The sequence below is a fragment of the Gadus chalcogrammus genome, chromosome 3, assembly GCF_026213295.1.
Source record: "Gadus chalcogrammus isolate NIFS_2021 chromosome 3, NIFS_Gcha_1.0, whole genome shotgun sequence".
NCBI classification, from domain to species: Eukaryota; Metazoa; Chordata; class Actinopteri; order Gadiformes; family Gadidae; genus Gadus; species Gadus chalcogrammus.
The window spans coordinates 9,722,114-9,775,512 of NC_079414.1; the positions used below are offsets into that span (position 1 = coordinate 9,722,114).

General features: G+C 45.0%; 5 protein-coding genes and 1 non-coding gene across 6 annotated transcripts in view; 2 read left to right on the forward strand and 4 right to left on the reverse strand.

Annotated features, from left to right (window-relative positions):
• Positions 1-1,310: 1,310 nt before the first annotated feature.
• On the reverse strand, positions 1,311-3,533 carry LOC130378701 (cerebellin-1-like). The gene is made up of 4 exons (XM_056585408.1): positions 3,437-3,533; positions 2,861-3,037; positions 2,418-2,549; positions 1,311-1,606 (listed from the first exon to the last, which is right to left on the reverse strand). Exons 1-4 carry the CDS (start codon positions 3,531-3,533, stop codon positions 1,311-1,313), a joined length of 702 nt encoding a protein of 233 aa, XP_056441383.1.
• Positions 3,534-8,317: 4,784 nt separating this feature from the next.
• Positions 8,318-8,390, forward strand: trnar-ccg (transfer RNA arginine (anticodon CCG)). Its single transcript has one exon. It is a non-coding gene; the product is annotated as a tRNA-Arg (tRNA).
• A 77-nt stretch (positions 8,391-8,467) lies between these two features.
• LOC130379213 (tubulin polymerization-promoting protein family member 3-like) lies at positions 8,468-12,886 on the reverse strand. The gene is made up of 5 exons (XM_056585906.1): positions 12,428-12,886; positions 11,772-11,900; positions 10,962-11,153; positions 10,613-10,766; positions 8,468-9,464 (listed from the first exon to the last, which is right to left on the reverse strand). Exons 3-5 carry the CDS (start codon positions 11,150-11,152, stop codon positions 9,273-9,275), a joined length of 537 nt encoding a protein of 178 aa, XP_056441881.1. The 5' UTR covers position 11,153; positions 11,772-11,900; positions 12,428-12,886; the 3' UTR covers positions 8,468-9,272.
• A 1,213-nt stretch (positions 12,887-14,099) lies between these two features.
• LOC130379209 (syntaxin-10) lies at positions 14,100-26,949 on the reverse strand. The gene is made up of 9 exons (XM_056585901.1): positions 26,870-26,949; positions 26,052-26,127; positions 21,752-21,845; positions 20,514-20,608; positions 18,134-18,196; positions 17,609-17,701; positions 16,338-16,444; positions 14,644-14,738; positions 14,100-14,496 (listed from the first exon to the last, which is right to left on the reverse strand). Exons 1-9 carry the CDS (start codon positions 26,902-26,904, stop codon positions 14,420-14,422), a joined length of 735 nt encoding a protein of 244 aa, XP_056441876.1. The 5' UTR covers positions 26,905-26,949; the 3' UTR covers positions 14,100-14,419.
• Positions 26,950-30,483: 3,534 nt separating this feature from the next.
• ier2b (immediate early response 2b) lies at positions 30,484-32,208 on the forward strand. Its single transcript, XM_056585902.1, has one exon. It carries the CDS (start codon positions 30,687-30,689, stop codon positions 31,272-31,274), a length of 588 nt encoding a protein of 195 aa, XP_056441877.1. The 5' UTR covers positions 30,484-30,686; the 3' UTR covers positions 31,275-32,208.
• Positions 32,209-49,523: 17,315 nt separating this feature from the next.
• Positions 49,524-53,399, reverse strand: part of LOC130378714 (voltage-dependent P/Q-type calcium channel subunit alpha-1A-like) — a 38,650-nt gene continuing 34,774 nt past the window's right edge. The window contains 5 exon segments of the mRNA XM_056585409.1: positions 49,524-49,703; positions 49,705-49,961; positions 50,034-50,274; positions 52,217-52,464; positions 52,854-53,079. Of these exon segments, the coding sequence (XP_056441384.1) occupies positions 49,524-49,703; positions 49,705-49,961; positions 50,034-50,274; positions 52,217-52,464; positions 52,854-53,079 (1,152 nt within the window).

Consider the following 53,399-nt stretch of genomic DNA (forward strand, 5'->3'; position numbering starts at 1 on the left):
TCTCTCTCTCTCTCTCTCTCTCTCTCTCTCTCTCTCTCTCTCTCTCTCTCTCTCTCTCTCTCTCTCTCTCTCTCTCTCCGTACATCTGCCAATGCAGCTGAACTACGCTACCTCTCTGCTGTAGCCCAATCCAAGCACTTTATTGGCATGGCATTAGCAATTTTACAAAAATAAAAGGATAATTAACAAAGAGAGATAGAATGTATACAGAGATATATAGATAACCAAAGTTATCTCTCTCTTCTCTATCTATCTGTCTATCTATCTCGCTATCTCTCTTTCTATTGGTCTATATCTCTCCTCTATCCCTTTCCCTCTTTTCCACACACATACACAAAAACGTTAGCACTTTCTCTTGCTAAAAGAAATCATATTTGTATGTATGACACACATTATGCAGTAACATACCGCACACAGACACACACAAACACACACACACACACACACGCACACACACACACACACACACACACACACACACACACACACACACACACACACACACACACACACACACACACACACACACACACACACACACACACACACACACACACACAGATGAACAAAGTAAACATCTTTATCTGGATTTTGATCAGACTGTTTAATAATAAAACACATTGGGCTCCTCAATGCGGGGGACAAATTAAAGTTACACTCATATTGTAATTCACCACCTGTGTTAGATTGTTCAGTATGACCAGTGTAATGATACGTTCCCAAAGCGTATGTGTTGCCGCGTATGTCCTATCAACATGTTCCTGTCAAATATGGATTAAAAAGTTGGATTCCATCTTACTAAATTAGATCAAAATATCGAATTTGTCTGTATTAGGAGAGAGCTGCTTAAGTTGAGGTAGGTTATTAGTTAGTAGTTTAGAGGTAATAGGTTAGAGATGGTTTGGTTTAGGATTTAGGTGAGAAATGGTGAATACATGTATATATTATTGTTCCTGTGATTGCCAGGTCAGAACAAGAGGTGTGTGGTGTGTGTGCGTTCCTGCCTGTGTTTGCAGGGGCATCTGTCCATGCACAGGCAAGTATGCACGTGTGGGCGTGCAAGTGAACTCGTGCCTGCAGGTCAACGTGTGTGTTTGTATCTGTGCGCATGTATCTATGTGCGTGTATCTGTGTGCATGCGCGTGCGAGTACGTGTGTGTGTGGGTGTGAGTACATAAACTTGGGTGTACAGGCCATTGTGAGTGCCTGCATGTGAACTGGTGCCTGCATGACAGTGTGCGTGCGTGCATGTCAGCGGGCTTGCGTGCACGCCAGCGTGTGTGTGTGCGCGGGGGACAAGCGGGTCAGGACTACATGCCGTGCACCATGTAACCCGAGAAGGTGTTGTGGCCGGCGGCGTCACCGCAGAGCATGCGTCCGGCGCGCAGCAGCACGTACACCTGCCCCCCCCGCTCCAGGGAGAGCAGGAGGCCCTGGGTGCTGCTGTCCTCGGAGTCCTCGCGGTTCTCCTCCCACACGGACGCCATCACCTCCCCGTTCCGCAGCAGCTGCAGCTGGAAGAACATGCGGTCCCCTGCGGAGGCCCGCCGGGAGTAGGCCGTGAAGGAGAATGAGTAGAGGCCGGCGCGGGGGGCCGTGAAGACGCCTGAGGGGTGGATGGACGAGGCGATCACATGACACTTAATGTGATGCGGAAGTAACCATATTAGGAGAACAAAAAATAAAGTGGATAACATGATTTTTATAATAATCTAGTGTAATCGCAATGAATTTTTATATTATGTAACGCTACAAATGTTGAAAAATAACTTTTCTGAAGAAAATGTGGTGTGCATCTTGGTGAAAATAACGTAATAGGTACCTTGTGTATTGGAAATGTACAGTAAAGTGTAGTAGTGCTGTGGTTTGATGATAGGGATATATGTTGCTTCTTGGGTATTTTGGATGATTGCTACGGTGTACTATGTGGTTGCTGGGGCGTTATCGGTTGGTTTACATGTTGTTGTATGTGGTTGCTATGGTGTTCCACACCGTAAGGGTGTTTTTACTCATTGTTAGGGTGTTCTGGGTGGTGGCTAGGGTGTTCTCATTGAACAGATGTTATTTTAGTAAGGTAATAAGCAGAGTTTGAATTATTGTTCTAGAATAAAGTAAGAAAATAAAGTATTGATAGTAAAATACCCTTTTTTTTAGAAATCACATTAGTAGTAGGTAAAGTTTTAAGGATTGTACTCGTATAAAGAGGTTAATAGGGAAGTTTGTAAAGAATAGTTGTACAATGTAATGTGGATATTATTATCATAATAATAATATCGATCATTGTTAATACTGGTGGTAATTTTTATATGAATAATAATACAATAATATTAATTGTATTATTCGATAAATAATAGTGGTACTTATCATTAAGTAAGAATAACAGTAATCTAAACAACAATAAGAACAATGGAGCTCACCAAGGGCAGGGTTGTATCCGTCTCCGTGGTTGAGGGAGACGGTGTTGTAGGGAACAGACACATCGATGGAGAATGGTCCGAAGCAGTGCATGCTGGGAATCCCTGAGGCAGTGAAAGCCACCCTTCTTCCCCCTGAGAAAAACCAGGACAGCACCAAGATAATCACGATATCATAGCTGATATGACGTCATATTGACGCACATAACTGACACGTAATTGATGCACTTTTCTCTGCCCCTGCCGTCCGCCCTGCATGAGTTATGACTATGATAAAGGACAACACATGATGTGCTGACATTTTTTATTCGATCCTGGCTACCATTGCATTTGAGATTCCCATGGTACAAAGCCATGCCAACCTGGTTGCCAAGGTATGGTAGTCGCGGTACCTATGGTTGCCATGTTACCCTTGGTTGCCATAGTTCCTATGATTGCCATGATACCTATGGTTTCCTGGACGCTGCGGTCCAGCTGTTTGATGCTCTGCCATATGTCAGTAAGTCGGGTGTAGGTGAGGTCCTCCACCTCGTGCATGCGGCTGGTGGCGCAGCAACAGCCCACCTGGCGGAGCGCACAGTCGCAGCTCCACCCAGGACACGGGAGCTCCCCGGGGAACGCCACTGATGGAGGAGAACCAGACCGTTACTGTCACCCCCAGGGTAGGGGACATGCTGTTTACGGTAGCTTGTCATTTAATGAGAAACAACACTTGAAATAATTCAAGCTTTTGTTTTAAAGAGGTATACTTTTTTTGATAGAAAATTCTTAACAGCATGAGCTCAACCCACAGGTTATTGCACCTAAAATTGACAATAGTAGTACGGTGTTACTTTAACTACTTTAACTTGGTTAAACGTATTTGAAGAGTTTGCTCTTTGCAACCATGAATAAAGTGAGATATCACTTAACACATCACACGTCCATGAGCAGTTTGCTAACCGTTCATCCGCGTTATAACCAATCACAAGGAATGACAGAAACCTTGATATCATCTCCTCTCAGAGGGTCGGAGGGAGTACCTGCTGCCTTGCTGAGGCGGAGGATCTCAGACGACTCCTGGGCCCTAGCTAGGTGAAACACGCCCACAGCCAACAGAAGATGCACCACAGCCCTCATCTCAACCAGCAGAAGGACACGACGCAGGCGTGGAACAGTAGCAGTCTGTAGCTCCTTCTGTAGCCAAGATCCACCTCTGGTATGGAGATAACACAAATAAAGCTACAGTTTGAAGTTCAGAGCTGCATATCTAAAAAGTAACTCACTACAACGACAACACTACCACCACCACAATGACAACCAACACCGGAGATCTCTCCTCTGTCTTACATCCACTCCAGCAGCAACAGGGAAGGAAAGAATAACTGACTCCTGTGAAATGGAGGAACTGATGCTCCTGGCTGGCGGGTGTGTTTTATTTACAGGTGCTTTCAGTCCCCAAGTGGGTGGAGGGAACTTGGGTGGCCGGTTGCTGAAACCGGGGGACAATCGACCCATAGAAAACTTCTAATCCCTGAGATCCTTCTCTATTGCATCTGCATGTCCAGCCTTCAGATCCTCATCTAGCCTAGGTGTGACCCGCAAGGGCAGGAGGGTGTGGGGGCCGGTTTGATAGGGTCCCCAGTGTGTCGGTACAGTCCCCAGAGTGAAGTATCATCTGATCTGTGTGTGTGCGGTTTATGAGGCCAGAGGTGTCTGGTTCGCTGATAAGATCAAGCCGTTGCTTGTTTACGATGATCTCTTTTTGCCCTACATTAGCTATGGACTGTGTTCATGGGCATGCATGTGTGTTTGTGTGTGTGAGTGTGTGTGTGTGTGTGTGTGTGTGTGTGTGTGTATGTGTGCGCGTGCTTGTGTGTGTGACCAAACAAACAATACAATGCGCTTTGTTTTTAGATGCAACACATTGGACTGCATGCAAACAATTTGATGTAAGAATGCCTTAAATTCTCCTCACTTGACGTCCGACCTCTGGGCTTTGGCGGGGGAAGCGGATACCATTAACTTTAGTGTTCTCTACCGGCCCCTAGAGGTTATACAGGGAAGAACATCAAGCATCAGTCAAAATATGAGGGACTACAAAAATATCACGATATCTGTTATCTATTTATTTTAATCATCTTTATTATTATTATTATTATTATTCAGCGCATTTTATTGTATATTCAATTTGTAGTTATTGAGAAATATTAATAACGGCGTGTCTATTCATACTACTTTTAGACTTGGCCACATAGTTAAAAACACCCTACATAAATATACACCAAAAGGGTGTTTATTTACATAATGTAAAAAGAGTGTTTTTATGTATTTTATTGTTTTATTATTGGTTAACACAATAAACAAATCTTTGTGTTGTAAGAAAATTTACTTTGCTTGCATTCATTTAATTAGTCTCATCAGTGTTAGCTACAGTACACATGTAGTTGTGTGTTGTATAATTTTAAGAGTTGGCATGAGAGAAATTCTTGTTGGTGAGCAGTAGGCAGAGGACGTAGCAAAAGCAAAAACTTTGTAAGTCGTTGTTCTTAGTCAGTGATACTTAATAGAGTTTACATGGATGGATCTCCTGTATCATAAAGTTTCAAATTCAGTGCCTCCCTGATATTCAGAGGACAAGCCCTAAGAATTGGAGAATACTTAGGCCTACACATCAGATCTCAATCTAGCAATAGTCAAAGATTAAAGTAAACTGTTTTACTTGCATGTTGAGGAGGCTAACAATTCAAAATAGTGTAGCTATTCCCAATGTTATCCTAGGCAATCATGGGTGTTTACTGTTTACAAATGTATTTGAGGAGTCTGACCACCACACTTAAAAATATGCTGTGAGGGTTTCTTGTCTGGAGCAGTTTCTTTATTTTATTTACATTGTGTGACCAATATGCCAGGGTAAATGCACATGGGTGAAAATAGCATACATTGATATTTGCACTGGGGGGGGTATTAATATAACACATTTCTGTGTGTATATACTGATAATTGTACAAGGCTACAAATAGCATTTACTTCTAATTGCACCAGGGTACAAATAGCATATACTGATAATTGGACCAGGGGTGCAAATAGCCTCACCCTTTTTCACTTCATGCTATCTACACAAACGGTCATATGAAACATCATATGTATGCTGAAACTCCAAGGAGTCCAATGGGACAAGACCTGTCATTTTGTGAGCTTATCTCGATGAACACTTTTCCAACACACACACACACACACGATTCAACCATTACAAAATGTATCAGAACTCAGCTATTTTTTTTTAATCTCAAATGTATTCAAACTTTAGCTATTTGTTAGCTAATCTGCTTCCAACCATTCTAAATGGTGTGCAGGTTTTGTTTACATTAGTTACTCCATTTAGGCTTTAGAACTCTGTTTGAATCTTTTCAATTGATCATTGATCATTCCACAATTCTTTACTTCGTAAACTATGTGGCTTTATTAAAACATATTGTGGCATGCAGCGCGGGAAGGACTTGTTCAGAACACTGGAAAGCTATCTCATTGTGTTGCGACAGTAACGATATCTATGATATTATAACTCTAGTTCTATGATTGTAGGCATAGCCGTCTAGTTTCCAACCTGCTGTACCCTCCAAATGCTGAAAGAATAGCGTGGAGGATGAGTTGCGGTATGCGCCCCTTTATATACACGGTGCCGTGGGAAATGTGGGCGGTGCCCACGTTGATTGGTGCATATTTGAAATGTTCAGTGCACGGGACAAGCCCATTTGGCGATGCCTGGACGGCTACGCCTACAATCATAGAACGAGAGTTATAATATCATAGCTATCGTTACTGTCGCAACACAATGAGATAGCTTTCCAGTGTTCTGAATGCGTGAGCATCAGCAGACTGCAGTTCGCTTAACACATAGAGGGGTCAGTAATGAGAAGACGCGTCTGATTCCTACATATAGTACCTTTCAGTTATTCTCATTGTATTTATTGGGCCTCTTATGCCGCGTTTCCACTGCAGGGTGCGGAACGGATCGGATCGCAAAGGGGCGGTAGGGAGGGGGCAGTATAGCCCAGCTCAGTTCCGAGGTCGCGTTTCCACTGCCGACAGTACCCTTGGTGGTAGGCCGGATGTCGATCGCCGCGGCAGCTACTTAAACATCGTAAACAACGGCCGTTTCTCAATTCGCGTACTTGTGCGTGCTCGTGTGCTCGTGGACTCGTGAAACGTCATCAGTCGTTGCCCGAGCACTGTTCCAATGCGAAGCACGCATCAAGCGAGTACTGTCGTAAAACCCGGAAGTGTTCTGGATGCGTGCTCGATATCGCCGTTTCACCGAGCATGCATCGGAGGTGGCTCGTGTGTGCTTGCTCCCGCTATAAATCCCAGGATGCATTTCGCACTCGCAGCAGTACGAGGGCGGACAATATGGAGAAGACGCACAACTGTAGCTTCAGTTACTCTTAACTTATATATATATTTATATAATATAATAATAATATTAGATAATATATAAATATATATATATAAAGTCGTGTGTGTATAGCTCATACACATGACAGGACACGCATATCTTTTCATTTTTTATTCATTCAGAATATTTACATACTATTTGAAAATGAAAGAGGCTGGGATTTTGTTTTATATCATTTGTTTATATTGTTCAGTAGTATATGCCTAAATGAGGCCGTAGCAAAGTTAACGGACGAGCAGAGGTGGTTACGTCATCGAGTCCGCTGCTGTTCCAATTGCAGGTACGTACTCGCGTGCTCGCAAGTCTGTGCTTGAAGTACGGACTTGCCAAGTACGTGCTTGCAAGTCATCGAGTCCGTAGTACGCGTGCTAGGAATTGAGAAACGGCCAATGTCTTCCTCCCCAAGAATGCAGACGAACGTCTCCACCTCCTTGTTCGCCCAAGCAAGCTTTTTACGCGACATGTTAATTGTAAAGAATAATACCTCGAGGCTACTGTTTGTTTGTTTTTATCCCCGCGTCACCCGGAATAGACGATTCTGTCGACCAATCAACGGAGGGGGGGTGTAGCTAGAATTTAACGGGACCCTTTCAGGCTATGCTTTCAGGCGTCTGGTCTCGTTTTGGGTACCGCAACGGAGGAGTCCCTAGAATGGGGCCGGAACGGGTACGGCAAAGTCCGGGTCACGCCCACTTTTGGCGGTGGAAACGCGACCCGACCCGCACCTTTGCGTCCGATCCGTTCCGCACCCTGCAGTGGAAACGCGCCATTATTGCGCAAAGAACAACTGAAAAGAGTGCAGTTGTTCTTTGGTGGTGCCCTGAGGAATCAGGGCACCAGGTTTATTTCTGTCGATATGTCTATTAACAACAAATTCCCTAGGAAACCTTTGTTGTAGGGCAAGGTACTGTGAGAGCTGGTGGAGCTGTCCTCGTAGGTTCACATTACTAGGTGGGACTTGGTGTGGGGTGTTATGTAACTATACGTTTGTTCTTCTTAAGGTCATGGCTTTTCAGGGAAACTGTATCCAGGCTTTTGTGAAAAGGAAGTCTGTAGAAACCCGTTACTCATTATCAGCAGCAGATCAACAGGAAAATAGTATTTTTTCTTATGTTATGTAAATTACATGTGAGTTAATGTTCATTTGTCTTCATAGATCGCTGTATTTACTTCTGCCCCCTGCAAAATGTCATCTATTTAATTAAAGCACTTTGTAAACTTTGTTTTTAATGGTGCTATACAGATGTTCTTATTGTCTTTCAGAACACATTGTATAACCTGCACGGTAGCGGTTCTCAGAGTCCATTGTTATTTAAATGTTACTTGACTATTCAGGATGTCGCTCCTCAGTTCCCCCTCCCCCGTGTTTAATACCTCTACTTGTCTGTTATCTAACTCTATTGTTATGTAAATGAGGAATTGACCGGTTAATGGTATTTTTTGGTGAGTTGTCCCTGTTTATACTAAGGACCCAGTGGCCTAATGGATAAGGTATCAGCCTCCGAAGCTGGGGATTGTGGGTTCGAGTCCCATCTGGGTCTAGTTTTAATCAGTTTCTAAATAGTTGACGATGACTATCTAAAACGTACTCAACCAAAGGGATACAGATTCAACTCTTTAATTACGAACATTGACATCGCAGTGGTACCCGTAATGATTTATGTTTTTTTTACATAGAAAAAACGGTATTATCAAAATGATCATTATAATCTGCATTCTTATAAAATACGTCAATAAAACACAAGAGATTAATTATAAATGTACAAGTGTCATTTAAATATAGAAAACTGGGACACAGAGTGAAACTATTTTATTATTTGCCAACAAAACATATGTTTAAGGATTTATTCACGAACAGCAAGTCACATGTTGAAGCTCTTAACTAGGAAGCGCGATAATAAACATTATCATTGCTTCAAAACTATTCCATAGCTGAAATAGCTATAGTAACTTCACAACAAATTTAGTTAATGCAATTATGTTAAGATTTCCGTTTCCTCTTTTCCGATTAGTGTCGGAACAGAGATCTCTTGTTTTGGGAACATGTCATTTTAGGATGTTTAAGCATCCTTTATCCAAATGTCCTAGCCCCTAAATGCTGTATCGGTATTTACCTTGGGTGGCTTTGGATTCAAATCTTTGTATTAAAAGCAATGATTCAATCGCAAATGTCTAGTGTTAGCGTCGCTGGCAGTATTGAACGTAGGTTAGCAATTTTCTTCCCAACATAGGTTGCTGAGTATATTAAATACATTATATTAAACCTAAAACTTTAAATAATCTTTTTATTAGTAGCTTTGTTCTTATTCTGTAGCAATGTCGAGCAAAGATTTGTTCTTATCACCGACTGATGATGCATATATTATGATGATTTATTTATACATACACAGGCGACTCAACCTATGACGTAAGCTCCAGTTTGACTAGGCCTCCTTCACTTTGTCGTCGTATGAACCTTGACCTTTGTAGGCGCCCACGTATCCACTGGTGTCTGGAAGCTCCTCCCTCCCGGCCTTGCCCTTGCCTTTTCCGGACTCGTCAAAGCGCTCCTTGTGGGAGCCTGTGTACTTCGTAGCGTCCGTCAGTCTGTCCACCGCTGCGGCCTTCGCCACTTTCTGAGGAGTGGAGCACAGATAGGCACTCGGATCACAAGGCTGTAAATTGCCTGATTGCGATCTGAAATTTGATGCTGTAGAATGGTGTATTGGAACAAAACAACATTAGTTTGGGGTGTGGTGATAGAAATGAAGCCCCTGAATCATGCATGGTATTTGCATATATATTAATATATGTGTATGTGTGTGTGTGCGTGTGTGTGTGTGTGTGTTTATTTGTGATAGAATAGTCAGTCCCCCTGGCTGGTTCAGAATACAGAAAATCATGGAAAAGCATGGACTGGATAGAATGAAAGTGGTCCAACCCATGAACTCGTTTCAATAAACTCAAGAAGGTCTTAATGTAAAAATAGGTATTTTTGTAATAAATCCCAGACTTGAAATTCCGGAATCATCAGAATACACTCCTCTTTAACAGACTTGAGTTTGAGATCATGTCACTGAACGGGTGGGTGTAACATTACAACTGCAGAAAATACTGAAGTATCCCCAAAGTAATGACAATCACATTCTCAAAGTGCTCGGTCATGACGTTCACGTGCTCTGTTAAATCTCCCAAATAATACTTAACCAGCTGCTGGATTCAGAAACTGCCTTTTTCTGGGAAGCCATTACCATTAGCCAAAATTAGAACAGAGATTCATAAAATTATCTGGTTCTAGACAAAGTCAGGCCATTCCACAGATGAAGAGCTTAGACACTTAAGACTTCTCCCTTCTCCATAAGACTTGGTCTTTGACCAAAAGTCCTGTAGCAGAGAACCTGAGGAACCTGGTGGGTGCAGATCGTAGGTCAGAAGTAGGCCTATGAATAAAAAAATGCACTTATTCAGAATCATAATCCATCCACCTTCCTGGCTAGCCAAAAACCTTAGCTGCCTGTTCCTGAATTAATTTCACCATACAAGTAAAATCTGCAATCAGCAATGCTGCTCACCCAACTTTGTTTGGATAAGATTGTGTGGGAACCATGAGACTCAATCAAAACACAAACTGGGGCGAGCGAAAATGGCTGATGTCGGCTTTAAGAGAGACCAACTAACTAAAGAGAGAAACAGACTAAGAGCCCTTGAAAAACCCATAGCACAGCCTGCACCGGCTACTGGAAGAAGCCCATCATTGTCCTGTGTTTTTCCCGCTTCTACTCACGGTGACGCCCACGTTGGCGGGCCCCTTGCCAGCGATGAGGCCGTAGAGCAGCGGCAGCGCCTCCTGCTGGTCCTTGCCTCGGAAGCGCTTGGGCGCCAGCTCCACCAGCGCCTGGTTGAACTGCTCAAAGGTGATTATGCGCGCTGTTTTCGCCCTGCAGACACACACAACACACGTAATAAGTACACAAGGATACATGGATAGATCTCGGTCAACCATAAGGTACGCAAATGTTATGGTACTCAAACAAAATACCAGCATGGGCACAGAGACCCGGAGCGTACCAATGGGGGCTGTTTGAGGCACTGGTATCGATTGACCTTACTGAAGACGATGGAATGACCCTTACTTGACCTTGGTGAAGACGATGTCAACGTCCGTTGCCGTGACGTTCTTGCCATCGATGACTCGGCAGTCCTTGCAGAGTTTGGCGAAGTTCTTCCCATTCATCTCCTTCCCGGTAGCCTTGGTGTCTCCGTGCACCGCAAACTTCCTGAAGGACACTTCGGCCTCCGCAACTGACGCTGAGCTCTCTGCCATGCTGCTCACACAGACACAAATACACACACACGCACACACACACACACACACACACACACACACACACACACACACACACACACACACACACACACACACACACACACACACACACACACACACACACACACACATACACACAATCTTGAAGTCATTTTCTCAACATGTGTTCTGGACCTACTAAAAGCTCTCTCCATCTTTTACAGACCCCTCTTCTACACTCTCAAACCATGTACTGTACTCTCAAACCCTTCTACTGTCAAACCCTTCCCCTTCTGCTGTCAAACCCATATTTTATCTGTGACTGTCGCCTGATCCTGTCCTTCCGAGCCAATAGTCGTGAGGCTGTCCTTCAAGACTTTACTGTACGGTGCAGCTAGATTGAGATTTAGGGACCACGCAAGTGTCTTGATTTGGTTGTTAGGCTCCCTGGTGGTCAAGCCCCTGAAGTCCTCAGTCTAACCTGTCGGCATCCTTAGGCAACATGGTCTAACCCATACCTGCTCGTTATATTGATGAGTTAACCAAGGTGTCTTCAGATAAAAGCCTGCTAAATATCTGAATAAGAGATCCATTAATAAGTCATGGTGCAGCCGGTCAAGTGAGTGTGGTGACATACCTGGTAGGATCCTGGGTTCTGTGGCAGGCTACGCTCTGAGGGTGGAGCCCTGGTCTGTTGTTCTCCTCTTCCTCCTTCTCCTCTACCTCAGGGTCCTCTTCACCTGTCGCCTGCAGTGTCAAACAATGGCTAAAGAGAGATGGAGAGAAACGGATTGGAGGGCAGAGGAGGTAGAAAGAGGGAAAGGCAGGCAGGGGTGACTATAGGGAGAAGGCGGAGGGAGCGCGTACAAGCCAGTACAAACCATGACATCATCTCTGCGGTGGGTGTAATCACTTTAACTTCCTCTCCCCCTCCCTCTCTCCTCTTGTTTACTCTCATCTCTCACCCTCCTCCTCCTCCATCGGTCCTCTCTTTGGTTTCCTCATCTCTCCTCCCTGCCTCCCTTTCGTCTCCTCCATTGCTCCCCCTCCCACTCTCATCGCAGTCCCTCTCCTCTCCTCTCTCCTCCCTCCTCTTTCCTCCCTTCTATCTGGATGTCCTCAGACCTTGGATCGTAGCTGCATCCACCACACCCAATTTTCTCCATTTCTCCCCCTCTCTCCCATGTGACAATGGACGCCTTGTTTACAGTGATGAGAGCAGCCAATGGGCAGAGGGTTTGCCTCTGATGTAACTATTTTGACCTACAGCCAATACAACAAATAAATACGAACCTTGTGTTCTGACTCTCGTAGCTCCGCTGCTTTCTCTAGAAACCGGGGCACTTAGCACTTCGTTTGTATTGGCTCCAATTGGTTATGCCTTGACTCGTACAATGCTTTAAATGAATGGGGTATACTAGCCTATATACATACAGTATACATTATATGATCGCAGGACACGTAATTTATGACTGCATGTTTCCATGGTCGTTCTGTGAATGAATCGCATACCAAAGGTTTGTATGGTGGACTGACCGGGCAGAGTACCCCCTCTAGTGGCTGATTTGTTTAACTTTTCCTGAATGACCTGCTGCTCAGAGCCGACTAATGTAGCAGTGGGTACATTCACTTTAACTTTCTGTCCGGCTGTTTTATATATAAAACACTAAACCCTCCCCTTTATCAACCAATTGGCAATTAGGACCCCTAAAACTCAAACCATAGCCAAGCCTCACCTCAACCCTAGAGATAAACCCCCTACTAAAACCCAACCCATAAACTGCTTACCCTAAACCCTTACCATGGACAAACCCTCAAACACCCAAAATAAGAACTAATTCTAACACTAGAACAGAGAACTAAACCCTGACGCCCAACACATTGGACTGACATATCCTAACCTCAACAAAAATCAAACCCAACAGATAAGAACCCCAAATCCAGACCCCAAACCCTGTAACCCCAACAATTAGTAACCTTTGACCCTAGAACCGAAAACAAAACCCTCATAAACGCTGACCCTAAAACCTAAGCCAAATAGGATCCCCTAACCTAAAGCCAACCCTAAGAACCAGAAACCAAACCCTGAAACAATAGTTTTTTTGAAATAGTTGAAAATTTGCTTTACGTCTCTCCCTGTCAAGAGCAGAATGTTCACACAGGTGTAGAAAGGTCATTTTTATTTGCAATGAAAATCAATGTAAGGACAGGGATTTATTTACAACATGATTTCGAAGCAGAATAAGCAGCATTGTTATTATATTTACACAGGGAACACAACGTGGCAGAAGGCATTACATCATACATCCACCAGGTTGCGCTGTGGGCCTGGACTCCCTGTATGTAGACTATGGAGACACTCTGCCCAGCAACTGTCTTAGATAAGGTTAGATAAGGCCAGTCATCGTGACTATTCTCTCTCTCACTCTTTCTCCACAGAAACACACACGGCCTCACCTGGTCCCGATTAATCACGATCCAACCAGTTTAATGTTCATGTCCTAATTTGGGCAAAGGGGTGAACCGTTAACATTTTGGCATGTGTTGACCATGGTTGGGAAATCCGCTGCTAGTACACAGGCCATTAAAGAGGACGATATTAATATTCCATAAGGTTTAGTGTGGTTGTGGGCCTGTACTGCGCATTTCACAAAACGTATAAAAAATAGATTCATATATTTAAGGCAGCGACTCCCAGGCTTCTGTCCTGACCCGACAATCTTTTTTTGAAGTGAAAAAAATGGTCAGAATTTCAGTCTTGTATCCGACGTCCAGATAAATCTTAAAAGCAGACTGTGCAAAAACAGTTATTGATCGCAAATGGAGTTGCCGATCAGAGGGGAAAGGCCCTAATCATTCAACATCATGTAGTTTATCATAGGTCTATCTTACAATTTGGTTATGTTCCTCAGTGCCTCCCACTCCCCTACGGAATACCCCCCCCCCCCCCCCCCACACACACCCCCATAGTAAGTACCTTCTTAGCCATTCCAGTAACAGAAATGTGTTGACGTTGAACAACCACCCGTCCAGACACACAGTAAAAAAACAACTTGAAAGTGACTTGGTAAAAAATGGTTAAAAGCGCAGGTGGGAGCAGCTTTAGGATACCACAAGGTCCGCCTCCACCGACCCCTCCGTCTCTAGGAGAAAGGGAGGCAGGGGAAGATTCTCTCAAACGTTCCTCTTATTTTTCCCCGTCTGCTCATTCGCTCATCCACCTGCGATGGCTCCACTAGTGAAGGGGATTCTGGGATGGGCGGGTGGGGTGATGGCAGCAGGACCTCACAGGGCGAAGATGAGGATGAGCACCACTAGCATGATGGCCGCCAACACCCCGATGGCACACCACTGTCTCCGGCCTGCAGGGGGAGGCAGAAACAAGAATTTTCTCAGCAAATTGCTCAGCTGAAAATAATGAAAATAATAAAAAATGTGTGTATGCATACTTATTTGTGTGTGTGCGTGCATGCTTGTGTACTTATGTGTGTGTTTGTACGCATGCTTACTGCTGGTCATGTGGGAGACCTTCTCCAGCTTCTTCAGGACGCTATCCATGCGTGAGGATGTCTGGTCCATCTCGTCTCCAAAATCTCCCAGCATGCTGAGGGGCACGCAGACAGAGTCAGACGCAACAGACAGTCAACCTACACATAACAGCGACCTGCTGGTCTGTAGACCTGTTCTGTGGGAATGATACTTTTGCGTAGCTACGCAATGGATCTCTATGTCCCTCAACGGCGTAGGCATCAGAGGGAACGCGCTGTATAACTGTACCGTCACCGTAGCAACGGCAAGCGTGTAGATTAGGGAACAAAGCCAGACAGTCTTTGGACGGACATCCTACACTTATGAACTGCCATAACAAAAACAAACCCTTACAGTTTGACTGCTGCCAGCTTTTGAAACTAAACAGGGATGTACGCAAACCGTGGTGCATGCTGGGATGGATAGTGAATGTCCGATAACACGGCGGCGTAGCCCTTTTAGAGCACGTGAGCCCACGGTTTCAGATGGAATTCTATTAAAAAAAATGCGTCGTGGGCTGAGAATTGGGGGGAAAAGTGGTGGCCGTTTCATCCCCATGGTTACGACCCATGCCAAATTATGATACTTTTTTAGTACCGTCGTTGTGTAACTGTCGATGAGAAATATATTAAGCGATGTTGTATAATGAAATCCGCCACACACAATAGCGTTATACTATAGGTGTTCGGGTAGGCCTTGCCTTCGGACACGGGTATTAAATAAATCGCTCCTCAGAGGGAGCTTCACTATCCACACACACCGTGGCGTCATACAATAAATGTCCGAAAAGCCCAGCTTTCTCGCAGACATTGCAGTTCACCGCTGCCCAGACAGAGCTCCATACGTCCACACAAACCTCGGTCGTGACCCCAGACTACCTCGGAAAAGGTAGTCTGACGCCATGAACAGAACGCCACCTGCTTTCAGCAGACTGGAACGTTCACGGGGTGTTGGGTAGAAAGGCAAAGAAAACTGAGGATTTTACTCCTTTTTTCTCTAAATTGGGGACTTATTTCTCTAACCGTGATGGCATTGATTGGTTGGTATGTTTACTATGTTTATGATCAAATAAGACTAATTACTGTGTAAAACCAACCTTGCTACCCTAGATTGTTTTATTTGTGCTTATTTTATTCTCTTTATTTTGCGCAGGGCAGCTATGACGAAACAAGTTGGATAATGTTTGGGTTATTGTCCTTTGTGTGTGCGAAACAAATGTTACGTTGGAATTTCTAAAATGTTTTCGGGGAAGGGAGATGAGTCACCCTGTGTGTGTGTGTGTTTCTGTGTGTATTCCTCTGCGCGTGTGTCTGTGTAACCAATAGCTCCCGGCCAAATGATGAGGCCTCCTCTGCCAGACAGGCTGAGAGACGGGCAATCTGGTGGACTTCCCGTGCTATTCTGAGCAGCGTCTCTCCCTGGAAGAGGACTGAAATACAAAACACTGGCACATGGGCTCTCCATCTGCAGCAAGGCCTGGAGCTGTGCGAGTTGTTTGTGTGTGAGAGAGAGAGAATGTATTATTCTGCGCCTGTGTCTGTGTGTTTAGTATGGTGTGCATGTTCTTTGTCTGCATTCTTTGGTGTGTGTGTGTGTGTGTTTTTCTTCTGTATGTATGCTACTGTGTGCATATATTGCTCTATGTGTATGCATGCGTGTAGTACTGTGTACTTACACAGCCTGTTCGTCAAGCTCGTCCCCGATACGTCCCGACATGTCTTTAAGAACCCTGATGCTCCCCGACACCAGCTCCAGCTGCTCATCCTGCTCCTGCACTATCAGCTACACACACACACACACACACACAATCACACACACACACACACACACACACACACACACACACACACACACACACACACACACACACACACACACACACACACACACACACACACACACACACACACACACACGTTAAAATCGAAATTGCAATCAAAATTCGATTAATCGCCCAGCCCTAGCTGAGATAACCCCCATTACGAGTCTCGTTGTGGCAATATCAGAGACGAGGGTCCGACGTGTTATGCGCCATAAAACCAACAGCAGAACGGTTATCCAAATAACAAAGAAGTGTACAACCCTTGCGTTACATTCCTGGAGCTCTATATCTTAATAATATCATATAATTCACATCATATAATACATATTTTCAAGGCCAAAAGCTGTGTGCGCCTCCAGACGATTATTCACAAACGACTGCGTCAGGTTCTCCCGACGACTCTCGTTCTCCCACTCCCACATCAATGAAGTAGAAGTAGATTGAACCGAGCGCTGCCGGCTGCCGGGCGCTGGTGCTTAGCGGCGGTGGTGCCTCGCGGCAGCGGGCGGCGAGCACCGGGGCTCAACCATGGCTGGGGCTCTTTGACGTCTCTGGACATACCAGAGACGTCAAAGAACAGCAGAACGGTTACCCAAAGAAGTGTACAACACTTGCGTTAGTGTGTGTTATCACACACACACATACATGGGTGGCGCTCGCACGCTCGTAGCTCAACGGCGGGCCAAATTCTCTGGGCTGGCAAGGCAGAGAAAGGGGAGGTGGCATCTCCCCTTAAGACGACATACGGGGAAAATCCAAAACGGCGTGCCTGAGCTTCGTTTTTTCAAAGGCGGAGCAGAATGCCTAGTGCTCGTTTTACAACCAACGAAATTTCTAGCTACTGGGGGAGCATAGGTAGGCTAGGGGAACTCATTAATGTTAGAAAACCACAGAAAATGAAAATTTTCATGCCATGGGATCTTTAACATAAAATCAAAGCAATATTTCACACAATAAACAAACATATTAGATACATTTTATGTTGGAGATCTCCAGCAACCCCAAGGTTGAGGAGCCCAGTCCCCTTTTGTCATATTGACATTGCCTGAGATGTCTGCCTCAGGACATCTGCGGAGGTGTAGTTATCAGATAGCAGCGAAAGGCCAGAGGGAGGTGGTGTCTACCTGCTGCTGCTCCTGCTGCTCTGTGATGTATCTGGAGTTAGCGGACACCAGGTGAGCCTCCAGACCTGTGGAGCGCTCTGAACCTGACGGAACCTTGACAAACAAACACACACACACACACACACACACACACACACACTTAGAGGATGTGCAGGTAGAATTCCACATGTATGTGATGCACTTACTTAGAAGTCGTAGGACATGAACTAATAATGTGAGTGTTTGTAGAAATGGACTCCCATTGCACTACATGTTTGAGAAAGTGTAATCTATGACACAACAGCAGACATTGTGTGGTCAATTAGACCATTGTTTTTGTGACAACAGAAAACACATCAAAAGCAAAGTGTGTTGACGGTGAGATTTAATTGTGGAAACCCTACAAGGAAAGTTGCATTGAGAGTGTCGAGCAGATTCTGATCACGTGCACCAATGCAATATCTTCAATTTTGTGTTATGAAACATAAGGCTGTATGCTTTGGAATGCGCCTGCTGTCATGGTCTTATGAGGACGTGTGCACAAACCTGTCGGCTCTTCTTCTCTACCTGGGCCACAGCTGTAGGGCTGGACAGCTGCTCCTTCATCTCCTACACACACACACACACACACACACACACACACACACACACACACACACACACACACACACACACACACACACACACACAGTGAAGGCCTTGGGTGGGGCGGTTGCAACAAAACCAGTATTTGGATAATTATTAGCCAGGTTGCCAGGACTATGGAGTTAGATTCATGCCAAAACCCCGCACACACGCAAAACGTGTTTTGCTCACGCAAAACGATTCACACGCACACAAAACGTGTTTTACTCACGCAAAATGATTCACACACACGCTCAGTGTGGTTTGCAAATACAAAACATCATTCACAAACTAAAGCATTTTGCTTCAGAAACAAATACAGTATGTTTTACACAAAGTACAAAAAAAATCCTTCAAGTACACAAAACAATTCTACAAGTACGGAACACGAAAGCTGCGCGTGGATCGGAATGCATTTGCGCACGGATCGGATTGCATTTGCGTGAGGAACAGCAAGGCGGAAAATTAGTGCCAAAAGTCACGTGACAAATAAATGTCCTGTTATTCACACTACACAACAGCAGGTGGCGGTGTTGAGTCAGTTTAAGGCCGCCAGGACGATCTTTTTTCTCCCCAAAATCTTTATTTGATTCCAAAACAGAGTGGCGACACTTCCATTGGACTCACCTGTTGGCCGCTCATTTTGTTCAATTTAATCTCCCAAACTAGCTTTTCTCCGTGTCGTACGATTCCGTGACAAAGGGGCGGCAAGTCGCATAGTATGGAGTTGAATCCACACACGTTTGGCCGGCATCAAATAAAGATTTTGGGGAGAAAAAAGATCGTCCTGGCGTCCTTAAACTGACTCAACACCGCCACCTGCTGTTGTGTAGTGTGAATAACAGGACATTTATTTGTCACGTGACTTTTGGCACTAATTTTCCGCCTTGCTGTTCCTCACGCAAATGCAATCCGATCCGTGCGCAAATGCATTCCGATCCACGCGCAGCTTTCGTGTTCCGTACTTGTAGAATTGTTTTGTGTACTTGAAGGATTTTTTTTGTACTTTGTGTAAAACATACTGTATTTGTTTCTGAAGCAAAATGCTTTAGTTTGTGAATGATGTTTTGTATTTGCAAACCACACTGAGCGTGTGTGTGAATCATTTTGCATGAGTAAAACACGTTTCGTGTGCGTGTGAATCGTTGTGTGAGCAAAACACGTTTTGCGTGAGCAAAACACGTTTTGCGTGTGTGCGGGGTTTTGGCATGAATCTAACTCCATACAGGACTTCATGCTCTGGCAACATGGATTGTATCTCTGGAAAGTTAAGACACAGTTTGCTAGAAAACTATTTATCTATTTACCGGAGGCCTTTATTTTAAGCCACTTAAAGTAAATTCAGATATATTATCATTAAGGAGCAGGTAGTAGTAATCCTGCTCAAGGATGCTTAGAAAGTTAGGCATTGGATTTTGGGGATTGAACGCAGTACCTTTCGGCTTGGAGTCATTACACTATCCAGGCCCTAGAACTACAACATTATGACAGCTATCAGACCATCAACTGAACAATAATTGGCTGTAGAAGCAGCCTGCAGCAGAACTGGTTTTGGTTGCGTGTTTTCCAAAGGATGACTCACTTCACAACTACTTCCCTGGTAGTTACAAAACAAGGAAACACAGAGAAGGCACAGCAGGCTGATAGGCGTGTTATCGAACCATTGAAAATAACTAAATCACTGGCGATGAGCTACCAAGGGGCAAAAGGCTAAAAGAAAATAAACACATTCATAATGAATATATTTCACCTGACTATATCTTAGTGGAAAGCGAGGGGGCAAATAAATGAATGAATGTCATAAAAAGTGAACAATTGATTTGATGAAAAAACTTTTTTCCCAAATAGGGAGTCGAAGGTATGTCAGGGAGATAGAATGGAACGAATTGAAGTGAGGGAAAAGCCAGATCGCCGAAAAACTAGACTTGATTCTTATTTTATTACTCATTTTACAACATTAGAGTTGCTCAACGATATTGTCGTTATCTAACTTGTCATGTCATGTGACCTAAACAGGAAGTGAGGTCAGATCCTTTATCCGAGTACAAAGTACAAGTATTACCTCAGATAATCCAATAATCATCCCAGATAACTATGAGATCATCTCACTCGATACTGAGATAACCAGAAGCAATATAATTCCATATTCATTGAAGGGAAAGTGTAAAAGTCCTGGGGATATAACAGAGAAACAAATGATTGTGTGCAGCATGATGACAAGTGTCAACAATGACTTAGCGAGAGGGGGCTTTCCCCTGGGCTCTGAATAGACCCAAGCAGCATAACCGGTCTCAAGGTGTACCTGTACAGAGAGCCTGGTCTGTTCCACGAAGGCCCGCCTCTCCTGCAGCTCATTCTCCCCCAGGCGGAACTTTCCCGGATTGGACTCGACGATGCCTGGAGCCCCGGAAGTCAAGGAAACACACACATACGTATACACACAGGTACACCCACAAGCACAGGTACACCCACAAGCACAGGTACACACACACACACACACACACACACACACACACACACACACACACACACACACACACACACACACACACACACACACACACACACACACACACACACACACACACACACACACACACACACGTCTGGGCTACATAGTGATTAAACGATTGTTACTTCTTTCTTTTACCCATCCATTTTATTTATTTGGAGCTGGTCGTGTGTTTGTATGCGTGTGTGTGTGAGAGAATGTATTATTCTGCACCTGTGTCTATGTTTAGTATGCGTGTTCATTTTATTGTGAGAAGCACTTTGAGTCTGCCTCGTGTTTGAAAAGTGCTACATAAATAAAGTTGCCTTGCCTAATACACTACGTGATGGGCCACAAAGTCACCCAATGTAAACATAGAGGTGCAAAACAAACTCTGCTTTTATACTACTTCCCGGTTACGGAGCGGGTTTCGGTTGGCATGTCACCGCCTTTGAGTGGATTTGAAAACCAAGACAACCAATGGGGATAAATAAAGTACTAGCCCTCTTCGGGAAGTCAACATGTATGCATTTATTATTATGATGTAATATGTCAAGTCAGGTGACAGTAAACATGTGTAATCATGTTGTTGAGAAATATGGAACCAGGAACTCTTGAGTCAAAGGGAGGAGACTAAAGCAGTCCTATTGTCCCCGCCCCCTCCTGACTTCACCCCCTCTTTTCCTCGCCCCCACCTAACTCAATAGTTGCCAGGAAAGACTGTCACTGTTTAACACGGTTTACCCTCACGGGTATATTCCTTGGTCAACCTGTCTGTCTACTTGATAGGAAGTCTGACTATTCCAACTCTAGATTTTTGTTTCACTTTCTTTGCTTCAAATAGTGGTCACCCAATCATGTCGCTGAAAGAGAGAATCTGTGAGTGCACAACTCGGCCAGAGACAATCTGTACGCCAGCCAACGACCCATCTCCCAATGTTTAAAGCTCTTATGCTGTTCTGAATGTTGTCATTCACTGAGCCACATCAACCCACCCTGTTCTGTCAGTCCTGATGGACACTGAGGGAATGAGAATCTGTAAAGGATATTGATGGTCTCGCTGAGGTCTTCCAGGTCCCAGTCGATGGCCCGCAGACAGTTCCTCAGCTCATTGGTGCTCCAGTCCAGCTCATCCCGGCTCACCTGACACCCATCAACCAATCAATAACAAGGCCGCCATTCAATAGCTTAGCTTAGCACTAGGGCTGGGACGACGCGTCGACGTAATCGACGACGTCGACGCATAAATTACGTCGACGCGAAAAATGCGCGTCGATTTAAAAAAAAAAAAAAAAAAAAAAAAAAAAAAAAAAAAGATGGGCGGCGCCGGGGCGTAGTTGCAACGCGAGTGGCTCCTCAGACTTTCATAAGTGCAAGGCGCCAAAAAAGGAGATGCCTTTCCATTCTAGCAACACGGCAATTCACCAGCACCTGAAGAGGCGCCACCCGGTAGCAGCTGCAGATGACCGAGCACCGTAGAATTCTAAGAATGCATTACTTTGCACTTTTATATTGGAATTTAAAGGCAATAAACATGTATTGAAATGTTAAGGAATTCATATTTTATCATTCAGATATGTAAATCAACATGTATAAATTGCTATTAGTCAATCAATGGGGAGATAATCGAGAATCGAATCGAAATCGAATCGGACTGAAAAAATGAATCGTTAGATGAATCGATGCATCGAAAAAATAATCGCTAGATTAATCATTTAAAAAATAATCGTTTATCCCAGCCCTACTTAGCACACTGGGAATGTAGGGGATGGACATCTGGATAGTTGTATTTTGATTCATAAATGTTGTTTTCTACTACTGCCACTACTACTACTAAGGCTGTGTATTATGGAAAAAAGCTTCTATCGCCATATGGGTCGACATAAAAAAAACATTGTTTCAAGTCTCAGAAATTTCCAATATTACAGAAAATAAACAGTAAAGATAAAAAGTAAACCACACTGTTTCAGAAATCTCCATTACTGCAGCCAGTAAACCAATAAGTACAATATTAACATCAAACATCAAAAACAAATATAGAAACACTCGGGTCGTCAGCCGGTCTGATAGAGTGTATGTTGACCCACTGTTTCAGCTGGAATTCGAACACTATATTCTAAAGTGTCTCGGGCTAAGCGTTCTAGGAAGGCGGTTGGCATGTTACGACCCATAACTTTGTGTTGTGTATGAGTTGTGTAATATAAACATTATAATGAGCGATGTGGTATATGAAAGGCGCCACACTACGTGGGATTTTACTGAGCTAAAATAACAGTAGTAACGATTGAGGGAAATATCTATTGATAGCCATTGTTCTCTCGTCCCCCGATTCATATCGTCATATTGCACAGCTCTTACTATTACTTCAACTACTACAAGTATAAAACTACTATTAAGAGTATGGTTAATCAATTGAGTCTATGCTTTTATTCATAAACTCAATAAAAAAGGTAGGGGTAAGGGCCGGGGGTATGGCAGGATGCCTGCAGGCAGGGGTTATGGTGTGTTCCTGAATCCTCGGACGCCAGCCTTCCGAGTTGCACTTTTGACGTAATTTCCGGTCAAGGAGCATTTATAGCATTCCCGTTCAACTTTGAGATTGTGTCATAAAATAGGCTAGTCGTTGTTTATTGTTAGCTACCAGGGCTGCAACTAACGATTATTTTAATAATCGATTAATCTGTCGATTATTTTTTTTCGATTAATCGATGAATCGGATAAAAAAATCAAACACTTGTAATTGCCGCATCTTTATTCAAAAACTGAACATTACTTCAAATTCACATTGCAGACTGAAGTGTAAAAACACCAGGTTATTGCTCCAGCGTCCCGGAACTATTAAAAGTAATATTAATTGAAAATAACAATAAAAAAACATAACTGGGATAACACAAAAAAAAATACAATGTATGATATACATTTATATATATATACAGTATATAAGGGATGACCATGGTTAACCGATAAGATCTTTAACCAGTAAATACTAACGGTTAAAAATAAATTAAATCATCTTAATTTCTCTCAGATGACAGGAGGTTTTTAATTTTGATTGATATTGATACCATTTTCGAGTGGTATCAAGTCTTTATTGATACCACTATTGATACTTTTCTATTATTTTGTTGAAATAGAACTTGTATTATTGCTTTAATTGCTGATAAGATGATCATAGCTCAAGATAGGACGTTAAACAGGTCATAATTCCATTTTTACTATCTATATTATATTGCTGGGAAGTTTTCGCCAAAATCTCAAAATTCTTTTTTTTTGTGTTGCATTTGAACACATCAATCATATTACTGAGCCGACCTGAACACATCATTTTACACTGTTTGCTACTTTTTTAGCTAACTAGCTCTATATCCTGCCGATTTTAACATGAATTTATAAACTGGATTACTATTTTTATCTGACGGGACTTTCTACACCGTCCGGTTGTGTGATTACTACCGGCGCCGCTGCTTTGAATGACTGTTGATGCACGCGGAGCCGAGTCCGAGCCAGTCTGCACACCGTCTGCAGCAGCAGTAGCTGACAGAGTCTTTGGTTGGATACTGAGTTGAAGGAGTTTGCAGCCCTATTAGCTACATTAGCCTCTATAGCAAACCAGCTCGAAAACAAACATCACAACTTTACATTGAACTGCACGCGTGCAATGCATAAATTGGTGACCGGAAAAAGCATTTCAAATCAACATTAAAATGACCAATGTGGTACAAATACAAAGAAAATAAATCTCTTCACGGGCGCAGCCATTTTGTAGAGTGTTATCACTGCTCTCGGTCTACTCTCAGAATTCAGAGAGATGAAGACAAAAAGGGGGCGTGCCTCCGAGAAATGCAGCAAGAAAGTTGGGAGATTTCCCGACTTCCGACTTGGAAGGCTGGCGTCCGAGGAATCAGGAACACACCATTATCATCTTGCTCTAGGTTTAGGGGGGCATCTTTCTCTAGGAGGCCTACAGGAAGGGGTTAGGTAGCATCTTGCTCTAGTATGCCTACAAGTGGATTGAGGACTTTGTGATTCAGACCAGGGCTGAACGATTAATCAAATTCATCGCGATGTAATAGAACGTGGGAGGTAAATCGCAAAGGCTGCGATTTAAAAAGAAAAAAAAGAAAACAAAAGTGATTCGTTACCGTTACTGACTTGAAATCAATACGATTCATTCATTTTACAATTCAATAGTTAAATAAAGAAGTTTATAATATAAATTAATCTCAACACATCGGCCTGGCCTAAAGGAAAGAGCAGTTTTTTTGTTGACTGCTGCCAATGTTGTGTTGGTGAAACTAAAGAAAGATTTTTTCTAGTGAATAATACACAACATAAGGAACTTAATATATTATAAAAATCGCACATTAAATCGCAATTGCAATATTGGTCAAAATAATCGCCATTCCATTATTTCCCCAAATCGTTCAGCCCTAGTTCAGACCCAAAGCCTTCCAGCTTGGAGATTAACACATTCAATTATTAGACTATCTTGTGTTCTCTCTTTGGTTTCGTGAACTTACTATCTCATGTGTGTGTGTGTGTGTGTGTGTGTGTGTGTGTGTGTGTGTGTGTTAGAGTTTAGATTCTCTGGCCGAGCCCGACCCCGACCCGGGCCGATATTTCCCACCACTATCCTCGGGCCGGGTCGGGCCGGGCCTTTGATCGACGATTATTACTATTTTTTTTTATCATCGGTTTATTGGCCTAATCTGAGGAGAAATTAATGCCATAAAAATAAATATTATAGGCCTTTATTACACGGGTCTTCTCAATGCCGCGGAACGCTCCGTTCACTAGCGTGGGTAGTAGTCCGGTGACTTGTCAACCCCAGCGTCTTCCGTTGCTAAGCGACGTCACCGTCTTTGCGGACAAATTATTTCGCTGCTGATCAACACTACCGGTTACGAATAAATTGTATAAAGACACACCATGTGAAGTTATTTTTTTGTTTTGGCAAGTAGCCGTGTAAAAAGCAGGATAATGTGTAGAACGTCGCCGGTCATTATCGAAAATAAGCCCCTTCAGGGCGAATCAGACACCTTCGCTGCGCGTCGGTGTCCTGTTCGCCCTGTCGGGCTTATTTTCCCGATAATGACCAACGTTCTATACATTATCCTTTACATATATAATTAGCAGGGTAGGCCTAGTAACAAATGTGTACAAAGTTCCATATGTATTAAAAAAAAATTCGGGTTGACATCGGGCTCGGGCTCATAATTACAGTTAATGTGTCGGGTCGGGCCGGGCTCGGACAGAACGTGCACGGGCTCGGGCCTGGTCGGGCTTGATTTTCTGGGCCCGATCTAAGCTCTAGTGTGTGTGTGTGTGTGTGGAGGAATCAGGGTCTACCTGTGTGGACTCCTGCAACAGTTCCTCCCATCTGTCAAACAACCCCCGTGCACGGGACAGGGCCTTCTGCACCTCCCTGAGAGGAAGGAAGAACACAAACACACACACAGGGGGAAACTTAAGCATTGAATTATCCCAATATTAGGACACCTGCGGCTGTGGGCCTCTGTAATGGGTTCAAGCAGGGGGAGAAACGCCCCTGGTCGGACCACAACAAACCGTTCAAGGGCTACATTTCACAACCTGCCGCGACTTTACACGGCACTGAGAGAACTGCTTCGGCGATAGTAAACAAAATCCCATTAACCATCAGGGAGTCTACATAGAGAAACCCCTCAAAAAAGAGAGATCAGTGATATTCGCCAACGTGTCAACCGTCTCCCGTTATCAGCTATTGCATATCAACTACATTAAATACCTTGCCCTTGTACCTACCTCATGCAGCGTACCTACTTTACCTACTTGAATTCCATGTTTAATGTTCAATCGGGGCAATAATTATTTAAGGAGCCTCTTCATAGATTTACCCGTCTTGCAAATGTTTCCATATTTTTTTGTTTTCTGGAATCTAAACAGAATTCTGAATCTGAAAAAGAATCTGAACCCGAATCTGCAATATGAATAACCACAACACCCAGTAGCACGGATGTAGCTAATGAGTTTAGCTGTAGCTTCGGAGTTAGCGTCCTACTTCAACCTCACAACACGTTAAAGACATCACTCCTCGGCAAAGTATCTCCCACTTGTTAGAGATACATCTCTAGTTGATATGAGATCATAAAGTCGGGTATGTTATTCGTATGAGAGATATAACTTACCCCTTCACTACGAAAAACGGATCCTCCAGCGACATGTTGATCCCTTCCACCCTGGAAGCCACGCATGCGCACTATTGGCACGGCGCATGACTACCGGCTACTGTACTGTGACTGTACATCTTTAATGTTCACTTTTATTTAAATAAATTTGTATACAATTTATCTCAAGTCTTTCTCTAATTTGGACATATTTGCCTTTTTTAGGCCTGATAATTGTATTTTTTTAATTGAATGGTATCTTAACATAGTTGTATGATATGTATGACATAATAATATACATTTGTGCCTTTGTTTACATTTATTAATTGGATTGCTTGTGCATCGTGTGCATAGTTAAGGGTTTTGTATTCCATGTAAATATTGAATGTGTAAGTCCTATTTTACAACGATATATGATAGTAGATTCCTGGGTTGTCTTGCCTCCTTTTGCCATGCTAAATTATTCATATTCTGGTTTGATATGGGTTCTTGAATAATGGTGGGAAATAATAATAATAATGTGCTTTTATAGTCACCCATGGACTCGCACGTTCACCACTGCGAACGATAACACACACACACACACACACACACACACACACACACACACACACACACACACACACACACACACACACACACACACACACACACACACACACACACACACACACACACACAAACAATGCAAGGCGACGAACAGCTCGTCCACATTCAGGGTCTCTTTATATGTCATGTAGATTACAATAATCTTAATCTATCTTTACTCCTCGTGAGGTTTACGTTCGTATTCTGCATTAACATTTAATTTATAATGTTTTTAAATTTTATATACATCTGTATATTTGGTTGTGCCTTGAATAATCTTTTAGATTCTTTATAATTTCCTTTTTTCCCTTTTCTGTACCAATTCCTGACGCACCATGGTTTGTGATGCAGACCCGTCTGGGACGTCCTCCTCAAAATTCTTTTGTAAAAAGGGAAGGAACTTTAAAGTAGACACTGTGCAGGTGATTGGATGAACGTTCAGTCTATCACCTATCACTGTTATCACATAGTTGCTCATATGCTGCTGATTGGTCCGAACCACTGGTATGGTCCCAAGCACATAACTTAAATTCTGGGAAGAGGGATGCAGACATGATCGGAATCCCGTGAATCCGGCTGGCTATAAAAGTAGTGCATCTGTGGCATCCAAATGCTGCCTTCTCTGGGAAATGGAGATCTTATCACATAGCAGGACTTCTACTTGGGCTTAGGTTCCGGTCAGCAGTGTATAGGAGGAGCTCGGTTGTGAACAGATGGAGCAGCTATTGTAATAATAATGAAAACATGTTTTCTTGTTTAAAATATCTTGATTTCTGTTCATTCAATGCACACCATGTTCTCGTCATTTGGCGATTGAAATCCTCAGTAAAAAAGAGTGTATGGGAATCAAGCAAGGTTTTACTAATGTAACATGTTAACAAGATAAATCAAAGACAGACATTTTGTTCCATGTGAATCAGACCCATTCCTCTCTCGCTCTCCCTCTCCTCCTCTCTCTCTCTCCCTCCGCCTTTCTCTCTCTGTCAGTCTCTATGTTTGAATAATATATTCAAATATAATCGTGTGCAGTAGTGCAATAGTTATAACTTTTATAACTCTCTCTCTCCCCTCTCCCTCTCCCTCTATCTCCCTCTCTCCCTCACATTCTACTATTTGTTTTCCTTTTCTCTGCTCCTTCCTATCCATTCCCCACCTCCCTTTCTTCCTGCCTGCCTCGTCCTCTCCCTCCCTTCCCCTCCCTCCTTCCTGCCCCTCCTCTCTCCTTCCTGTCCCCCCATCCTCTCCCCTCCCTCCCGGTCTCTCTCCCCCCTCCTCCCTTCCTGCCTCTGTTCAACTTCCTCCCTTCCAGCCGTCGCGCCGTGTGAAAACTCGCAGACCGTATATTGTAACGTCAGCCCTAATCCCAGCCGCATACCACTCCAACATCCTTCTGCAAGCACAAACCCACACGGACACACACTCAAGCTCACGTACAATGACATAAACTAGTGGAAAATAGGCTCTGCATGATAGATGAATTGCTTCAGTAAACAAAGTGACAAAACCAGAGGTTTTCAACTTCTACGAAAACCGAGCACAGAGGCTCTCATGCAAATATGAAAATGGAGTCAAAGTTGTGGCAAAAATGATACAATTACAATTGCAATTATTTCCATTGACCCAGTGGAATCAAAAGGCGGGAGCAAATTATTTGTTTAATGAGTTAAATATCTGGTTAGCCTTTAGCCTACAGTCAATTTGTTAAGCCCATTTGGATATTACTAATGCAAAAGCAAAGGAAATTGGGTCATCAAAGCAAAAGACCAGAGAAAAGTATGTCTACGGATTCAACAATACAACGCGATGTAACACACATGCGTGTTTAAAAAACCTGAGTAATAGATGTTTTGTTACTATAAATAAACGAGAATGGGCCACTCTCTTATCGCTTTTGAAACTGGCAGCTGCTTAGCGTTTGACCTCAGCAGCCATGCCGCTGCCTAGCAACGTCCTGGACCGGTTACAGCACCAAATATGGTGTTGCGATGACGAAACTCCCCTTCGACAGGCGGGGAGAGGAAGCGATCTGTGGCTGCGCGTCCGCGTCATCGTTTTTTCCACTGAGCGCGCTCCCAAGAGACACTTCTGCCGGAAAACCCATATTTGGATACACCTAGTGACGTAGGGCACGTGTGAATATCTCAGTGTGTGTGTGTGTGCGTGTGTGCGTGTGTGTGTGTGTGTGTGTGTGTGTGTGTGTGTGTGTGTGTGTGTGTGTGTGTGTGTGTGTGTGTGTGTGTGTGTGTGTGTGTGTGTGTGTGTGTGTGTGTGTGTGTGTGTTTGTGTGTGTGAGAAAGTGTAATAGAGAAAAAGTGCGGGCATTTATACTTCCACGTTTCTGAGAACTAGGGTTGCTGATAGTTTTTTTCATCGACTGTAAACACTGAGATACTGGAAGATTTTTCCTTGACTGTTTGAGTTACAGTTTCGACGAATCAATTGAATAACAATTCGAGAAAATAGTCGTAACCTATTCCATTTTAAATTCCCGTTAACAATTCAGCCTATGGTCAACTATGGTTATAGTCTATTTATAGATATTGTCTATAAAGCCATAAACATATCTAAAAATAGCTGTAAACATTGATAATACCACAAAGGATAGCGAAATTTATAGCGCACATCACACACACACACACACGCACGCACACACACACACACACACACACACACACACACGCACACACGCACGCACGCGCGCACATACACACACACACACACACACACACACACACACACACACACACACACACACACACACACACACACACACACACACACACACACACACACACATATCAATGTGTGTAAGCTTAACAAATACATATAGCCTATATACATCTGCCTATAGGTAAATATGATATGTTTTTATTTCAGTAAATATGTATCATTGTCTGGTGTAGATCAACCATGAGTTACGAAGGAGGGGGGGGGGCCTAAATATGAAAAATGTGTGCGCGCTACCCGCAGCGACATCAGGTGTGGGCGGGGCCACTATGTCACTCGGTAAAGAATGAAGTCCGCCTTACGTCAGAGCGGAGATAAAACACCGCCCGGCTGCCTACGAGGTTCCAGAACGGTGTTTACGACAGCTGGTGACAGAAACTAGACCAGACCTTTATGACGGTGTCTGAAAAATAGTTCACAAGGTCTTCGACAGTATCAAGACATTACTTAAACCTGCTCTCAGCTCCTGAACATTTTTCACAAGTTTTTTCTTCCAAAGGGACTAGTACGCAATCACCCAAAGATGAACGCGAGCGCAATGGACGTGAACACAGAAGCCAAGCGGATCCTCGCCGTGTCTATAAGCAAGTTGTACGCTTCTCGGAGCCAGAGGGGTGGCCTGAGACTCCACCGGAGCCTCCTGCTCTCCCTGGTCATGCGCTCCGCCAGGGACATCTATCACTCCGCCTACGCCCAGGCGGCGGCGGAAGAGGCTGCCGCGGCGATGGACGCCGAAAAAGAACTCGAGAAAGTATCCGAGCCGCTGGTCAATTCACCAGAGCCCGAGAAAGTTGAGCTCAAATGCCGGGAGCGAGAAGAAGATAAAGAAGTAGAAGAAGAAGACATGGAAGATGTTTTTGAGAGCGAGACGGACAGTGAGGACAAAGAGAACATGAACCCGTCCAGGCACTCGAGGAAGCGGCGCGGAAACACGTCCGCGGCGCCTGACTTCCTCCCCAGCAAGAGAGCGAGGCTGGAGCCCGGGGAGGAGAGGCACGCCGTGCTGCTGGGAGCCGTAGTGCCGCTGGGAGCCATGGGCCTTGGAAGCTGCCGAGTCGGAGAGAGCCTCAATGCATTCTCGATCAACCGAGTAGCGATGCCTGCGTTTTGAACCATCGGACGTCCCAGAGACCCTTCAGAAAAAAGGACTCAGTGAACCCCCACCCATCCCCCTGCCGTCCACAGGACGGGGGGGCTCTGATCCCTGGTGTGACCGGGACGAGGCCGACGGGGCTGACCGAAATCGGCTGCCCCGGGACAATAGGATTACCGAGCAGTCGGAGACCTCTCCAGTTGTCGACCCAAGAGTTTGGAATAGGAGCAGAGCGACGCTGAAAGACCAACAACAAAGACCTGCTGACCCGTGATCAACTAGAACGAACTGATGAACCGATTTCGGGGAAATCAGACATTCGAAACTGTGAGGTCATATGTGTAGGTGACTCACTTTTGAGGTGGTTTTGTACTATCCCGGAGTGAGTGGAGTGGAGTGGACTGACTGTGTGTGTGGGTGGTGTGTAAACCAGAGTCACACACTGCGTGACAAGTCCAGAGTGATCCACACGAGGAAGTGATACCGAAGAACAGCCGTGTCACGCTCATTATCGCTGCTATTGTGGACTTTGATCAATCGATCTGCGCACAGTGACTGTCCGAATATCACGTATAGAAAAACAGCTATACAGCCTTTGGGAAAGACCTCAGCGTGCAAAATGTATTGCACAGTTACCTCATATTCAAAGCTGCTTTTAAAGTAACAGACAAACATGTACTGTGATGAAATCATACATGTAGTGAAAACTTTGAAATAAACATGTCAAATGTGTATATAGTTGTTCTGTTGTCTTTCTTCATGTTTCACTTCTACTCCCCCCCACACCCATACACCAGACATCATAAACCACATGTGAATACTCAGGCACACAAACCAATTTGACCACACGCACAGACCCTTTGGAGAAGTATGTCTGGAGTTTCCACTGTTCCCACCAGGCCCCTCCCCCCCTAGACCAGTTATTTGAGAGAAGTGGGTTACTGGTCTATGTTGGGACCTGGGTTCCCTGCTCACCCCATGGTTGAGAGAGTGAGAGAGGGCATGTTCGTACAAACTCGTACCATGGTCTGCCTGCACCCTCTAATCCACACACACGCGCACACACACACACACACACACACACACACACACACACACACACACACACACACACACACACACACACACACACACACACACACACACACACACACACACACACACACACAGACACACACACACACACACACACACACACACACACACACCCCCCAGGCGGCCTCTTCCTGTTTCCTGTGGATTATGATGGTATTATGAATCACTTCCTTCCTGTTACTATGCAACCCGATACTGATTCACCAGTAAAGCGTGTTCCTTCACACCTCGCCCTGAGGCCTGAAGGGCTATGAGTCGTATGTTGACTGCAGGAGAGAGGGTTGTACTGTTAAAGTTACCCCTTCTAATATTTCTGTGGTAAAGCTATAAGTTATGCTCGTACTAATACTATTACTGTAATATGTCTGTTGAAGTAACACTACTAATAGTCCTCATATTTCTGTGATAGAGCTCTTAGTTATGTAAGTACTTATTCGATTACTGTAATACAACTGTTCATGTCAAATTAATCTAGCACTATAACTTCGCTTCAGCTGTACTGTCCAGTAATAATGCATATATTTTTTTGATATACTACAATAACATTATTGTCATACATCTTTTAAATTAATATTAATACTACATCTGTAATACATCTATTAAAATTATAGTTGTGCTAATTGTAGGCCTACTATTACATTTATACATTTATAATTATTATACAATTACTGTAATACAGACGTTAATTACACTTAATTATGTATTAGTGACTAGTATTTTTAGTACTAGTATTAAGGATAGACCACCTGTTAATCAGAACTATCATCAAACCTAACTTTGCCATTGTAATCCTCACCATTGCATGACATTGCTTGTTAACACTTTCCCAATTGAACATTCCACGTGTGGAACCCCTTCCCCAGATATGACGAGACCAAACCATTATAAATTGACCTCGACCGGCATACCCCACTACCCGATGTATTCACTTCCTGTGGAGGCCTCCCCGTCCTCCACAGGAAGTGAGGGGGAAGGAAGATCCTCCCCTGGCCCCAACAGGAAGTGAGAGGGAAGGAAGATCCTCCCCTGGCCCCAACAGGAAGTGAGAGGGAGGGAAGATCCTCCCCTGGCCCCAACAGGAAGTGAGAGGGAGGGAAGATCCTTCCCGGCCTCCTCAGGAAGTGAACTCAATCACAGGCTGAAGCAAGAGCTGGGAGAAGTTATATTTACTATTTTAAGCGTTTATCCAAAGCGACCTACAGTGAATACGGATGTGTGTCCTAAAATATCAGGACAGGTAGGACCAACAGGGTCCAACACTCTAGCCACTGCACCAAGCTGCACACTAAGTGATGCCCCCTGCCTCTCTAGCTTTTAAGTACACCTTAACACCCACGCAAACACAAACATGCAAACACACATACACGCACACACACGAGACAAACTTGCACAGTATGCATGCTCAGGCACACACACACACACACACACACACACACACACACACACACACACTCACACACACACACACACACACACACACACACACACACACACACACACACACACACACCACACACACACACACACACACACACACACACACACACACACACACACACACACACACACACACACACACACACACCCCAGGCGGCCTCTTCCTGTTTCCTGTGGATTATGATGGTATTATGAACACACACACACACACACACACACACACACACACACACACACACACACACACACACACACACACACACACACACACACACACACACACACACACACACACACACACAGACACACACACACACACACACACACACACACACACAGACACACACACACACACACACACACACACACACACACACACACACACACACACACACACACACACACACACACACACACACACACACACACACACACACACACACACAGACACTAGCGCACAAAAACATGCAGACATACACAACACCCGGCCCACTACATGGACATGTGTCATCTGGTTTGGGTGCATTGTTGACTGAATCGTGTCATCTAAATAAAGTGGATGTGGGTCGTAACATGTTGACTAACGTATTTGCTTTAATCCCTCAAGGATATTACCCTCACGTCTTTCCATAAGGGAGCTGTGGGTTTATAAAATATGATAATCTGGAAGTAAATATATAGAGCCTGGAGTCAGGTTCTTTGGGTGTTTGAACACCCCTTCTGAAAAAAAAGATATTCTGTAGTAGATTAAATAATCAGTATTTTCACTGTTACTACTGCATTACTACGAACATATCAAGTATAATATTCATCATCTATGTATATCCATCTATCCACCCATTGTTCCATTGCTCTTTCTAGCTATCTATTAATTTCTTTATGCATATATATATTTGTATATGTCTTTAGATCGATCGATAAATTAAATTAAATTAAATTAAATTAAATTAAATTAAATTAAATTAAATTAAATTAAATAAAATTAAATTAAATTAAATTAAATTAAATTAAATTAAATAAAATTTTATTTGTATAGCCCTTAATCACCATTACAGTCTCAAGGGCTTAACAGGCCAAATATTCATGACACCCCCCTTTACCCAAGCCCCCACACCAGAAAGAACAAGAAAAAACTCCCTTGAAATTAGCAAGGAAGAAATCTTGAGAAGAAACGCATAGTAGGGGATCCCTTCTCCCAGGGATGGTCAGGAGTGCAATGGGTGCCACAATTGACATACAGGTCAATACATGCACATCATAATAAAATGGCGAATGGGTTCTGGCCGGTTATCCATGAGGAAAGTCCAAGCAACCTGTCCAGCACCTGCAGACAAAACAGACAGAATAGTGAATTAGAAAGGAGAAGTACATAGTGGGAATGTATACTGTAATAACAAAAGCACAGGCAAACAAAGTGGTCATCACTTCGCATCTGTCGTTTTCACACTCCTATGTTCCAAATGCAAGATTGTAGAGGTGCGTTTTGAGCTTTCCTTTGAATAGCTCCACAGAGTCAGCTTCCCTGATCACTGATGGCAGCCTATTCCATAGGAAGGGGACTCGATAGGCAAACAGTCTCTGTCCAGCCGATTTCATTTTAACCTTCGGCAGTGAAAGAAGGCCAGTTCCCAAAGACCGGAGGGACCGAGAAGGACTATAAGGAATGATCAGGTCCTTCAGATAGGATGGAGATAATCCATGCAAGGCTTTATAGGTTAGCAGTACCACCTTAAAGTCCGATCTGAAAGTTATTGGTAGCCAGTGCAGAGAGGCGAGAATAGGTGTGATAGGATCAAACCTTCTCGTTCTGGTCAGCAGTCTAGCTGCAGCATTCTGTACAAGCTGTAGACTTTTTGTGGTAGAGTTCGGTATCCCGAGAACATTGCATTGCAATAATCCAATCTTGACGAAACAAATGCATGAATCAGTGTCTCTGCATCCACTGCAGATAATATTTGTCTGATTCTTGCAATGTTTCTCAGATGGAAAAAGGCAATTCTAGTTTTGCTTCTAACATGTTGGTCAAAGCATAGTTGAGGGTCAAACAGGACACCAAGATTTTTGACAGACGCACTCTGTGGGATGGCGAGGCCATCCAACCAGAGTGAGACATCCTCAAACTCTCTCAAGTCCCGCTTCAAGCCGATCATTATCAGCTTTGTCTTCCCAGTGTTAAGCTGTAGGAAGTTTTGTGACATCCAGCCCTTCACCGCAGCCAGACAGGACTCAACCCTTTGAATCTGGGCCGAATCCCCGGAATTTACAGGAATGTAGAGCTGGGTGTCTTCTGCGTAGCAGTGGAAACTAATTCCGAAGCTGCGGTTAGCGTCGCCTAAGGGAAGCATGTAGATTGCAAAAAGTAATGGAGCAAGGACCGACCCTTGTGGTACGCCAAAGCGTAATTTGCAGTGCTTTGATACTGAACCCTCATGAAGCAGCAGAAGATCGATCGATCGATCGATCGATCGATCTATCTATCTATCTATCTATCTATCTATCTATCTATCTATCTATCTATCTATCTATCTATCTATCTATCTATCTATCTATCTATCTATCTATCTATCTATCTATCTATCTATCTATCTATCTATCTATCTATCTATCTATCTATCTATCTATCTATCTATCTATCTATCAACCTTTTTAAAAAAAACAATGGTACTGCTATACATGTACATTGATGATCAGGGTGGTGAGTGTGGGGGTTTAGTCTAGATGTCTCTACAGCCGTCACAGTGTCTAGGGTGCAGCAAGAGGAGAAGGATGCTGGTGGGGTTGGGGGTGGGGGAGCAGTGACGTGGGCACTCACATCAACAGCTAAAAATAGAAGCAACATTGGGGAACATCTTTGACGTCTCCTTGCATCACCACCACAGCAACGTGTCTCTGTACAGTGTGTGTGCACCATGTGTATATATATTTATATATGTATCAGTTCTAGTGCGAAACCACACACACACACACACACACACACACACACACACACACACACACACAAACACACACACATATTTATATATATATGCATACATATATATATATATATATATATATATATATATATATATATATATATATATATATATATATATATATATATATATATATATATATATATATATATGTGTGTGTGTGTATGTCTGTGTGGTTTCTCACTAGAACTGAAGATTGAGATGGAGCAAAACGGAAGTGTGGGGTATGGTGTATTTTGTGTGTGTGTGTGTTTGTGTGTGTTTGTGTGGATCATCAAGTTGATGATCACATGCCAATGAGTATTCAACACATGACCTAAACACTGTCTGTATGTGTGTGTGTGTGTGTGTGTCTGTGTCTGCCTCTCTCTCTCTCTCTCTTGTTCTCTCTCTCTCTCTCTCTCTCTCTCTCTCTCTCTCTCTCTCTCTCTCTCTATTCTCTATCTGTATGTCTCTGCATGTTTCACTCAGCCAGTTGCTGACTAAATGTTTGCGGTGATGAGTAAGACGCTGTCATTCTGTTTGTGTGTGTGTGTGTGTGTGTGTGTGTGTGTGTGTGTGTGTGTGTGTGTGTGTGTGTGAGTGAGTGTGAGTAAGTGTGAGAGAAAGAGACAGAGAGTGAGAGTGAGAGTGAGTGAGAGAGAGAGAGAGAGAGAGAGAGAGAGAGAGAGAGAGAGAGAGAGAGAGAGAGAGAGAGAGACTAATGATCGAGCATGTGCCAAGGCAGCATGGCCAGTGAACACAGGAAGTGATGCAATCGTATCCGAATGAGTTTGAACCCAGCCCAGCTGTGGTAAGCAGTGCAGTCGTCACCAAAGCACATCCGTCCACAGTGTTCGATAATATTAAAAATAGTATAGAATTAGTTCTGAACATGGAATAGAAACCAGTCTTAACCTTGCTTAGATGATATATGTAATGTTATTGTAATAATATATGTAAGAATTAAAACTCGACCCCCAATTATCTACGTATGTATATATATATATATATATATATATCTATATCTATATCTATATCTATATCTATATATATATCAGTGGCGGCTGGTGGTTTTTGAAGTTAGGGAGGAAGGACTGCGTGCTTGGTTGCCATTGGCCTGCTTGCACCTATAGTGGCCTATTGTGGCATAAGTATGTGACACTCAAGTTGTTTCAGGGTGTTTTGCTGAACTACAAAATAGCAGGATGGGATAATTATGTGAATTGATAGAATTCCACCAGTGGCAGCATTGTACTTTGAAAGCGGGTGGGCAGCATGTATTGGACTACAAGGGCAGAATGAAAGGATGCAAAGCCAATTAGTTAAATCAGGCCTACTCTTGATTTCTAAAACAAAATAAAATAATCTGGGCCTATCATTTGGCCTATTATTGCCCTCAATGACTCATGCTATTGGTTGTAATTGGCTATGTTTATTTTCAGCTATAATCGTTTTAAGAAAAATAAAGTCACAATACCAAAAGTATGCCATTTAAAATGCATCATGCTCTGAATCAATCACTAACATCCTTTCCACAATATCAAACAGGACGGTCAGAGTAACAAACAATTAAAAGAACAAGAACCTTATTTCACAACTAGTCCTATTTACATGGGCTGCAAGCCTAACATTGTTTGAGGCAAATGTGGATGTTAATGGATGTTTCAGAATGTTGGTCATGGTGTTAAGGCGATTGAGGGACTTCATTTATCGATCCAGTCAACCCTCCTCGCGGGCTCCGCAGCTAAGCCGTGGTCAGCGGCAAGCCCTGCCCGGCCGCGGGCTACGGAAACGTCAATATAAGCGAACAGAGCCGCACAGTACCGCAACGAACGATAGCGCACCATACGGTGGAAACGAGGCATTCGACTGAGCGGGTTCGTTTGTTCTCGTAGCATAGACTTGAGGGGATAAGCCATCCCTCCGGGCTGCTCCACAGCCAGGACTACTGCTTATTGGTTCATAGCGCAACCATGGCGTCAGCCTATTCGTGAATAGACGTAGGCGAGATCCAGATCCCTAAGCTAGTCACACCCACTCAGAGGAGGACTTTCCTCCTCTTTCCCATAGAACCCCATTTTATTCACCGGCCGCCGCCACTTTCGAGCAAATTAATGGGAGTCAATGGAGACTGAGGGAGGGATGTCCTCCCTGAAGTAATTATCAATTGGCGATAGGGGGTGATAATGTCCCTTTAACCAGGGAAACGAACATAACATATACAAAGGCATTAAAGTAGTCCTATTTAAGGGCATTCATTCATTAATGTAGTCTGAACAATCAACCTTTTTTATCGGTTCACGTCTCCAGAGTCAAGCCCTTCCAGGAGAGCCCTCTGGCTCCTCCCGTTCCGCCTCCCCCTCAGCTCTTCGTGTGGGGTGTTGCACAAGAATGCGTTACAAGTGGTAGGGACGCCATCATAACGCTCGGGAATCCCCACATTGGGCTCACAGGGCGAAGGGACGAGAGGTGGAGCGGCGGCGCCTACTTGGGCGTTCGGCAATACCTACGGACGTGCGCCAGGTCCCGCTGATTCTGTGCCGTGGCAGCGGCCATCATCTGGTGCAGGGCACTCTCTACTCAGGAGATCCGGTCGTGAGCCTGGGCTGGGCCCATCTTGGCCAGATCGTGCTGTAACGGGGGGGGGGGTAGGCAGAACCCAAGTGCACCGACTGACAATGGTGACAGGGCAGTCCAAAGGTTTATTGATTGCTCAGATGATCTGGATCGGGCAGGCAGAGTAAACGGGGACATGCATGAGTTCAGGGACCGGCAGGCAATCAGGTAGACTGGGGGTGCCGTCGGCGGGCGGTTAGTCGGGCATGCGAGGTGTCGCAATCAGGATGGCAGGCAGGCAGGCGAGGGATCGGAAACAGGGGAGCAGACAGGACGGCAGGGACTCGACAACAGGTGGGTGGTCAGACAGGCGAGGGTTCGAACAGGCAGGATCAGCGTCGGAGAAACAGTTCTAGAGTTGCCGGAAAGCTCTGTGAGTAACGAGGGACAATCTGGCAGAGACTAAGGCCACGTTTATACGTAGCAGGGTATTTATAGAAACAAATATTTCCCCCCCTCCGTTTTCAAAAATAACATCGTAAAAGTTGTAGTTTACATCAAAACGCATAAATACGCTGTTGAGCGCCATTATAACTATGCCAAACCTATGGGCGGCATTGTAGGGAGAAGGATAAAGTCATGCAAGCCAATCAGAATCCTCAAGATTAAAACAACAACGAATAACACGAGCGTCTTCCTGTAACAAACAAACTGTAAACATAGGGCGCTCATATGACGTTAAGCATTTCCTGGCGCATAATGTGACGTTTCAGAACCTAAAACCCTGTTTCTCCCCGTTGACACGAAAACACATAACCGCCGTTTTCAGAAATTTCCACTTTGGCCGGAATTTTTAGAAATGATCGTTTTCTGTGACAAAAACTGCGTTTTCGTGTAAATGAGAGGCCAAACCGCGTGAAAATATCTGCGTTTTCCCTTCATGTAAACGGGGCCTGAGTAGAGAGAGAGGATTGATATCGGAGCACAGATGAAGGTGGTTGAGCTAATTAGGTGAGATCAGCTTGGCAGGCAGGTGAATGGGGAACAGAATCACCACCGATTTATGTCATATGTTACGTATTTTAAGAATCTAAGCTACCCACACATAGACCAAAATGAAGCAGGACCAAACATATAAGCCGTAAATACTATACATTGCCACAAGGGGAGCAAGAGCTTATTGGAGGCTGCTCCAGCCACAGATAGCAGCGCTTTTATATATACGAAGAAGCCGAAGCCAGTACGGCACCCCGACCACGCCCACTAGGCCACGCCCACTTGACGGTCTCTACCTGAGGACAAGGGGTGAATAGTGGCCAGAGATTTTCAGCGACACCCGCGAAGGGTCACGGGCCTCTGCCCATGGCCCATAGTAGCCAGAGTTATTATCTCTCACGCGTGTTCTACACGATTACTAGAATTCCCTCCGTATAGCTTCAATTACCATGCCGAAACATGCCGACGACTTTATAATAAATGAATTGAGTTCAAAGCAACCCGGGATTGGACAACTTTCTTCGAGAATATGCAATACATACATAATGCCCCACTTTTATTCATTCTTTCATTATTAATTAGTTTTGCTTTATACTCTGTTCCCTCTCTCTTGAAGATGCATTCGACATTTTCTTTCTCTCTTTCCTTGACCTGATGCAAACAATGCAGCGATGCGCCCTGGTTTCAAATGCGGTCGATGTATGAGGTGTTATGGCTTCCGAATGAAAAGACTGCACGTACAGTTTTCTGTCATCACTGAGTTTTTTCTGTACCTCATGTTTTATTTATCCTTTTCTTATGGTTAAAGTGTGTGTGTTGGTGCATGTGTGTTATTCTTGGTGTGTATGTGAGCATTTTTGTGTATTTATGGTTATGGTTGTGTCAGTGTGTGAGTTGGTGCAGTGCTTGTGTGTTCGAGGGGTGTGTGCTGTTGGTGTGAATGTGTGTGGATGTGGATGTGTGTGAAGTTTATGGTTATTGTTTATCGGTGCCCCTGTGCAATGAGGGTGTTTGTGAGTGATTGTTTATTTATTATCATGTGTGTTTGTATGGTGTGCATGTGTGTTTTGAGTGTGTGTGTGTGTCTGAAGTGTATGTGTGTCTGCGCCCATGCCCCTACCGTTGACCTTGGACCCGTTTACTGTAAACCCCTGTTGCAGATTTATTTAGGGTGCGTGTGTATGGTGTGTGCATGAGTGTGTGTACGAGGGAGAGAGACAGAGGGTTCAAAAGAATGAGACAAAGGGGGTAGAATGCATTCTCTGGTTTATTCAGGTTCGTTAGGAAGAGTTCTGTTTGAAATTACAAAATGCACTGGTAGAAACAGCATAGACAGAGAAAGACAGACAGAGCAAGAGATAGAGTCAGAAAAAAACTGAGATAGAGACAGCGAGAGAGAGAGAGAGAGAGAGAGAGAGAGAGAGAGAGAGAGAGAGAGAGAGAGAGAGAGAGAGAGAGAGAGAGAGAGAGAGAGAGAGAGAGAGAGAGGGGAATTGGGGAGAGGTTTCATATCCAGAATAACAGGGATAACGTCACCAGGTTCAGATTCAGGCAGCTTGATACTCTCTGGGATTGTTTTTTCGTCACGGAAAAGTTTAATCTCTCCCGTTTTTTTTATTACATTTTTCATTTTTTTGTAACATTTGAGTCATCTATTCATGTCCCACCCCCCCCCCCCCCACCCCACACACCCACCATCACCCCTGCCCCGAGTGAAGTAACTGGCAATATAACAAACAAACATTCTTTGATTTTCATCACCAAAGTCATTTCCGTTTTTTTTTTCTCAGGATCTTTTTTTTTTTTGGTCAAGGTTTTTTAGGTTTTTTGTTTTTAAAAATAGAAGAAAAAAGAAACACATTGCTCTTAAAAACATCTATCTATATATATTTTTACATATATATACTTTTTTCTTTATATTATTTTTTTTTAATTCCTGAAGTTGACTTGGTATCCCACATAGTGGCATGCACATTGCACATGCAAATCTTGTAATTAAATACTTCTTTTATCCTAAATTGCCATTTATGTTATTTTATTTTTTATCTCTTTCCCCCCCCCAAAAAAAACTTGCTAAATGAATACTGTATGGTTTTCTACTGTGGCACTGGTGAGATTGTTCAAGGGTTGGATTCCAATGGTTGACATGCCGATGGATGGAGCGATGGATGGATGGATGGAGCCCAGAAGTTGCTTCAAAGAACGCCTCGGGGTGGGGTGGCATCGGAGGCCTGGGGGTGTGGGGGGGGTCTCTGTTATTGTCTGTGCATCTCACACTGTTGGTTGTTCAATGCAGAGTTCACCATGACAACAAACACCAGAGTTGAAACCCAGGTATGGCAAATAACAAACGTTATCCTCAAAAGGAACCAACTGAGAATGCTCGCGTTTCACTCAACAACATCTGCCGACACTCCTCCCCTGTTACCTGAGACAGTGGTTAGCACACCTCCAGGTGTTTTGGATGCAGGATGCAGGCCCGCAGCTAAAGGGTTCCCCGAAAAGGTGATTCTCGGTAGAGGTGTTTCTGAAGCAACTTGTTGTTGTTCTTCACATGAGGCGGTGGAATGGTTTTCTGGTTGGAATGGAGAGCACGACGGAGAAGGGCCTATGAGGGTTGCTATGGCGACAGCTTGGGACTCTTTCACTCTCTTCCACGTGAGTCACTTTATAAAGCTTGCAAAGTGGATTTGAGTATTTTAGTTTTGCACACACACACGCACACACACACATACACAAACACACACACACATACACTCATACACAAACGAACAAACAAACAACACACAATGCAGATGCTGCCAGTGGTGATGAATGTTATATCACGTCTCAAACAAAGCTGGATCCTGCCACCTTGCGTTCATGAATGGAATTACAGGCAATGGAGCGGGAGAGAGATAGAGATTGAGTAAGAGAGAGGAACAGAGCAAGAAAAAGAGAAATAGAAAGAGAAAGAGAGAGGATGAAAAACTGAGAGAGATGGAGATAGGGTGAGAGACTGTGCAAGAAAATTTAGTCTCCTTCCAACAACAAAGCTGGTGAGAGATAAATTCAACCGTCCATCGAGACAAAAAACTTGAAAGCAAAACCATTAAGATGAATAACAAAGCTGGAGCAGTCCAAGGCAGACCAGAATGAAGGCATTGATGCAGCAAGGAGATGCACAGCACAGAAAAACCACCAGGGCAGATGAAGGTTTGGATTTCATCCCCCAGGATCTTTATAGAATATGTATGTACAGAAGAGCTTACAGAGATGAAGAACATACAGTGGCAAGATTTGATGACACACACGGACACACGCACACACACACACACACCCTGCGATGATCTGGATTCAGAAAAGGAAGTGGGCAGGCAGCTGATTGGATGGCAGTGGTATGAGGTGAAGTAACCATGGCGACCGCGATGGCAACGATTAAGAGCGTATGGCGGCGCGGGGAGTGTGTTGCGCTACCGATCTCCGGTGGAGGTGGCGTTTCCACGACAACGCAAGGCACTGAAGGTTACCTGTTGCAGCGCATGCACACACACACACACACACACACACACACACACACACACACACACACACACACACACACACACACACACACACACACACACACACACACACACACACACACACACACACACACACACACACACACACACACAGGGCCATGTCTGTTCAGCCAGTATAACCCCCATCCTTCCCAGTAGCTCCCATGGGTGGCACCCTCCATTCCAAAGGTGAGTCATGATGCATGGATATGGAGGTCAACAACCCAAATGGCCCCTGAACACCAACATGGAGCTGGGGGTGGGTGTTGTGGTGATGGGGGAGAGAGTTGGTGTCATGTGTGTGGGTGGGGTGATGTCCAGTGCCATCGTGAGATTGTGTGTGTGTGTCTATGTGTTTAGATTATTCCGCAACTCGTGACATAACCACTATTAATACTATTAGAGCTACGACTAAAAGACTACAGCCCCCACCTTCCATGACCCCGTATCGACCACTACGGACCACTACCACGAACAGCAATCAGGTGAACGATCTCTCTCTTTCCTCCGCACTCACCGCCCCCTCCCCCCCTCTGGGTGGCGTTCTCCCCCAACCCCTAACCTCAATCTCCGCTGCCGAAACCACCACGACCACCCCCAACCACCCCCCTAACCTGACTCAAGCATGCACACCTCCCCGCCTGTGAAGCGGGGGCGGGGCAGCGTCGGGACGCCGCTACATCAGCACTACTATACAGTGAGACTCCACGTGCCTTGGTCTCTCAAAACATTTACACTTTAGGTTTAAGATCGCCTTTTTTTCTAAAGAGAGCCCTTATTGGTGTACCGACACACACTTGGCTTGTGTGTCTGTGTGTGTGCTTGTGTGTGTTTGATAAACTGTGGGTTGTGTGTGGGAATGAGGACCACAAGCTCTGAATGAGAGAGTGTGATGGAGGAGTAACAAGGATGAAGCAAATACAAAAAAAACATTTAGTGGAACGCTCGGATGAAATAAATAAATAAATAAAATATGACTTGCAACCCCCCTGCACAGTGCCCAAATACCCGATGAAAACAACAAAATCAACAACAGCGTTGAATAGAAAACACCCAAATTATAAAAGATTGTTTTGGTAAGGATGGGGTTTTTGTTTTGTTGTTGGGAAGCACGCACACAACATGCGGTCGGACAGAGGGCAGTGTTGTGTGTCGACCATTTTGGATCTGCGGTTACAATTCTGGACGAAGCATGTGGTCGAGTGGAGAGCCAAAATGGAGGAGGGTTTCCCCTGTGGCACGTTGAACCCATGAGCGGCCGGGTGCAACTGGTTATCAGAGCTATAGTGGGCTGTGCATGACGACGCGGAGGGGAGCCAGCGTCTGTAATGTACGGCTTTGAAGAGGGAGGAGAGGAGAGGGGAGGGGGGAGGAAGGAAGGGGGGTGGGTGGGGGGTGTCGACATTACAACGTCTGACTGAATGGCTATGCCAGGTAAAACCATACAATAACTCAGTTAAGCTCCTAGCATTGTCAGCGGTCGCTCTTCTACGGTTATCTATCTAACTAGCTAGCACTAGATTGACCTGAGAAGTGAGCAAACAGCTTTTCACCTTGGTGAACCTCTCTCTGTCTCTCTCTCTCTCTGTCTCTCTCCACGGGACCCAGGCTATCTCCACGCCGGACAGCAGACAGCTTCATGCTATGCTAATGGAGAGGTAAAGTGGAAGGCTAAGGTTAGCTTGCAGCATTCAGTGTTCCAGCCGTTCCAACTTGTGTGTTGTCGTTGTGTTTGTAGTACAGAGAGTTACTTGGTAGCATACAACGTGGTTCAAGATTTGAAAATTCTCAAAGAAACCACTCAAAGGATTAAAAGACAAAGTTTTTTTTTGTTTGTTTGTTTGTTCGTCTTTTCGGAGGGAGAACTTCTAGAAAAGAAACACAATCTGAGTTCTAGCTGAATGTGGGGACCAAGGAGTGCGACACCGCAGCCTGACGTTGACTTCTGCCTCTAAAGTCAACTTTTAGTCTCTTGGCTTTTTATTCCAAAATTAAAAATCAACACAAAAGATTAGTCCTGTCTCCGTGTTTGTGTGAAAGCCAGTAGGACTGTCTTAAGGCGTGGCGTGGTCGATCTTTACTTCCTAATCAGGGGAGGATTGGGGGTTCGAGGGGCCGGGGTCGCGGGGGCGTGGGGTCGCGGGGTCGTGGTCTGCAGGGGTCATACGTATGACTTGGATACAGAAGGCACTGCGGCTCTGTAAATCGGCCCAGTTTAAAAGATCAATAAACAAATTAGAAGATATATATATATATATATATATATATATATATATATATATAATATCAATATAATAAATACTGTAACGAATCATGAACAAATAAATATGCAAATATATAAATAAATCACTAAATTAATAACCAAATGAATAGATTAATCACCAAATAAATGAATAGATTAGTAACCCAATGAATCAATAGATTGAAAACCCAATCAATAGATTAATATACAAATGAATAAAAAGATTGATTACTAAAACGAATAGATTGATAACCAAATCTATAGATAGATAACCATGTATACTGAAGAGGGTTTGAAAGACAGATACCAGTTGCACCGCGTGTTTATTTAGCTAACAATAAGATAAGACTGCGGCAAGTTGTGGTGTTACGGTGGGGTCAGGGGCTGGCTGGATGTGTGTTTGAGTGTTTGAGCGTCATAATCGTTTTATAATCATTTCATCTGGGTAGAGATGAGTTATTCTCATCTGGTGTACATCCTTTCTCCCCATAGAGTCTCTGCATAGAGTCAGTGCTTGTGGTTTGGGGCTACGTGTGTGTTTGTGTGTGTGTGTAGGAAATCGAGTGTGTGTGTAGCCTACGCATGTGTATTAAGATTGTACTTTTTAACAGAAGGCAAAATATCTCCTATCTGAATATCTGTATTATATTATCATATTTCTTATCTATATACTATGTCTACTTCTGAAATTAAATCTAGAGTTTCGTTTGTCCTCTCTACATTTGCTCTATATATAATCTACATATAATCTGTCGCCATGACCGCAAGGATGACAACTCCTTTCTGTTCCTTCCTGCTACGTTGAGAGCAGTGATGTCACAGCAGATTGACTGAGTGAGGTAAAAAATAAACGGAGAGAGACGAAAGGAGAGAGCGGGGAAGAGAGTGAGAGAGAGGGGGAGGAAGGCAGACATTTCCAAGGAGTTCTGGCAAAAAGGCGTCGCCAGTGGCAACCGGCGGTTTCCTCCGGTGGAGCGACCTCACTTCCGCCTGTTCTCTGGGTGGTCATCCTGAGCTGAGGGGGGAAGTGGGCGGCACCGGTTGGCGGGTTATTTGACAGTGGGGGCGGGGTTTGGGGTCCATGAGGTGGGGTTGGGGAGGGGGGTTTAGGGCGGTTCGTGCAACTTTGGCACAGTCCCTGTGTGTTTGTTGTCGACTACTGCAGACACACTTTAGACACCCACCGAAAGGGGGACACAACATAATAAAACCCAAAACCAAAAGAAGAACGGTAGTGCGACGTGCCATGTTTAAGGGAGGGTTGCCACTCAAGATGTGTAAAAAACAGACGGATGGGTTGTATGTGTGGATGACGTCCCTCTGGTGGCCAGAGATGGCAACAGCACCTCAATACTGTTAACACACTATAATACTGCACTGACAACGCCAGCAGGAGGGAACCCAAGGAAAACAACAACAACGATAACGACAACAACAACGACAAAGCAATTAAACAACAACAGACTTTCCCAGAAGGTAAAGGCAGACTTCAGCAGATATTTTCCGGTTCGTGTCGCCGAGATTCACTCTCCACCCAAAAAACATCTAATAAGCCATGAACGTCCTGAAATTCTTTGTTCACTAAAGAGACCCCAGCAACAGCAGGATGTCCCTCAGATAACTTACAGTAGACTGCTGTGTATGTACCCGGTGGGTGGTCTGAGAGTTGGGGGGGGGGGGGGGGAGGGGGGTATCGTTGATAAAAAACAAGATGGGCATAGCATTACCGAACTCCAAATGAAACAACAGTGTTACAGTAACAGTTCTACAAATCATTCATCGTCATCATCTTCATCATCATCATCATTGTAATCATTTTTTCATTGACATTTATAGCATTTTTCATAAGACTATCATCGTTAACAAGAATTAAATCCGGTGTGGAAAAAAAGGTCCATTCCTCATAAGTCTCTCTCTTTTTTTACCACTCTCACTCTTTCTCTCTCTCTCTCTCTTGTTCCTAACCATGCATGACCAAAGGTTTAGCTATAGCTTAGCAACGCTAGCAGCATCCACGTTGCACAAGACTCTCAAAATGGCCGCCCATTGTCGTGCGTGTTCGAAAGAGAGCGAGTGAGGACGAGTGAGATAGAGAGAGAGCAGGAGGAAAGAGAACTTCTTGGATGGACCTAAATGGAAGGGTTTCCTTAATAAACCAGGTCCCGCTCACACCAGTTAAACTGCCTCTCTAGTATGTATTTAATCAATCAGTCATGCAGGTTTCCATCAAGTTTTTGGACTCTGAGAAAAATATCGAAAGGAGGCTGAGCGAATGCAAAGAAAAGAATCAAGCTCTAATGTCCCGAACAAGAAGTAACCGATAGAAGAAATACTGAAGAAATACCTTCCACTCCTCCGCCCATTACCACTGTGTGATATCATTTCCTGCCATTTCATCCATAGCGTCCAATTAAACTCCTCCCACACACCCCTGGGGAGAAAAAACGACATAGCGCCCCCCCCCCCCCTCCTCCCCCCAAAGAACCCACTCCCCAGCACACAGGAAATAGGAAGTGAGGTCACACAGTGCCCCTTGTTACATTACCACCACCACCACCACATCACCACAGAGGAAGTGGTGTCAAACCAGTGCCGTCAGCATTAATTGAGTCTATAACAGTAAACAGAGATGATAAAACTCATCAAGTATCAGCCAACACTGGGATTGGCTGGTTTTTGCAGTGTAGGCGGAGCTTCCTGGTTCTGTCCCTTAGGAAGGAGAACAAGTTGAAGTGGTTCTGCTCCTCCTAGTAAGGTGTCGCTCTCGTCTTCAGGGTTCAAGTCAAGTGGTTTCCTGGAGGCATAGCTTGGCATGTAAGGGAAGGGTCCCTGGCTTCTAGTCGTTTGTTTCTTCTTGTCGTCGTCGTTTCCCTTCTCTGGAAGCGGAGAGCAAGCCTTAGACCCCTCCTCCTCCTATGCCTACGAGGGCGGGAGCGGGGGGGGGGGGGGGGGTGGCAAGGAACAACACTGCCGAAGCGAGGGGACGGAGACAGGCCACTGAGGTCGAGTCCCTGCCATCCCTGGGCGTGTGAGCCTCTAACGAGCCAACAACATGCTCCACCTGGGATGCGGACCCCCCTCCCCCCCGACCTGGTGCACGCCTGTCTGATTCACTTCCGGGCGCTCACTCCACTGAACCCTGGTCTTGCTGGCCCCGCAGAGGATTCTGGGTAGTGCAGTTCTGCGGCGGACATCTGCAGGCGGGGGGTGGGTTGCGGGGGAGCTGGGGGAGGGGGGGTTCAGTGTGTCGCTCTTTGGTCAGAGAGCCGTTTTATTAGTATTTTTTTTTAAGAGTCTCCCACACTCACCCCCTCGTCGCCCCGCCTACTTCCTGTAAGCAGTCTGGACCCCAAAGCCCCCCCTCCCAGTGTGTGTTCCAGTCTCTCCTCCTCCCTCCTCCTCCTCCCCCCCCCCACTCCTCAACCCTCCGTCCCGGCGGTCGCTAGCACCAGTCGTCCTCGTCCGTCTCGCTGTAGGGTTCGTGGGGGCCCCTAGGGGGCCCGCGGGCGTGCGGGGGCCGGTGGTGAGGGTGCGGGGCCGCCCCCCCCGGAGGGCCCCGGCGGTGCGGCGAGGTGGAGGACGAGCGGTAGCCGTTGGGGACCCGGCGGGGGTGCGGGTGGGGGTGGGGGGCCGGGGGGCGGCGGGGGCCCATGGCGGGCAGTCCTGGGGGTGCGGGGGTGCGGGTTGCCATGGGACAGGCTCTGCTCGTAGGCGGGGGGCTCGTGGTGGCGCTCGTACTCGTAGTCCCGCTCGTAGAAGGGTCCGTCCCCCTCGGGGCCGTCCCCGGGCGGGGGCCCGCTCCAGCGGCCCCGGTGGGGGGAGCGCGGGGAGCCGTGGCGCGGCGAGCGGGGCGACTGGTGACGCGTGGAGCGCGGCGAGCCTTGCATGGAGGTGGAGCCCCCCGCGCCGCTGCCGCCGCCGTGGTGCGGCGAGCCGTGGGGAGAGGTGTGGCAGGACGCCGGCCGGTGGTGGTAGGCCCGCTCATGGTCGGGCGGGGAGAAGTGGCGGGGGGACGGTGAGCGCAGGCGACCCCCGGGGCCCGGGGCCCCGTAGGCGGGCTTGCGGACGGCCGGGGAGTAGTTGACGTGAGGCCTGGGCACTGCGGGGGTCTGCGGCAGCTGGCGGCGGCCACGGCGTGGCGTGCTGGTCCCCGAGGTGGAGGGGACCGGGCTGGCGCTTACGGAACTACTGCCCTACAGCAACATGTAAACAAGAAGATCAAAACAACAACAACACAACCACACACACACACGCAAAACACACCAGCAAACAGCAGAGGCACCAAAGATAGACAGGTAGACATAGAGAGAGAGAGAGAGAGAGAGAGAGAGAGAGAGAGAGAGAGAGAGAGAGAGAGAGAGAGAGAGAGAGAGAGAGAGAGAGAGAGAGAGAGAGAGAGAGAGAGAGAGAGAGAGAGATAAACACCATTGATAACCATTCAGAAACATGGCAATGAGGCAAAGAATTGACATAGAAAAGCCAAAGGTCACATGGGAAAATAGACAAGTGACAAAAGAAAAGGCATAAAACAAAAGGAGAAATTGAAATCAATAAGTAGGTGATTTTAAAGCAGCATTAAGTAGGAACTTAGAGGGTTCCACTGATTTGTTATTACAGTTAATGCACTGCAGTGATTGGTTGATACAGTTATTGCACTGCAGTGATTTGTTAATATAGTCACTGCACTGCAGACTTCTAAAGACACATATAATGATGATAACTTTCCAGTGCGGCCATAATCTTCACGATGAATGTAAGCTGCAATTAGCACCTTGGTAACTTTGAACAAAAGACAATAAGTTGTGTCCTCTAAAAATATCTCTTTAGAGTTTATACACAGGCACCAAGGAAACTGAATATTCCCAATAATAATTCCTAAATAATACTTTATTTACTTTATAAATAATACATTATTTTCGGTCCTCTGTTGCAGAGTTATCCAAAATGTTTTCATTCACAAATAAGAGTTGACAGTGGAAGAGCAACTACACACTAGACCACCCATGTGACAGCTGGTTGCCATCCATGATTCTAGAGACATACACGGTAAACTACCACCCTTTCTCCAGGTTCTTGGCTAGGGTACGTCTATATAGGTAAAGATCAAAATCAAACAGGCTAAGGTAAGGTTTTAAAGGTGAGGATATAGGGGTGGGAAAAATAATCGACTCTTCGATGCATCGCGATTCTCGATAGAACGATTCTGTCTCGATGCAGATAAATTAATAATCAGAATTTGCCTGCTGCCACATTCTGTTAGCCAGAGAGGGATCATTTTTGTAATTTTAGTACACACTTCAGTGTGTACTGGCCAATCTGATTTGTCTTGACATGATTGCGATTCAGCCTACGCATAGCATGTGCGCAAACTCACAGCCAGACACAAGAACTCCTTCTAATTCAAGAGCAGCTTTTCCTTTAATGAAATAGAAAAGAAAGATTAGAAATAAAATAAAACTGAAACCTATTTTTTGCATGCCTCCGTATTGTGTTATAATGCAAGCTGCATTGATTATTGCATTGTTCATAGAAAGTCATATTTGTGACAAAAGCTTTCTCTTGTATGAAATATTAGATAAGTTAATTCATCTGTTGATGTCTTTATTGATCATCACAAAAGTAGGAAGTGATTAGCAAACTCTGAGTAGCAAACCCAGATGTATAGATATATCTTCGAAAATCACGCATGGAAATGTACATAAAAAAAATTGTTGCATCGAGATGCATCAATAATCGCTTCAGAATCGAATCGTTGACCTCATAATCGGAATAGAAACAAATCGTGAGATTCCAAGAGATTCCCACCCCTAAGGTCTATACAGTTAATACGTTTCTCAAGGTTACGATAAAGTCCATAGGTTACGGCGACGTCCATATGTTAAGATATGTTTTTTGCAGGTAAAGCTAATTTATGGGAATTTATTGTTCAAGGTACGTTTCTAAGGTACTATGCTATAGGTTGAGGCACGTTTCTAAGAGTCTGTAGGTTATAGGTTCATTCTTTTTTTGGCTGCCGGCTGTATTTTACTACTAGGTCCTGACTGGGCAACACAGAGTAGAGCGGGGGAGGTACAAGGGTGTGATGGAGTGACTGTATGTGAGGATAACGTGTCTCCTCTTAAGGGGCCCCCCCACCTGTCGGCCGCCCCGCCCGTCGGGCCCCTCGCTGGGGGAGCGGGACCAGTTGCGGTCGCGGTCGCGGTCGTGTGGCTGCCGGTGGGGGTAGTCTTGGCGGTCGTAGCGCTCCTTGTCCACGGAGCCATGGTGGTGGTGATGGTGGTGGTGGTGGTGCCGGCGGTCCTTGGCCCGGCCCCGCTCCCTCTCACGCTCCTTGGGAGGCAGCTCCGCCGACTGGGTGGTGGTGCTGAGGTCGGTGCCCAGGCCTGGAGGTGCCAGGGCATGGGACAGGGGTGGTGTTAGAAGTCCTGTGGGACCCGAGAGAAATAAATCGGGGGGACTAAATCGGCCACCTCGCTTTTACCACCTTGAATCATGCTCTGACTCACCTCCATGTGCAAATTGCTACGGTCAAATATTTCATTTAACTTTTGACCTTAGTAGGATATGGGTTCTTAGAGCTTACTGTTTCTTAGCGATCATTCGTTATCATCTTGTATTATCGCGTAACATACTTTGTGACTTACATTTTAAACTTTTTACGTTTATTAATTATGATCATATGCATGAACGAGTGTGCATGTGTGCGGCTTTGTGTGTTAATTGATGTGTGCATATGTGTGGGTTTGTGTGTTAATGTGTGTGTGCGTCACACCTGTGTCTGCGTCGGTGTATCTGGTGAGCGAGCGTTGCGACGTCCGGTGGCTCCGGTCGCTGCGGTCGCGGTGGCGGCGCTGCCCCCCTCCGCCGCCCCCACTGTGGCGGCCCTCCTCCGACACCACCCGCTCCAGGGAGTATTCGTCCAGACGCACACCCCGGCCGGAGCGCCCGTGCACCAGGCTGGAGGTGGAGCGGCGCATGGGGCTGGTGTCCGTGATGGTCTGCTCAGCGGACAGACAGGTGGCACGCAGGGAGAGACGGGAGGAAGCGGAGAGCAGGAGGAAAGTAAGAGATCGACCCTGCATCAACCCTATCCCCATCTTCATCATCGTCATCCTCCTCCACATCATCATCATCCTCATCAGCCCAGCCTCAAACCCCACCTCCACCCTGCACGCCCCGAGGTCGCTAACACTCACTGATGACGAGCACAGGTACATAGCATAGTGTCAAATGGCGTAGCATAGCGTAGCAGCACAGCTGCAATGCGTGCCCAGGTCTGATATGGGTTGAACACTATTTCTTGCAGGTACCCTTTTGC

Coding starts and splice junctions, on each gene's coding strand:
- LOC130378701 (XM_056585408.1), bottom strand. CDS start 3,533: ATGAGGGCTGTGGTGCATCTTCTGTTGGCTGTGGGCGTGTTTCACCTA. Junction 3,038..3,436: donor CCGCCTCAGCAAGGCAGCAG/GTACTCCCTCCG, acceptor CTCCTCCATCAG/TGGCGTTCCCCGGGGAGCTC. Junction 2,550..2,860: donor CAGCGTCCAGGAAACCATAG/GTATCATGGCAA, acceptor GGTTTTTCTCAG/GGGGAAGAAGGGTGGCTTTC.
- LOC130379213 (XM_056585906.1), bottom strand. CDS start 11,152: ATGGCAGAGAGCTCAGCGTCAGTTGCGGAGGCCGAAGTGTCCTTCAGG. Junction 10,767..10,961: donor ATCGTCTTCACCAAGGTCAA/GTAAGGGTCATT, acceptor GTGTGTCTGCAG/GGCGAAAACAGCGCGCATAA. Junction 9,465..10,612: donor CCGCCAACGTGGGCGTCACC/GTGAGTAGAAGC, acceptor TCCACTCCTCAG/AAAGTGGCGAAGGCCGCAGC.
- LOC130379209 (XM_056585901.1), bottom strand. CDS start 26,904: ATGTCGCTGGAGGATCCGTTTTTCGTAGTGAAGGG. Junction 21,846..26,051: donor TGTTGCAGGAGTCCACACAG/GTAGACCCTGAT, acceptor GATGGGTGTCAG/GTGAGCCGGGATGAGCTGGA. Junction 14,739..16,337: donor GAGCTTGACGAACAGGCTGT/GTAAGTACACAG, acceptor CGTGCCCCTCAG/CATGCTGGGAGATTTTGGAG.
- ier2b (XM_056585902.1), top strand. CDS start 30,687: ATGAACGCGAGCGCAATGGACGTGAACACAGAAGCCAAGCGGATCCTC.